Below are 72,089 nucleotides of genomic sequence, written 5' to 3' on the forward strand. Positions count from 1 at the left end.
AGCGGTAACGGGGCGCTTCCCATGGGCAAGGAAGGCGCGCTAACCGGTGGGTGCAGCCCGGACCTCAGCAGCAGGGCCAGGAGCAAAGCCGGGGTCTCCTGACTCCCGGCCCTGTGCCTTGGCCCCAGGCCGCTCCTGCGGCGGTTCCGCTGCTGGCTCGGCGGGACCCCGGGGACAGGAGCACTGCAGGGAGGCGGTGGGCTGGTCCCACGCGCCAAGCGGAGCGGTGACCTCCAGGCGGGGGGCGGCGGCCGGAAGGGACCGGAGGGGGGCGGCCCTTCCTGGCAGGGCAGCGGGGGTACCCGGCGCCATTTCGCTGCCGCACCGGCAGCGCCCGGACCCCTTTGGCTGTTGCGCCACCTGCGGCTCGGGCTGCCGCTGTCAGTTGGGTGGCTGGCTCCCAACATGGCGTCGGCGGCCGCGGGGGCGGCTGCAGGGTCCGGGTCCGGGTCCGGGTCGGGCGGATGGAAATACTGATGACGGTCCGGAGACTCGCCTCCATCTGTACCATGGTGAGTGCGGGGCCGGGGCGGCGGCTGCGTGTGGTGTGGGGGCCCCCGGAGACTCCGCTCCCCAGGTGGCAGGAGACTCGAGTCCGCCAGGCCCCCCCCCCCGGCCTGGGGCGGTGGGTCCTTCCTCCCATAGCCGCCACCTCCCTGGGGGGCTAAGAGATCCCTTCCCCAGGGCCCTTCCGTCTGGAGCCTCCACCTCCCGAAGGGCTGCCCTTCCCCCAGGGTCCCCGCCTGGAGGGGTGGGGCCCTTCCCCCCCCCCCCCGGAGCCGCCACCTCCCTGGGGGGCATGAGATCCCTTCCCTTCATCCCCAGGCTACCGACTGGCTAATGGGGGCCCTTCCTCCTGGAGCCTCCACTTCTCTGGGGTCCAAGAGATTCGCCTCCCCTCCCCTTTCCCGAAGGGCTGTCCTTCCCCCAGGGCCCCCCTTACTCTGGAGCCTCCAGTTCCCTGGGAGCCAAGAGACACCCCCCCCCCCTTTCCCCAGTGCTCACTCCTGGAGAGTGTGCCCTGTCCTTTTCTCATGGAAGATCTGCCCTCCCACCCTCGCAGGGATCTGGACACCCCCATATATGCACTCTCCCTGGTATTAGGAACATTTCCCTTATCGCAAGAGCTAGTTGATCCCCTTTCCATCAGAGTAGATATCAAGAATTAAAACATTTTATTAAAATAATCCCCTTCCTCCCTCAACCCTCCCAACACTGTACAGAGCGTTGTATGGTTACTATTATTTATTTAGGTTGTGAGTGTGCTCACAGTGTGCTTTCTAACCACACTAGGAGGTGCAGTTCCTGCCTTCAAGAGTGTGCATTTAAAAAAAAACAACTTTATAATGCAAAATACAGGGATGACATGTTTATAAACACACCCTTATGAAACAAGGGGTGTGTAACAGGAAACTATGGAGAAGGAAAGCTTCTGTGGCATTACATGATGGCTGCAATGAAAAATACTTAGGACAGGAAAGGCTGTACAGGTCTTCCTTTTCCTGCCCAAAGAGATTTCCCCAAATATAGGCCCAGAATCATGCCAGTACAGCCCTGCTCCCATGTAGAGACCACTGAAGTCAGTGAAACTTGGTCCAGGAATGGAGCCAAATCTGAACAGTAGTTTTGTTCCACAATTCGAGAAACATGCCTCCTTTAAACAACCAGTTTGTCATTCCTTTGAGTAGTTGCTTAGGCCCTGATCCCATATGAACCTTTTAAAGTGTTTAAAAGTGAGGAGGGATGGACTAAGAAAACTGGAGAATGTCAAACTTCACACTTGCATTTGCAATCATTAGTCCCAAGAGGGAAGCTCCCATAAGCTAGTATAATTGCTTTAAATAAATTTGTAAACCTTCACTTGGGTTAATATGTTGAATAAGAGTAGCATGAGTTTCATATTATTATTACTATAGGATTCATCAGACTGTACAGTAATTAAGGATTTTACATTTATGCAGCGCCTTTAACAAACTAAAACTAGTACATGAATCATGCACCAGTTAATTTATCACTAAAAACAGTTGCCTTTGCTGAAAAATATTGCACCTGTAACACAATAGCACACAATAACTCTGCAACATTTAAGAACTCTTCTTCATGCAGAAAAATCTTTTATCCAATTGAAATTGCTGCTGGAATTTAGATTGGTAGGATGTAATTATATGAATTGAAATTTGACCAGGGCGTTCAAGCTCAATGATCTTGTTCTTCATATAGTTCCATGGGATCTTCATAACCACAAGTGGTCAGAACCTCAATTTTACATTGCAGCCAAATGACAATAAGTTTAGCAGCATAGTGATCCTGGTGTGTCAATTTAGTATTTTTTGAGGTGGTCTTCTGAAGCACTGACTACCCAATTTACTTAACTTGAGATCTGCCTGGATCATACTGTGTGGTATGGTTGCAGGTTTATAGTGCTAAGAGCCTGGTTTAATGAAAAGTATAAATATAATTAAGTAATCTCTGCTATTAGGTTTTCTAGAACAAACCTCCCAACTACAGGTTTTGAAAACTCCTCACAAGCCCATTTAAAAGTGCACACGTGCATGCATGCACTTATGTTTCCCCACTGTAAACACAACTGAAAATAAGGCCATGGGAAGTAGTTGGACAGTTGCTTTGATGCAGGGTTTGATGCAGAATTCCCTGCCCATCTTGCATGTGCTTGACTCAGCCCCAGCTAGTACTCTGGACAAATTCCCCAGCTCAACAAGCTGAGCATCAGAGTAAGAGAATTAGGAGGGCAAATGTAAGGCTGAGTGTTTCCTGTGATCATGCAGCCAACTTCAAGTCATGCTTCCAATATTCAGTGGTTTGTTCTTGGTAACTACGGACACAAGCATGCATTTTTGGATTGCTTCAACTCCTGTCCTGATTTTGCTTTTGGTTGGTGCAGTAGATGAGTGACTATCAGATGCCCATGTTATATCAGTATTCATCTTGAAGTACAACTTTTCGCAAGAGTAGGTAATTAACCTTTGTGTCCTCAGCAAATTCCAACTTTAGGGCGGTAGAATGCTGTTTGAATGCTCATTTTTGTTTGAGGCGGAGAAGTTATTTTTCACTTCTACAAAAAACTGTTGTGCAGTGCTATTGGTGCAGACTGCTTTTCTTCACCCTAGAGAGGACTGCTTGCTTAAAGATCCCGAATTTAAGCACAGCATAAAATATTATGGCATTTTTCATGATAAACATTGGTACAGAAATGTAAAGTTATTTGATTTACCTTGGCTGAGTTTATTATCTAGTTCACCAATAGTTTTATTTTCAGCTAATACAGAAACATTAGTACAGTATGCCCGTTGCAGTGATTTTATTTAACTCAAACCAATATACTGAAGTTTACACCTTTGATGATTAAGTTAAAAAAAATTATTTACTTATTCCCATAATACAAGAACTAGGGGTCACCAAATGAAATTAATAGGCAGCAGGTTTAAAACAAATACAAGGAAGTTCTTCTTCACGCAGCGCAGTCAACTTGTGGAACTCCTTACCTGACGAGGTTGTGAAGGCTAGGACTATAACAATGTTTAAAAGAGGACTTGATAAATTCATGGTGGTTAAGTCCATAAATGGCTATTAGCTAGGATGGGTAAGAATGGTGTCCCTAGCCTCTGTTCGTCAGAGGATGGAGATGGATGGCAGGAGAGAGATCACTTGATCATTGCCTGTTAGGTTCACTCCCTCTGGGGCACCTGGCATTGGCCACTGTCGGTAGACAGATACTGGGCTAGATGGACCTTTGGTCTGACCCAGTACGGCCGTTCTTATGTTCTACCATAATGTGAAAATGACTCTGAATAAACCATTTAATTACCTAAACAAGGTATGTTTGGGAATTAATTTTTTTTTAGGATTCTAATGATATGACACATGTAAAAGTGTTTTACATCTTCAAAGTTGTGAGGTAATCCTCACAACACTTCTGTGGTGTTATCTATGTTTTATAGACTGGGACACTAAAGCATGAGGAAGTTATGACTTGCTCAAAGTCACACAAATGAGTCTGTGGTAGAACAGGACGCATAGCTCCCAGATTGGAACTCCTGACTTCCAGTCTCATTCTTATGGACCATACAACCTCTTTAAAATAAACAAACAGAAGATTAAAATTGATCATTTAAATTCTTTGTCTGTACTGTTGAGTTTAAATCCTAACCAAACCACCCTCCTTAAAGTGATCACAAACTTTTTGTAGTGTGGATCATATCTCAAGTGTCTCATGGACACCCACCTTCCTCTGTGTGATCACCCTCCTTCCCATTCACAATTGCAGAACATCCTGTGGCAATTAGAGTAAGTTCAGACATTAGAAACGGATGTAAGGAAAATATTTAATGTATTGTAACAGCCTTTGATTGTGATTCATTAGCTGGAAAGTAGAGCCAGCACCATGTGACTAGCCATATCCCCACAAACCATTAGCAAGTTCTTGGTGGACTGTCAGTGGCCCATAGGTAAGGCTGTGTTTTAGTCATGGGTATTTTTTAGGAAAAGTCATGGACAGGTTACAGGCAGTAAACAAAAATTCACGGCCCGTGACCTGCCCATGACTTTTACTATATACTCCTAACTAAAAGTTGGGCTGGGGGTGCTCTGGGGGGGCACTGTGGGTACTCTGGGGGGTGGCCTGGGACCCTCACTGGTGCTGGGGGGGAGGCATGCAGTGGCGTGCAGCTTGGGACCCCTGCTGGTGTGTGGAGGGGAGGGTTGGCGGGGCTAGCAGGCTCCCTACCCAGCTCCGACTGGCATGTCCCTGCAGCTCCTAGGAGGAGGGGCGGACAGGGGGGCTTCGCGTGCTGCTCCCGCCACAAGTGCTGGCTCCGCAGCTCCCATTGGCCAGGAACTGCAGGCAGTGATCATGGGCAGCGCACAGAGCCCCCTGGCCCGTCTGCCTAGGAGCTGCAGCGACATGCCAGTGGGAGCCGGGGGGGCCCCCCAGGTAAGTGCTGCTTTGCACCCCAACCCCCTGCCGCAGCCCTGAGCCCCCTCCCACACCCAAAATGCTGCTGCTGCTGGCCCAGGAGCTGCCCAGCTCAGGCAGCCCCTGAGCTAGCCACACCAGCCGCTGCAGAAATCCCAGATCTCCGTGACAGACACGCAGCTGTACCCACAGGCCATAGCCGGAATCTATGCTAGGCCTGCTTGACTTTAAATCCCTTCCTACCAACAGATGTCTTTGTCACATATTCCATGAGGTTCATTTTTCTTTTTGTAAATGGCTGTGATGCTTATTAGGAGAATGTATTGGAGAGGATATTGGTGACATTTCCTTACATCCCCTTATGCCCCTTGGACAAACACACGGATCTTGTGCTGAAGTTATTTAAAATCTCATACCTGAGCAAGTATGGTCCCAGTTGTCTCTGCACCTAACTCTAAAGTTGTGTTAAATCAGATACTACAGCCTTCAAGAAAAGGAAATGAGATATTACAGGACCTTCATTAGCCCTGGCAGAACAGCCAGTCTGTAAAGCTTCCTCCCTCTGCTAGTCATAAAACTGAGGCTTAACACAGAAACCTTTGAGTCAGAAGTCAGCTTGTTATATTGCTTTATCTGTAGCTTTTGCACTGACAGGGCTGCAGCAGAACACTTGTGTAGCAATGAGTGATGAAACAGGGATCTGATCTTTTCCTATCTCAGATTCCTGTGATGTGTCTTAACAAGGAGTTAACAGCAATGTTGGTGTATCACAGTAAGTTAATTAAGGCCACTTCCCACTAGAGCTTCATCTAATTGCTCTGCAAAGCTTGCAAGGCACACCTGGAGAACCCTAATTCAGCATACTCATTAATGGTAGCCCTATTTTTGTCTCCCAGATCAGTACAGCATGGGCCTACTTATTATCTTTAGTACTGGTGCCAGAGAGGACTGAATACCAAGCATAGAAAACAACTTGCAAGAAATGAAATTAGTATTTTTACTATTCATTTTGTGCAGTTCACTTGCAAATAAACATGTCAGTTGCCATATGAGCCACACACATAATCCATATCAGTGAAACTTTTGAAAACTCTTATTGCATTTTCACGGACACATGTTTTTAAAACTTCGTTGTACTGGTAACTTTCTGGGGAAGGTAACATCTATGGATAAAATAGTAAATAATGAGGGGAAATAGTTCAACTTTTAACTCAGACTTTTGTTTCCAATTGTGTGACTTGTCTTACTTAAAATTCAGTTAAAGGAAACAAAAAGTTACTCCCCACTCTAAGATCAGAGTTTGGCTAGTTAACACTAACAAATATTACTCTTTTTAGAAAAAAATGTAACTGTATGTAACCCTTGGCAAATCATATAGTATGTCCTTTCTGGGAGATTTATACAACTGCCATTAGTTCTTGAATTTAAAGCCAGGCTTGGCAATAGCCTTTTCTTTGTGGAAGTTCCTGTTCCGAGGTGTAAAAAAACACCCAAACACTAGGTGGTTTAACAAGTTATTGAGATGACTAAGGTCTTTTAGTACACACCTTTCTTAGGGGAGACTCTAGCCTTCTCTGTAGTCCAGGAGTGTGGTTTTACTTTGCAGTTGGTGGTGCTGTCTAATTTGGCTCTGAACATTTGATGTCTCTCCCTCTAGTGGCTAGCCCAAAAAGATGGATAAGGAACCAACTATTGTCACCAATTGGGGAGAACTTCTTTAACTCAAGTGGGTAGAAGTTTGCAGTTTTGGAGCTGGGGTTTTAGTCCCAGCTCCAAAGGGATGTATATGATTTATCTAGTAATTGCCTCTTGGCAACACATAGATCTATTACAGTGGGTGAAATTTGGGGAGCCCGTATAAGGGATATGCATGCGCTCTCCACATTGTGCATCCCTCCCTGCATGCTTCTGTGCAGTGGAGATTTGGAAGTGAGGCCAGTGGGATATGATTCATGGATCCACTGGTGCTGGGGCAAGGATAGAAACTCCCTTCAGTTGCCTAAGTTGGTGTGGTGGAGTCCTCTGATATGACAAGAGGCTGTCATGAGAGAAGGTCGAGACATCACCTTGTACCAGTGCTAATACTTTTCCTATTTCCATTAGCAAGGATTGGGCTGAGCTTCTCAACAGGCCTCTGGACGATTTTGGTGGCCCATCACCAGTCGTTTGAATTGGTCTGTGGCTAATAGATATCTGGTAAATTATTCAAGATCACCTGAGTCTCTGTACTTGGATCATTATGTTAAATTTAACATGCTTTCCATGCTTTCACATAAAAGCATCATTTGTTCCTTTTGGATTTATAAAGTGAAGCCATAAGGTTTTCTGGGTATATGAAAAATAAAAATATGCTTATCTTCTTGGCCAATGTCAAACTAAATACGTTAAGATAGAGACACTTACTCTGATTTTGTGTTTTAGAAAGTCAGATCGTTGCTTATCATGCTCCCTTTGCTGTGAAGCACAGAAGCTAGCAACTGTGGTTGAACTTAAATAGGAGGGAGAGCAGCAGCTGTTACTTTCTCTTTCTTGCCTCCAGACATCTAAGAAGTCCCAGGGGAGTTGTAGAGCTCAGGATAGGAACTGAGAAAAACAATGGAGTTGAGTAGCTGTTCTCTCTAGCATGCTTGCCTGAGGGGGAGCGGGGTATTTCTAATTGTAGATAGTGCTGTTGCACCATCCCTTTCAGGTGGTGGGGTTTTGAAGCACTTGTCAATTAGGGCTGGCAATGTGGATCCTGAGGGAGCCTTGGAAGCTATACTGTATCCCTTGGTCTCCACACGGATGCTTCTGGAATGTGTGGAATCTTGATATACCCATTATTCTCAAGCTATCCACTGGTTTAAGGGTCCAAACCCTTGGTTGTTTCATGGAGTAGAACACTGTAACCGTCACCTAATGGAACCATGGGAAACGTGGGTAAACCCACACTGGGGTAGCATATAAGTCTGTTGTTCAAAACATTCACTGAGTAGTATATTAGAACCTTTTTGACATTGTGCTATGAGATTCTGACAGCTTAAACAGTGGGTTGTAATTAGGGAGATCCATTAAAATAGCAAAATGTACATGAGGTGATTCAAGTGGTGTTCTGTATTACTGCATCTTCCTTACCTGTTCTACTTACAAGTGTGGAAGTTAGAGTAATCGCGATGTAGGAAACATAGCGTACAGGTATACCTGTCCTCTCCTCCTTGCACACCATGTGCATCCCCTCATCTGCAAAACCAGACTGTTTTAGTCTGTAATCTTTCAAATGTCCATCTGAGAGAGCTCTGACCTTGTGGTCAGGATAATGGGCTGCACTGTAGACAATCATTTTGTGTTGTCCTCAGTGCCCCTCTTGTCTGTATGTTCAACTTCCTGCCCAATGATTTATCCACTTAACTCATCATGTATCAAGATGTGAATGCCCCCATTCTGATCCCCGAATAGATTCTGTTACTGGATTTCAATATTCCTACTTCTCTGTACCAGCATGTAAATGTTTAATTGCTGAAATTGCATCCCATTCACAAATTCATAATATTAGGCTTCGCCTTTCATCAATAGCTGCTTCCGTATTTTCCTAGTGTTGATCCGTTGTTATTTGGCACTGATATGTGAAGATCGGGCAAAATTTTTAATTCATTTTCAGTTTGCAAAATAGATGCTAGTAATAATGGACTGGGTGTGCCCTTGGGCCCTTTCAAACGGGCAGCTGTACTAGCAGGTTACGTGCCTGCTCTTAGGGCATGGCTACACTTGCAGATGTAGAGCGTTTTGTAGAGCTCAGTAGGGAAAGTGCTGCAGTCTGTCCACACTGACAGCTTCCAGCTCACTGGCGTGGCCACATTAGCAGCTCTTGCAATGGCCAGAGACAGCAGTGCATTGTGGTAGTTAACCCAGTATGCAAGTGGCTGAAACGTGCTTTTCAAATGAGGGGAATGGGGTCGAGTGTGACAGGGAGTGTGTTGTGTGTATGTGGGGGAAGAGAAAGTGGGGTTTTGGGGGGCTGAGAACATGTCAGCATGCTGTCTTTTCAGTTCAGACAGCAGCAGACACACACACACACACCCGCCTTTCTCTCATACACAGCATTCCACACTAATGGTTGCTTTGTGTCAGAGCAGATAAGCAGCTGGCTGTCAAATGGGGCTTTCAATAGGCATATCCAAAACAATGACAAGAGTAGCCACTTGACTTAAGGGATTATGGGATGTTTCCGGAGGCTGATCAGAGCTCAGTAATGCAACACCTCATTCACACTGATGCTAGGGTGCTCCAGCGGGGGCGCATCAAACATTATTCTACTCACCAAGGTGGAGTACCAGGAGTTCTAGCCGCAGAGTCAGAGCGCTCTACGTGCCTTGCCAGTGTGGACGGGTAGTGAGCTAGTGCACCCAGGGCTCCTTTAATGCACTGTAACTCGCAAGTGTAGCCAAGCCCTTAGTTGTATGCCTGACAGGTTGTAGCTTAGAAGGCTTCCTACCTCATAGGGAGGGGTCAGATAGGAAAAACCCTGGCTCAGGGAAGGACCTGGGAGTGGACTGTCTACACCTTACAGGCAGAAGGACTGAGAGAGGGTCTGATGGTTCTCGGGGTTGCCAGGGCTGTGTATCACCTTGTTACTTCTTGCCTCCAGCAGGAGGGTTGTTTTTCTTGTGGCAACTGGGTGGCAGCTGCTTGACACTGCCAGCCCTTCAGCCACTCAAGCACTCTCCTCTGGGCTTATGCCAGCCCTTTCTTTGCCTTGCAGTAGGTGCATCCCAACCCCCAAATCTCTTTGAATTGTTCCCCTGTGATATCCAGCTCCTGGAACTGGCTACTCACAGAAATTCTGGATCCTCTGCACCCAAGGGTGCTCTGCACACCAGTTTTACCTTAAACCACTGCTCCTGTAAACAACACAATACTTGTGAACACTTTAATAATGAAACACAGTGGGTTTATTTAAGAATTAATAAAGATTTAACTAGAAACAAGTGGAGAAAACAGGTTGTTACAATGTAAAACCAAATCTTAAATGAGAACCTTAGTCTACACTTATCAGTAGTTACTGTTCCTATCTAATAAAGTAGATTTTTCCCCAAAGTTCAATCCGTTGCAGAGCTGGCTGGTTTCTCAATAACCAGGATCCAAACAGCCATGAAAGCACCCCCCCTCTGCCAGGGGTTTTCCTTAGTGAATGGATCTATAGTTCATTTCCCTACACTCTGTCACTCTGAAAATGGTCTTTTGTCTTTATTCATAGCCAGAGCGATCTCCTGCTTGCTGTAATGTTCCTTTTCACTTTCAGGGGGCTCTGATAGTTTTTTGTTGTCTCTGACCGTTTTCCATTGAGTGTTCTGGGATGTGGCCTGGGACTACAGAACCTTGCATTACCTCGCCAGCTGACTAGCAAGAGGTGATGACTCACTTTTGTTTGAATGGGTAATTACCGAGACGAATGGCCTCCTGGTAACTAATTTCTACTATAAGTTCATAAAGCATTCCTTAAATATTGCCCATACATATATCTTGCAGAGATTGAGTCTTGACAAGTTACAAGCTTTCTGTAGATACCATGTACTCTTTATGGATAAATATTGTGTAAGACCTGCCTTTTGGTGTAGTAAGTTTGTCAGTTCTGAAGTTAGAGCTGTTTGCAAAGAACAGGGAACCCTTTGCCAAGGAGTTTCTGTATCACACAGGGTGTCTGCAGAGAAAGCTCAGTTGTAGAGAGCTGTGAAGCTGTGTGGATAAATGCTAAGACAAGAACTTCTGGGATAGTGAGACTATTTTGAATTATTTTGTTTTATAATCTGTTAATACAGAGATCCCCTAAGAAGAGAACTGGAACTGGAACTGTGCTGTTGTTTGGGCCATGAGTTCACTTTCCCTGACTGGTTGATCATGCCGTATTTTAAATGAGCAAAGGTTTCCTGAAATTTTTGGAAGTTTGAGTCTGAACAGAGGTTCTGTATTTCCTACCATTTTATCCATCAGTCTCTTTCATATCTCCTCCTTAGTTGGGCTCTTTAGGACTCCAACCTTATTCAAGGACTGCATGTAATTGCTACTCCTGAGAGAATTCTGCGCTGAAAAATTTAAAATTCTGTGCACAATATTTTAAAAATCTGCAAGTTTTATTTGTCTATAAATAGACAGAGGCTCCAGCATGGCCGTGGGGAGTACAGGCCACTGGCTGCATGAAGGTGGGAGATCACAATGCAGCCCCTCCCTTCCCCCTAGGACACGGACTTAGTGGTGAGGCTACACCCGACTCTGACACAGTACAAGTGCTGGGCCTGCCCCAGAAATACCCTGGGGCCCTGCTCCTCTGCGCCAGGTGGCCAGGTGTGGGGAAAGCAGGCTCAACCAGTTAGGATCCAAGTGTGAAGGGGCTCAGTGTGGGGGGATCCAGGTGTGGGGTGAGAGTTGTATGGGACAGTCTGGGTACAGGCAGCTTAGTGGGGTAGTCTAGGTGTGGGGGGATCTGGATGCACATAGGCTTGTTGGGGGTGGGTCCAGGTGCAGGGGCAATAGGACTCTCGGGATTCCAGGTGAAGGTGGTTGGCACTCAGTGGGGAGTCTGGGTGCAGTTAGTTGGGGGTCAGTGGGAGTCTAGATGTGGGGTCAGGGTGGTGCAGGAGGGTGGTGTTGGTCAGGGTGGGAGTTTGAGTGCAGAGAGCTCGGTGGGGGGTGGTCTGGGTGCAAAGGTGGGCGTCTGGAGGCGGGGGGCTGGTTGCAGGTGGCTTCAGATACAGGGGTTGAGGACCATTGGGGTGGGGTTTGGGTATGGAGGGCTGGGAAGAGTTTGATTGTACAGTGTGAGGGGTGGGGGTCCGGGTATAGGAGGTTAGGATGCACGGGGGTTGGGCAGATGGGGGAGCAGCTCCTCGTACACTGACCCCTCCCCAATGGTTTAGGAGCGATAGGGGCAGGAAGCAGGGGAGGATGCTGAGCTTCCTGCAGCCAGGAGAGGTTTATGGAAGTGGGTCTGACGCAGCCTCAGTCATTCCTTGCAGGGGAAGAGGAAGCCCCATCCTCTCCTGCCTCCAGCTCAGTCAGGAGCATCAGCTGATCCTGGCGCAAGGTAGGAGCTACCGGCTGGGGTGTCCCCAACCCTGTGGTGATTACCTCTCCGCTGACTGCTTCGGGTGCCTGAAACAATGTACCTGTGATGCTAAGGGGGAGTGCATGACTACTCTTTCAGCTTCCCTTTGCTTCTGTGTCAGAAAGTCATTTTTCTGTGGGGAACATGAATTCTGTGCACACGCAGTGCGCAGAATTCCACCAAGAGTAAATTGCAGAATAGCACCATGTGTGAATTACTGGCAGATCCATTCCAAAGTACAGTGGAGTCTCCTCATATCCGCATTTAACTTACACAAATTCAACTATATGCGTGCAATGAGCATATGCCCCGGAGTGAGTGTGAGATGGGAGACGTGAATCTGCTGTTCCCTCAGTCGGTTTCAGTTCCTGTGTGCCTCTCATAGTGTGAGCATCTTGCCATGCTGAGTGTGATTCTAGTGTTTAAAGATGAGTATTTTTCATACAACATGGCCCCTAAATGCAAGCCAACTACTTCATCTGGTTCTTAGCCGAAGAAACAGCGATCTGTTCCAACGCTGGTGGAAAAACTGGCTGTGTTGGACTTATTGAGAGACGGTATGTCAGTCTCCAGCGTGGCGCGTAAATATGGCCGCAACGAATCTAGCATCCGTGCCATCAAGATTCGAGAGAAAGAAATTCGTCAAGCCATGGCATCAAGTGCTCCAATAACTGCTAAGGTGATGAGCCAGATGTATGATAAGACTTTAATGAAGACTGAAAAGGCATTAAACTTATGGCTGGAAGACGTGAACCATAAATGTGTGCCCATCGATGGCAACACATTGCGAGAAAAGGCTCTTAGCCTCTATGAGCTGTTCAAACCTCCCGCCGAAGAGGGACAGCCTTCTGATGAGAAGGAATTCAGAGCCAGCCGAGGTTGGCTTAACAGTTTTAGGAACCGCTTTAACCTCAAAAACTTGTGGACTACTGGTGAAGCTGCATCTGCCGATGAAGAGGCAGCAAAAGCCTACCCCGAACAATTAAAGAAAATCATAGAAGAAAAGGGCTGTCTTCTGGAACAAGTTTTTAATGCTGATGAAACTGGGCTCTTCTGGAAAATAAATGCCCAGCTGCACTTACATTTTGAAATCAGAAAGACAAGCCCCTGGCTTCAAAGCAGCTAAAGACTGTGTGACTGTTGTTTTGTGGCAATGCAGCTGGGCATTTAATAAAGCCAGGCTTGCTCTACAAGGCTGCAGATCCCGTGTCCTAAAAGGCAAGAACAAAAATCTCCTGCCTGTGTTCTGGCAATCAAATAAAAAGGCTTGAGTGACGGCAGTATTATTTCTGGAATGCTTCCACAAGTGTTTCATTCCGGAGGTCAAGCGGTAGCTCGAAGAGAGAGGATTTGACTTGAAATTGTTGCTGATCGTAGACAATGCTTCTGGCCACCCTGAGGCACTCCGGTTTGGGCATAACGACGTTGAAGTTGTCTTTCTCCTCCCCAATACCTCCTCCAACCTCTCAACCAAAGCATGATTTGCTGTTTCAAGGCCACGTACACAAGGCTTATGTTCTCACGGATACGCAGTGCTATGGATGCTAATCCCAATCTTCATGTGATGGAGTGTTGGAAGTCCTTCAACACTGTCGATTGCATCACTTATATTAAACAGGCAATGGATGCAATCAAACCTGAAACAGTCAGTGCATGTTGGCAAAACCTGGAAAGAATGTGTGAATGATTTTAAGGGTTGCCCGACCATTGATAAAGAAGTGAAATGCATTGTTCAGGTGGTCAGGCAAGTGGGTGGTGATGGCTTCGTCAACATCCTTGAGGAAGAAATTGAAGAATTAATTGAGAGCCATAAGGAAACATTGACTAACAAAGAGCTAGAGGAACTGATAAAATCATCTACAGAAGACGAAGATGATGACGACGAACAGGAAGAGCCAGCAAGTTGGAATCTTCATAAATTTGCTGAAGTGTTCCAAGCAGTGAAACACTTGACTGATTTAATTTCTGAATATGATCCCTCTATGGAACGAAGCCTCAAAATCACATGTAGTATTACGGACGTTTTGAGACGCTATTAAGAAATGTTTAAGCAGCTCAAGAGACAACAGCGACAGTTGCCAATCACAATGTTTTTCAAGAAAAAACAACCAGCAGCAGATGAGCCTGCCCCGTGGTCTCCTGTATCAAGCCCTGACGACCCCCCAATAGTATCATCGTTGTAATAGCAAGAATGTCCAGGATGAATGGTGAGTGGTTAGGTTTACTGTTTTCCTTTTTTATTCTTTCATTCTTCCATCTCTCTGTCTTTTATGTAATTAAAAATACTGTATTGTAAAATATTTTACATGTACTCTGTTATATACTGTACATTACTGTATACACTATACATGTATACATATTACTGTACAGGGTTGTATACTGTACACAAAACCATGTATACTGTACTTTATGGGTGATTTAAGGGATTTTCAAGGGTAATTTAACTAGCTGCGATTTTCGTCTTATGCGCTGACTTTAGAACCTAACCCCCGCGTAAGATGCGATTCCACTGTAATGGATATTGTACCTCAGTAAATAAGGACCAGATCCTGTGAAGTCATGAGAGCCTTTAACTCAGTGATTTCATCTTGCAAGATTGAGCCCCTAATGAATAAACATAATTAAAGTGAATTATAAAACATATTTTATATGTTTTAATTTGTTTTAATTATGTTATGCATAGTTAAATTATGAATTTCAGTTTAATTATGGTATGCATAGTTACTTTGCAATATTTTGTAATTTTAGTAAAGACTGTAATATGAAACATTGCAGCACTCTGCAATTTAAATCTTTGTTGAGGAGTGGGCAGAGGCAGCCATTTTTGTTTGTGCAGGTTGTAAAGTCCATTGATCAGTGAGATTAGTGAAATTAGTGAGATTCTGTTGAATTTAGAAATGCTAAATCCAATACACTATTGTACCCATTTTCCTTTCAAGATTATTGGTTCATTTCACCTGTCTAAGAATAGTGAGTGCTGGAATCAGAAGTTCAGTAATTTGCTATGCCTAAAATTGCAGCCTTATTTGTCATATGAAAAAAGATCATTTCAAAACACAAATCACAGTGTGAGACAGGCTGAGCTTCTGACAGTTCCCCTCTGCCCTCATCCCGTTTCAGTTTGATGCTGCTGGGCTCTGCAAGCACACAACCCAAGCATTAAAAATTGGCAACAGATATTTTCTCCTTTCTGAAGGCTGATGTTGACATACAAGTCTTGTCTTTTAAAACCTGGGGAAGGAGATATCTTCCATTAATCACTTCTCATATTCCTGTTGACCAACAAATATCACCCCCCAAACACACACCTTAAAACTGAAGGAAAAAAAAAAAGTGGTAACTTAGGCCTGGTCTTCACTAGGAAATTAGGTTAGTATAATTAGGTCACTCTGGGGTGTGAAATATCCACATCCCTGAGCGACGCAGTTAAACCGACCTAACCTCTGGTGTAGACATCTTTAGGTCGACAGGAAAATTCTCCCTGCGACCTGGCTACTGCCTCTCGAGGAGATGGATTACCTATGTTGATAGGAGAACCCCTCTCTTTGGAGTAGGTAGCATCTTCAGTGAAGCGCTACAGAGACGCAGCTGCAGCATTTTAAGCATAGACAAGCTCTTAGTGCTCATAAAACTGGAATGGTTGCTCTTAGCCAGTCTAGCAAAGTGAAGGCAGGTAGGCCTTATGGAAACGCCTCATCCTATTCAGATTCCTTGTCCTTTTCTTCCAGGTTCTAAACAGCTCTGCTTTTGCGACATCTCTTCTCATCATTCCCTTGCTTTTGCTGTACGCTTAACTAAGTTTTCTGATCTTAATGCCCCCTTGTGGGGTCCTGCCAGGGCCTGTCTCAAAACCCACTTTTGATTTGCTTTCTGGTGCTGAAGCTCCTTTGCTAATTTATAAAATGTTTAGTCAAATAAAACAAAACTGATTAGAAAAAGTCAACAAGGCACATTGTGCATAAAATATGTTATCTGTACTGAGATCTCCCCTTAATCCCTCTTCCTTTCTTTTTGCCTGATATTCTTCTCTAGGTGGCAAATTCCTTGTGGCGGGGCCTTATATTGTCTGTAAAGCACTGTGCACATCTGTGTGGTACTGTAAAAATAATAAACTTTTCTCATCTGTGCACTTAATCTGTCTCAGTATCTTGTTTGTTTGTGGGTGTAGCAATGACCTCTAATGGAGTGTAGGGAGGGCCAAACTTGAAGCATCAGTACCCCTAAATCTAGTCTCTAATGTGACAGATTGTTTAATTTTAATGCATTGCCAGTAAACTAGCTATATTGTGGTTTTACCTGTATTTGGTTAGTTACTGCAACATACTAAAGAGCTTCAGTAGAGCAAATCATATGGCATAAGTAAACACAACTAGAGAGGTTCTCAAACTGTGGTCCACAAGCTCACCTCACAGATAGTTCCCTCTAAGGTGTGTGCCTGGGTGGCTGCACACGAGAGAATGAAGGGCCATTCACTTAATTAGTGGAGCCATGCAGGTGTGGCTCCACTAATTAGGTGCCTGGACCCTGGAGAAGATGCACATGTAAGGTGAGGTGGTGGCCTTCGGCGGGATAGGTGGGAGGAGGCAGTGGGGTGAGACGAGAGGGTGGGGGCAGTTTGGAACGTGCAGGGCTGCAGCGGTCAGAGAAAGAGGTGACTTTCCCTAGCTCCAGGGCTGTGGCTGCCAGGGACAGACCCCCCTCCTTCCCAGACTAGCTCTGTGGCTGCTGTGGCAGGGAAGAGACCCCCCTTCTTCCCAGCCCGAGCTTGAGGGCTGCCGCAGCAAGGAAGAGAGGGCACATCCATCACATTAGAAAGGTAAGACTACTGATATTAAAATATGAGTGGTGTGCTTTTATTTGTAGAACAAAAAAAGGTAATTTTTTTTTTTTAATATGGCACTTTTATCTAAAGCGCTTTACAATAGTTAGCTAATGGTACAAACAACATTTGGAAAGATCATTAAGTGGCCGGCCGAGACCCTCAGCAATTTTCAAGTGGTCCACAAAAAAAAAAAGTTTGAGAACCACTGCGCTATTGTTTGCAAGCTACTTGCAGTGGCGTTGTCTACAGTGGCCTACTTAATTTAAGCATCCTGGGATGCATTAACTGTAATTGGATAGGGAGGATTCAGCGATATAAAATATGTGATGATAAAATTAATATGCTGCTCTGAATTTTAAAATTATTTTAACTTTGTTACCTTGGCAGAATGACACATGGTCAAATTTCCACTGTGTATGTGGAATTATCCATGGAATCACTATTTTAAATTAACCAATTGGGCTTCAGTCTATTAAGAGTAATCTAGGGAGGAATAATTAAAGCCTTTGAATATATTATAAATAGGGCTGAAGTAGTGAAATTTTTTGAAAATTATATATATTTAAAACACACACACATATATAAACTGGTGTGGGCTTTTTTTTTTTTGTAGCTCTGAGAACATTGGGCTATTAGGCTGAATAGTCTGTATAGCAATTGTGTGTGGGCAAGACAAGGTTTAAAAAACTAACAAAAGAAGCCAAATAGTCCTGAGCCAATCATTGACCACTGAATAGCAGTGTTCAGCTTCAGAAGACCTTCAGGGCATGAACATAGCAACTATCCAGCACGTGTGCAGTATCATCCATAGCACCGAGATGCATAGTGGGCTGTCCTGGGTGCCCCGGGCATGGTTGGTCTTGGTGCACAAACCATGCCACACCTGAACCTGTTAAGCTGGCTCCAGAAGTGGTGTGGGAGCCCAAAACCAGGTAACCGTTTATATCCAACAATGAACTGTCACCCTTCACTTTCTCTCCTCCAGGCTTTGTTCTCTTCTGGACAAATCATGCAGTGTGTAATCCATTCAGTTATGCAATACATGTTGAAGTAGTCATGAATGGTAAACAGATGTTTAGAGATGTAAATCTAATTTGGGAAGGAGTATATGTAGATATAATTTAAAACTAGACTAGGCAAAGCTTTCAGATATCCTATAAGAACCATCTTGCATTGGCTGAAGAGATGTGGGAGAACACAATTTACCTAATAAACCTCTTCCGTCTTTACTTTCTTGAGCTAACAATATAATTTGACTCGGACGTGGGAGCATACACTTTAATTTTTCACTTGTATTATGTATTGAGCTGTGAATAAAGTAAGACTTCTTTATTGAGCAGAAACATCCATAGCTTGCAAATCACCAGAGATGATGGATCTTGGTTCCAAACCTGGTGAATTTTGCAGTTAATAATCCAATAGTTTTTGAGGTTTTGTGATCCAGTTCTGTGGGTGACTAGCTTAGACAGCTTCTCTAAGTAGACAGTTCATGAAAATTAGTCTCTTCAACTCCCCTCTTACCTCATCCAGTTGAACAAAAGCTGCTTTAAAAGGCTTTTGTTTAGTGCACTTTGCATTAATATTGCATGTATTCAGTCATTCCCAGTTTCTCTTTATTTATTTGAATCACATATTGGCCTGTGTACCCATTTGAACCAGTTTGGGAGATGAAAGGTAGTTACAGAAGAGCTTAGATTTTAACTGTTCTCTACACCTGAGGTCCACCACCAGAGTACCTGTTTCATAAGAATGGCCATATTGGGTCATACAAATGGTTCATCTATCCAAGTATCCTGTCTTCCAGCAGTGGTCAGTGCCGGATGATTCACAGGAAATGAACAGGAAAATTATTGGGTGATCCATCCCCTGTTGTCCAGTCCCAGCTTCTGGCCCTCAGAGGTTTAGGGATACTCTGAACATGGAGTTGCATAGCTGACCGTCTTGGCTAATACAGCCATTGATGAACCTATCTTCCATGGATTTACCTAATTCTTTCTTGAACCCAGTTATATTTTTTGTCTTCACAATACCCCCTGGCAGTGAGTTCCACAGGCTGACTGTGCATTGTGTGAAGAAGTACTTCCTTAAGTTTGTTTTAAACCTGCTGCCTATTAATTTCATTGAGTGAACCCTGGTCCGTGTGTTATGTGAAGGTGTAAATAACACTTCCTTATTCACTTTCTCCATATCAATACTCCTGAGGGCATTCTGCGTACAATATTTTAAAATTCTGCAAATTTTATATGTCAATAAATGTGGAGGCTCCAGCATGGCAGTGGGAGCACAGGCAGAGGTGGGAGATCACCTTGCAGGCTCATTCCCACCCCCGTACACAGACTTGGCGGTGAGGCTGCACCTGACCCTGACACAGTGCAAAGGCCAGTCCTGCCCAAGAAACACCCCGGGGCCCTGCCCCTGCTTGCCAAGCACACTAGATGTAGGCAGGCAGGCTCAATCCAGCAGGATCCAAGTGTGGAGGGGCTTAGTGTGGGAAGTTCCAGGTGTGGGGTGATAGGGTTCTGAGTGGAGCAATCTGGATGCAGGTGGCTTGGTGAGGGGTCTGGGTGCGGGGGATCTGGATGAACAAGCTCATGGGGGGGGGAGTTCTGGGTGCAGAGGCACTGGGACTCTGCATGGGGATCCAGTGAAGGTGGTTGGGGCTCATTGGGGGGGTCTGCATGTGGAGGGCTCAGCAGGGGGCTTTGGGTGCTGACTTTTTGGGCTGTGGGTCTGGGTACTGGCTTGGTGTGGCTCAGTGGAGTGGGGGTCTGGGTGTGGGGGGCTTGTTGGAGTGGTCCACGTGCAGGTGGGGTGGGGTTTGGTTGTGGGGGGTGGTCTGAGTGCAGGAGTGTGGTCCAGATGCAGGGAGGTAGGGCTCAATGGGGAGGGGTCCGGATGCAGAGAGTGAGGTTTGTCGGAGTGTGGGTTCAGGTGCAGGGGTCTTGGCGGGGGGTTGGTTCTGGGGCAGGAGATGAGGTTTGGCAGGGCAGTCTGGGTATGAGGCGGGTCCAGATGCACGGGGGGGTTAGGCGGACGGGGAAGCAGCTCCCCATACAGTGACTCCACCCCACCACAACAGAGGAGCGATGGAGGCAGGAAGTAGAGGAATGCGGAGCTTCCTGCAGCCAGAGAGGTTTCTAGGGGTGGATCTGACCTAGCCCTGGTCACTCCTTGCAGGGGAAGAGGAAGTCCCTTCCTGCCCAGCGGGACTAGCAGCTGGGTAGAAGCCACTGGCTGGGGCATCTCCAGCCCTCCCCCGCAGTGATTTACCTCTCTGCTAGCTGCTCCTGGCACCTGAAATGATGCACCCACACTGCTGGGGAGCGGCACATGATTGCTCTTGCAGCTTCCCTTTGCTTCCCCATCAGAGAGTAATTTTTCTGTGGGGAAGCAAAGAAATCTGCAGGGAACATGAATTCTGCATGCACACAGTGGCGCAGAATTCCCCCAGGAGTAATACCAATCATGGTGTTATAGACCTCTGTCATATCCTCCCATAGTCATCTCTTTTTCAAGCTGAACAGTTCCAGTCTTTTAAATCTCTCCTTGTATGGAAGCTGTTCCATACCCCTAATGAGTTTTTGTTGCCTTTCTCTGTCCTTTTCCAATTCTAATATATCATTTTTGAGATGGGTTGACCAAAATTGCATGCAGTATTCAACATGTGGATGAACCATGGATTTATATAGTGGGTTTATAATATTTTCTGTCGTCTTATGTCTCTCTTTCCTGCTGCACATTGAGCAGATATTTTCAGAGAACTAACCACGATGATGCAAAGATCTCTTTATTGAGTGGTAACAGCTAATTCAGAACCCATCATTTTATATGTATAGTTGAGATTTTTTCCAGTGTATGTTACTTTGCATTTATCAACATTGAATTTCATCTGCCTTTTTGTTGCCCATTAACCCGGTTTTGTGAGATCCCTTTGTAACTGTTTGCAGTAAGCTTTGGCCTTAACTATCTTAAGTAATTTAGTATCATCTTCAAACTTTGCCACCTCACAGTTTACACCTCTTTCCAGATCATTTATGAAGATGTTCAACAGTACAGGTCTCAGTACAGATCTTGGCGGACCCTGCTATTTTCCTCCCTCCAGAAACTCCATGATTGGTTTCCAGATGTCAAAGCTCCTAAATCAGTTTTTAAATTGTATATAGATGAACTTGCCTTGCAGTTTCTTGGGCTCTGCTCTGTCACTTCAAGAGTAATGTGCTATTTATTATAATTAATTTTGTCCCCTTTAACAGGATAATCTTTGGCTGGCAGAGAACTAAGTACAATCATTCTAGGCAGGTGCTCCCTAATGTAGATGTTAGTGATATCCATGAGCAGTACTTGTTGGGGAGTAGTTGCTGCAACTATTGTAGAATATATATTATCCCCAGATTATACTGATTTTTGGTCACAATTTAGCAGATGGCAGTATTTCCCCTACTTGCAAGCAAAGAAAGAAATAATTGCTTGGAACGTGGCGATTAGTATTTCCTGCAAAATCCTGCAGGTTACAACTAAGCTTCATGATATTTCTGTGAAGTATGGTGAACTATCACTGTTAACAGACAGATAAACTGCAGCACAGAAAGGTTAGGTGACTTGTCCAATACCATGAACTAAGCAAGTTGAAGGAACCCAAAATTCAAGGTTCCAGTCCCTCTAAACACTAGGGACCTGATCCAAAGCCAGTCTGTCAGTTGAAAGATTTCCATTGACTTCAGCGGGTGTTGTATCAAACCATAAGACAATATTTGTGCTCTTATAACAGAATAGAATGGGGGAGGTCTCAATCAGGACAGATTGTCATCGTTCCTTGGAGCTCCATAGGATTTGCAATATGGTAGAAATTGCTGGGCACAAGTGAGTGTGCGTTGTTTCTGACTGTCAAGTGGTGTAAATAGTATCACCACTTTAGTCAAAACCAAGAGGATGTATTCTTAGAATCAGGCAACCTTTCAGCTGGAAGATTTATGCTGGCTGGGTGAATTTATAATTGATGTTTAATTCCTGCTCAAATAGCTACAGAAAGCTATAGAAAGTTATACAGTACTTCCTCTCTGAACCAGAGTATCAGAACAGTTTCTTAAGAATAAGGTATTTATATTACAAGTTTCCATGGACATACTCCAAGGCTCGTGGATGTACTTTTGGAAGCTGTATAGAAGGAATTATTTGTCCCTGGGGCTAGGGGATAATAAATCAGTTCTAATCTTGTCCACCTAACTGCTTTCTTTATACTATAAAGGAGTTACTTTGAAATACAAGCATGCTGAGAAGTGAAAGAGGAAGAGAGGTGGGAGACAGAGTTCCTATGCAAAAAGCAAGGATAACCAGATTTAAATAAAAGTATTTGGTTCCATTAAATGTTACACCTCTACCCTGCTATAACGTGACCCGATACAACATGGGTTCGCATATAGCGCGGTAACCCTGGGGCTCAGGTGGCGCTTTAAAGGGTCCAGGGCTCCGGCTGCTGCAGGGAGCCCCGGGCCCTTTAAATCACTGCCGGAGCCCTGCCGCCGCTACCCCGGGGTTGCAACAGCAGGGCTCAGCCAGCGATTTAAAGGGCCTGGGCTTCCTGCAGCGGAGGTCTTTAAATCACCTCCGGAGCCCTGCTGCTGCTACCCTGGGGCTGCGGCAGCGGGTCTTGCCGGTGGTTTAAAGGGCCTTGGGCTTCATCTGCTGCGGGGAGCCCCGGGTCCTTTAAATCACCACTAGAGCCCTGCCGCTGTTACCCCGGGGCTGTGGCAGTGCGGCTCCGCCAGTGATATAAAGGAGCTGGGGGTCCCTGCTGCCGGAGCCCTGGGCTCTTTAAATCACCGCTGCAGCCCTGCCACTGCTACCCCAATATAACGGCGTTTCACCTATAACGCAGTAGGGATTTTTGGCTCCCCACAACCGCGTTCTATTGGGGTAGAGGTGTATTCTAAAAGGTAACATGATACATGTGAATTACCAGTGTTAAGATTCTGAATCTGATTTAACTAGGCTTAACTGTTAGCTTTTGAGTACTAAGGTGATTGATTGAGTCATTCTTAATCAGAATTGTATCAGTAGCCTGGGAAGCAGACTAGTTTGCAAACAATCAGTAAATCTCTGTTTATAATCTGTAGTTTAAAACGTAATCCCCTATACACAGCTTGAATCATGTATGTTAAGTAAACCAAAATCTTGCGTTTCTGCATTATAGGTGATACAGTCACTGTTGGTTTTCCAGCAAACAGCTTGCCATCCAGTCAAGGGTAAATTCTCACCCTGTGTTTATCACCGTAGAATTCAAAACTATTGTATTGCTGTCTATATATGGAATATATAACACTTTCCACTGTGTAGATTTACTGCAAGCATAAACAGTTATAACTTCTCAAATTACAATTTATGGTCAGAGTTCGTAATAATTTTTGCACTTTTAACCCTTTAGTTTGATTTTGAATTGTAAAGAGCTTCCTATTTCCAGCATTTATGTTTGGAAACCGGGTACTGTTCTTCATGAACAGATAATATTTGTCTGTCCTGAGGCAGCTCTCTAGTTAAAAATAAAACAGAAGTCTTGTCTCTTTACTTATTCTTTCAAAGTACAGTTCTAAACTTTTGCACAACCTAGGTTTTTTTTTTTTATTGGGGGAGAGAAGGGGAAGAGGGCAGGGGGGATCTCTTCCCTTCCCCAGTTTGCCATTGTAAGCATGACTATGTGCTTGCTCCATCAGATTACATTTTAAAATCCGATTAGCACAATTGCATGATGTTTGAAACTTGTAGCATTTCAATTTATCTGATAATGTTAAAGAGCATTTATTTGAAAAATGTGTAGCAAATGCTATGCTAATTGAGGTCAGTTATGCCACAAACAATGAGTGCAGTAGCAATTTGGCTACTTTTAAGCAGTCAAATTTGTCATCTAACCGTAGAATTAATTTGCAAACTATTAGAAGTAGTGGCAACATGATCTCGGCTCTGAAATCCCAGCATTAAAGGGACAGACTGTTTCATTTCAGCTTTTCAGAAGCATCATATTTTAATAACATAATGACCCAGGTTATTGTACAATCTTCAGCGTTCTTTATCTGGCCGTTGTAGCTCTGCACCCTAAGATTTTGAAGATTTTAGTGTAAACATTTTGGTGTCCTGTAGGCCCAGTTTTACCTAGGACTGTTGCTAATGAGTTTTTGTAATTAAATTTGGGGCTGTGACACCTCAGCAGTAACCTAGTTAATTTTCTCTGTGCTTTTCTCAGTGACAGGATCACCATCCTGCAGTAAAGACCTTAGAGATCTATCATGAATGTGTATGAAGAGGATCATTTGTAAATCTGTCAAAATCTAAGTTTCTTAACCGTGTATTAACCAATTTTTATCACAAATCATGTTGCCTCTTATGTTTTGTGATTCCTTTCTATTTCTTCAATCTAGGTCATTCCCTATAGATCTGCAGTCAGATTTCTTATTTCAAAGTTTCCATACCTCTAGTTAAACTAGATTTTTTTTATAGTAAGTTTTCTACTTTTTATAACTAGTCATAACAGCTTTACAAAGTTACTGTAAAAATGTAACAGCCCAAGTTACTTGCCCATCATTTGTCCTAGTGATTGATGATAAAAATGCTTATAGTATTTACTTGTTCATTAAAAACATTACTAACTGTGGGGAAATGGGTGAATAGCACTTTGCAAGGCTGAGCTATAGTACACTTAAACTTTTTGTTTTGCTTAATTCTTCTTCAAGGTTTCAGTGATTTAGGCCTGGTCTATACTTAAAATTTTGGTTGATATAGCTTTGTTGGCTAGGGGTGTGAAAAATCCACACCCATGAGCAATGCAGCTATGCTGACCTAACTTGCACCTATAGGTGCAAATAGGTTGATGGAAGAGTGCTTCTGTCAATTTACCTACCATTGCTTGGGGAGATAGTGTTCTACCTTGACAGAAAATCCCTTACATCAGTGTAAGCGGCATCTATGCTACCAGATTATGCCAGCATAGCTACAGTGCCGTAGCTATACCGGTATATTTCCTATAATATAGATATGCTTGTATAGTCCCTGCAGCGTAGATATACCCACCGTGTAAAGACTGGATCTCTAATGTCTTAATCCTACCTGTTCTCAGTAATGCTTTCCAGGAACAACAGAGCTGAAAAGATTGAATTTCTAATGTAAAATATGAGCAGAAACTAAAACCTTGGAAGCTGGGGTGAGAATCCTTTCTGTGTTCTTTTATACATAGTAAAGATGCAAAAGAGGTACAATCCTAATTTTTTTCTCATCTGTAGGCCACTTTTAGTTTATTATTGTTCATCACGTATCAAAAACTTAAAGGAAGTGCAAAATAGCCAAATGACTATTTCTGCTGGAACATCACCTTTTGCATTTGCTAATTTTTTATGATTTTCAACTATGCAAATGTCAGAGTTCATTAATACAGTTTTTTACTTAATATTTTAATTTTCACTTTCAGTTACATTTATTTAAAAAAGCTGGAACTGCATTGAAAAGATTTTGAGATTATTAAAAGGACTCAAAGCATGTCTAAGCATCTTTAGATTAAAAAAAAATAGCTATAGAAAAGCACTTGTCATTAGTGATTCAGATGCCTTAAAATGCTGTTTGAGCTATAAATAGGATGCTAACAGAAGACTTGAAATTGGAACCTGGCAACTGACAGGCACAGTTCTAGATTATTCAGCAGTCTTCACATACATTTTCATGGGTAGTGTCTTCTGGTAATCCACTTTCTCGTGTAGTGTGACTTCCTCAGTGGATGATTCAGGGAGACACATTGTTCCTTTCCTGTAGCACACTCCTCCACTCAAAGATCTATTTTCTCTCATGGCACCCATCTTGCCTATCATTCTTCCTGCCCTTCAGTCTGTTTTCTTTAATCCATCTACACAGCAAATTTATTTTGAGTTCCTTGTTTATTTTTACAGCACATGCTCCACTAAATTTAAATGACCTTCCTGGATGACTGACTAATCTGAAATCTCCTTAGTGAATGTGGAAAAACTCTCTCTTTTTCTCTAGCAAATTTTTGTATAGATTCAAGTGCAAAAATCCCTCAGTTTTATCAGTAGTTTTGATGTTCACCCCAAGATAAAACAGTATCTTCTTTTAAATATAAACCCACAGTGGGGTATTATAAACTGGAGTTTTTAAGATGAAAGCATGATATCTTGATAATATGAAATGAATTTAAATGAAGTGTCCATACTGTGTTACTCTTTTAGGAGTTGTATAGCTAACTGCAAATAATGTTTTAGGTCCTATTCCTACAAGCAGGTCCATGCAGATACATTGAAGGATTGGTGGGAGGCAGGAAGAGGGAGCAATAAATTATATTTTTACACTCTTGAAATTCTCAAATGTTTTAAAATCATTTTTTCAAAATAATTTAAAATTTGTTGTTTTAACAAAGCAGCTGCAACTGTTTGATTTTAAAAAAAGACCAGTACTTCACTATTTTTACATACTTTTTTTTTCTATTTGTAATATCTTTGGAAATATTGAAAATGAGCTACATTTCTGGTTTAAATTTTAAAGTTTCTTTGATTTTTAAAATTAATGCTACAAGAGTTACATAAACCAAAAAAGATGTTGCTTTTCCATTGTCCAGCATTAATAAACTGTTTTTGTTCTTCACTGCCTTGCTCCCCAGCACCTCTGCTGGAAGCTTACTACGCTAGAGCTAGTTGCACCAACATTGCTAAGGTTGTGTTCTAGTTTTCAATTAGGTTCTAGAAATAATGTAGAATCAAACATTTGAACAAAAATGTGTCATGTTACCATGATGATTCCAGCCGTGCAAGCACACATCACTGTCTTGTAGATAACATTTCAATTAGTATGCAGGAGTCCAATAAATTCTCTGTAAAACTGTAAATTGTTGCAATTTAATTTTAGACTCACTAGAAGATTGTACAGCAAAATTCAGTATCTGTCTTCCATCAAGGTACATATTAACTTGCTTTACCATCCTTCTTTAAAATCTGAAATGCACAAATAGTCTAACATTGAATTAATTTTTGATGAAAGGGGACCTATTACATTAACAGCTAGGTCTGGTCCAGCTGTCTTATCCCGCAGCTTCTTAAGAATCATGGAAAGAGATTTTAAAAAATTGTATTAATTGAACCCTGAAATCTAAGCTACAGGCATTATTTTAAAGTATTACTTCACATCTACATTCACTTCCCCTTATGTATAATATAAAATGTTTTAATTCTCACTCTTTGTTTTACTAGAAATGGCATGAATATTAGATTTTTTTTGAGAGAGAGTTTTTTCCTAGTAGTCATATGTGAGATTTTGTTTTTGTTTCCCCCCTCCCCCCAGGGCGCCAATGCCTCTGCTTTGGAGAAAGAGATTGGTCCTGAACAGTTTCCTGTGAATGAACATTATTTTGGCTTGGTCAATGTGAGTGAATTTTCTTTACTATTTTTAAAATGCTGTTTTCTATTTCAATCCTCCTATTCTGAAATTGACAGGATTCTCTTTTAGAACCTTATACATGGGTTGTTCTGGCACAAAGTAGAAATCTATTTAAGCACTACATCCTGTAACATGCATGCTAAATTTTGTTTTTAACTAAAAGATTAATCGTAAAAGTTAACTGTAGTGAAATAGAAAATATTAATGACTACAAAATTCTGTGGGACATTCATTCTGGGGCACACTTTTAAATATAGGATCAGAGAAATTAAAGCTGGAAAAGCCCATTAGATCATAGGGTAGATAAAAGCAGGGTATGGTTGTCCAGCAGAGAAGATGTATCAAATATTAAACTGTTACTTGGGTGGGTCTTAGTCCCAAAGGCTCAAACCAAAAAAAGCTGTTTGCTTTTCAAATCCCATGTTTTTCATATGGGCTTAGAGGGGACAGTCCTGTTTGAGGAAGGATCAGAGAATACAGAAAAATACCAGCTAAGTCAATTCTCTTTGTGTAGAAATGAACGTTTTTTCAGGCTTGAATCAGCACGAGAGCTCCTGTTTAAAACAACTGTTTGCCATAACTTCAGTCTTAGTTTTCGTGTTTACAGTATGATTAAGACCTCTAAGGCCATAAAAATTGCCTAATTTGCAATGTTATAACTAAATTAAGGATTGTGAAAAGAATGCAACATTATTCTATCACTTATGTTTAGGATGTCAGATTAATGCTTCTGGATAAGGAAGGTGAATGTAACATTCAATCTATCACACTCTTTTATTAATAATATGATGTAAAAAAGTGAAATGTTTACAGTTATCACAGGACATAGTTCATTTTTCATGTGAAAAATATAGCTCTGGTTAACTTCATTCACAGTAAATTAAACTTAGCTCTTCCTCCCTTAGTGGATCATTTAGACACACATTTTACCTCAGAACTGAAACAACCTAATATACTGAATAGTGCTAATATAGTTACTAAAGTATTGCTTGCCTACAGCTGCACATTGTGAACTCATTTGATTTAATCGATTTTTGCTTTGTCCGTAGCAGATCATGTTCTCAGTCACTCAGCAATCTAAATGCGCTGAATTATCTTCCTTAAGTGTTGTGTTAATGGCCATTCCAATACTTCTGAGATTTGTATCATAATGGGAAAATATGGAAGGCATGTTCTGTTGTAGCATATATACCGAAATGATAAATAGTTTGAAGAAGAAAAAATTGCCTTCTAAAAATAGAGAAAAATCCTTTTACCGCCCACATGCAATATTCAAAAGGACAAAATATGTCTAATATCTGTAGTTTGTTTCCTTTGATAATTTTTTTGCATTTTTACTTCTCTATCAAAAATTCATTCTCCACTACCTCATGTTTTCCTCTCCTGTTGGTCTTAGTCCTCTTGGTAAAGTGTGAAATCATCTGGAGCACCTAAAAAAGTTTGCAGAACAGTTTTTGACCTCTGCAGATTATAATCCTCTATTGTGAAACAGTAACATTTTCAATTTTAAGAGGTTTCAGTCCTCAAAGTGCAGTCTGATGGGAATTCTCTGTAGGGGGGTAATTTTAAAATTATTTTAAATTCAATTAAAATTAGTTAGCATTTTAGCTAAATATTTTGTTTTAAGCAGGATTTGTTAAACTGAAAATCATGTGTTTTGATTTTTTTTTTAAATTAGTTAAAAGTAATTTCATGTTATGTACTGGCCTGAATCCTCTAGTCATTTTTCGTGGCTATACAATGACATTTTCCCGTTCAGAAAACACAAACAAACAACTTTCCTGTTGCTGTGTGGGCTCCTATAGGGGAAATTGTAAAGAAGAAACAGTGAAACTAACTAGACAAAAAGCGGTTACACAACATGAATAAATGGAAAAGGATTTTTTTTAAATTGTGTAGTTAAATGTTATAATCGTAATGTTTATTTCAGAAAGTGGTCTCTGTAATACAAATGAGGGCAAGGTCAGTAGCTGGGTTCTTCAGTACATTTGGGGTGATATCTTGGCCATCTTGAAGTCAGTAGAAGTTTTGCTATGGATTTCAATGAGGCCAGGACTTTACTGTTGGTGTTTTTACTACTTTCGTCTTGAGATTCTAATACAAGATCTTTGAGGAATGTGCTTTCTTGTGTTTGTAAAGTACCTACCACACTTTTGGATGCAACATAGTTTAATCGCGCCAGAGTTGTATATGCAGGACCTATTAATTCCACATATTGTGATCTGATTCCTCTGTGTGTACCATCAAAAACCACATTGATCTTTTTGCTGCCATATCACAGTGTAAACTCACTAACCCAGAAATTAGCAAGGCTGAAAGAACTGGAGGTTAGTAATGGACAGCAATTCCTCTATTAACCTCCTGTTCTTTCAGTATTGCTTGTTTCTAGGATTCTGCCTCCCATTAAATATGTTTTGGGGATTTCCCCCCCAAATATGTGAGCTAGTATTCTCCCAAAAGATTTTCATTTTTCTTTTCTGCTAGTGTTTCCAATCTTTCCAGGTCCTCTTGCATTATTTCTCTGCCATCATTGGTGGTGTCAACACTTGCCAATTTTGTATCATCTACAGATTTAGTGAATGTGCTGGTTATTCAGTCTTATAGGTTATTATTAAAGAGCTGGACTAAGAATAAACATAAATTAAATGTTTGTTCAGCTTGTATATTTATTTTGATCATGTAGCTAACAATTTTGAACCATTGTTCTTCGTTTCACGTACCGTGTAAAGTGATGTTACTGCAACTATAAGGATGACAAGGCTGTAACCTTTTGAGCTGCATGAATTAAATTTTAATTTTATATTTCTCTCAACCAGAAAATTGACTATTAACTTGCAATTGTTCTGCTACAGTAATTTACAAAATTCTGCTGTATGCTGTAGCCATATTCCCAGAGTACCACTTAATATGATTATCAGTATTCTACAGTTGGTTTATTTGTATGTTAATTATGGTTGTTTAAAATATTTCACCCAGAATGCTCTTGAGATGCAGAGCTCATTTACAAGAAAAATTCTCAGGACAGGCAGACCTGAAATCATTGTTTGTTTGGCTTTTTTGAGTAACAATGTTATACAATCCAATCATTATAAAATAAATTGTGCAGATTACTATAAACAGAAGGAACCATACCACCAAAAATGAACTATTTCATGTCATTGTATAAAAGCATCTAACTTTTCAGTGTTTCTCCTTGTTAAGCAATCTGGGACACATCGCCTCTAGACATTACATACCATCAGCCTGTCCTCTAATGACACAGCCTTCAGATATGGCAGATGTAAAACAGCTGCTCCTTGATATCGCTGCATCATGTGTTTTTGCTAATATTTCATTGTAAACAGGAAATACTTAATGTGTTACTTGTTGTCTCAAAAGGCATATTGGTATCTGACACAGGCAAACATAAAATCTGAATCCACCTATTATGACCTTGTTACAATACTGTAATAGAACTGACCTGAAGGGATACAGTGATGCTACCAGTTACCATCCTGTCATTTTGCTCCTTGTCTCCATGTTATGGTCTTGGATCTCTCAGTAGCACCTCTTCACATCAGTGACTGCAGCTTCAGTCCTGTGCAGGACTAATAACCATGCTGTCACTCACTAGGTTTACCTGCCTATGACAAACCCTGGAATAGCCTTTTCTTAGCAGACATTCACTGTATTATCCTCTATACACATAGCCCTCCCCTCAATAAATTAACTATGGTGGTTGCTTGTGTAAATAAAATAGAATTTTAATACTAACTAAATTACCACACAAAAAAAAACTTGCAGTTAAGATAACAAATGCTTTGATCCAGATCCTTGATAAGTTTGGTAAAGGTATTATATTAACATAGTTACATAAGAAATGAGAGAAAGCAATACTACTTCAGCACCTATAATGGAGAATCTGTTCCACCCAGCTGCTCTTCTTGTCAGTCATGCCACCTTTAAATTGATGTGTTTTAAGGTCCAGATAAAACTCCGCTACTATTAGTTCAATCCCCTGAAATATAGGCTAATCTTTTGATCTTTAGTTCTGATAATCAATGCTAACATTTCCCATTTGATCCACAGCACATACTGATTATTCATTAATATGTACCATTCTTGATCCTTGTTTTCTAAAAAAGTGTAAGATACTTGGCCCAATTTACCCAGATACTGTAATTCTGGTCTATTTTAGAGAGGGTCTTTGATAAAGAATTGTGGTAATTGAAACTTTGTTTGAGAAAATTTACTTACACACTATCTGGGCTTCCAAGATTGAAAGCGGTTCAATCTAATGTTTACTTTTAGTTTCTCCCATCCGATGGGAATTATGGCCAAGATTTTAAACATGGCTAGTGACTCTGTTGACTTAGTTTTTGCATGTCCAAATTGAGCCACTTTGGAGAGGCCTCTGAAAATCATGGTTTATCAAGTTCTGTCCCAAAAGTCACTTTTAAAAATATCTTGACTGATGAACCTTTGTATGTTTTTCATTTAAAACTCTTCAGTGGTTGTAAAGAATGCAAATTCAGTAAGTGTCCTTCCAGTGTTTTCTTTTACTTTTAAGATGTTCCTAGAACTATGAATGTTCCTCACTATAACTATTGAGGATACCTACTCATAACAGTTAAAGTTTTTTAAAAGGCCCATGGTAACATCTTCCATAAAAATAGGCTTCCTCTCTAGTTAACATATGGATATTTAATTAGTCATTAGTCTGTTGCTTTGCCAGAATTACAAATGTCAGTTCTCAATACCTTCGCAATAAGTGATTGCTCAGAACACCAAAATTTGGATGGGTCTATCGTGCTAAAAATCTTATGCAGAAAACCTTCCTTAATTATATAACTTTAGATAAATTTTTAAAAATCTCATTTTTCACACTGTGTTTTTACAGTTTGCTCTGTTCAGACAAAGAAATTGTCATGATCTGTCGTTCACATTTTGATTCTTGTGCTGTTGTGATTTAGGTTTCCAGCATTTCAGATGGAATGTCTCCATTAGAAAAGTAGTCATGGAGTTTTTTAATTTCATAAAAATATTTCTCTACATATTAGTTTTTGTACTCCTCTGTTTGTCCTTAGCTTCCTCAGTCTCTCTTTGTTGGTTTCTTTTTAACAGATGTAATAATGTTAAATATGTGTCTTGTTCTGTTTTAACCAGTTTGGCAATACCTGCTACTGCAACTCAGTTCTACAGGCACTTTATTTTTGTCGCCCGTTTCGGGAAAAAGTTTTGGCATACAAGGTCCAGCCCCGGAAGAAGGAAAGCCTCCTTACGTGCCTCTCCGATCTCTTTAACAGCATTGCCACACAAAAGAAGAAGGTGGGGGTCATCCCACCTAAGAAATTTATTTCCCGGTTGAGGAAAGAAAATGGTAAATGAATAACTGAAGTACCTGATCAAATTTCAATATTAGGATATTAGGCTGCGCATTTTTAAGTAACCCGACCTCTTTTCAAGTGTATCTAGTGACTGACATTTGGCAAGGTTTACTAACTGGGTTTTAAAAGGTTCATGCCCCAATTTATGTGGTACAGATTTTCACCGCTTGTGTAGTATGAAGCGTGTGTAGATGGTCCCTGTAAAGTATCTTTATTTAAGGTGGGTTTTCCATCTGGTTTAGTGATCCCTCCTGATGTCGGCCAATCACACAGAGGGTAGGGAGCCCAGAGCTTTGGATGCCCTGGCTATGCTGTGCTAGTATAATGCCAGTATAGAGGTCTGTAACAAGCCATTACAACTTAAAGCATCACTAGCAATGATTTAAATTGTACCATGAACTGAGTACATGCATAGTTAGGGCCAGATTAGGGAAGCTCAGATGTGGCTTAAAGTCACTCTCACCCTCTCTTTCTCTCCTGTACTCAGGGCAAGAAAAAAGTAACAGGTAATCAGTTTCTTTCTTTGTATTGGGAATCCAGTGGTTATTTCCCAGGACTAGTTGTGAAGAACCTTTGTGCATGTTATCTTTTCAAGCCCAATCAGAGATTGTAAATTATCATTGATTTACTGTTATAGGATTTTTTTCATTTTCCTCTTGAGGTAAGATATTGGCCTTCATGTACCAGCGGGCCCTTGCAGCACATCTAAACTTACTCATCTTACCCTTATTCCCCAAAAGAATCAACGGAAGCCAATTTTACATGTTTGCCAGGCCAGCCTCCCTTAACTTAAGGAGCGTAACTAATTTTTAGAAGGCTGCCTTCCTCCTGGGAGCCAAGAAGTAGGAGAGCGCGTAACCTGAAGTCTATAACAACTGTTGCTAGAACTACATAATTACAGCTCTGTTTCATATAGCATCTTTGACAGTGTATACTGACATGATTTAGAGAGTTAAATATTGTTAACGAATAGCAGTGGCTAAAAGAATTTAAAAATTATAGAAGAGAGAAAAGAATGTGCAGTGCTTCACTGAAGCAGAGTGGCCTTATAAAGTTTGTGCTTTAACGATGGCATTGTTGATGTTATGCTCTTTCATTCTTCCCAATCTTTTCTGTTTCCTTTCCAGAGTTATTTGATAATTATATGCAGCAAGATGCACATGAATTCCTAAACTACCTACTAAACACTATTGCTGACTTACTACAAGAAGAGAAAAAACAGGAGAAACAGAATGGCAAACTCCAGAATGGCAGCATTGAGAGTGAGGAAGGAGACAAGACTGATCTGACATGGGTCCATGAAATCTTCCAGGGAACACTAACCAACGAAACCAGATGTCTTAACTGTGAAGCTGTATGTTGAAAAACAAAACACCTCTTTAGTTGATTTTCAAAGGCACTGGACCATTTTCCCTAATTCTAAACAAAATTTTTCATTTATTAGGGTAGATGAAATTGAACATTTTCTGATTAAAAATTGAACCTAACCTATTTTATGGCTGTATCAGCTGTCCATTCAAACTAGTACTCATTAAGGTATGTTTCTTAGTAAAAGCGCAGTGTCCTTTCCTTCCCCCTCCCCATTTCCACCAAAGCAGTTTGCACCTGGCTGATAGGAGCCACCTTTTTGTCCTGTTGTAATTTCTCGTGACAGTCGTAGTGTATGTTGTGTTTCCACAAGAGTTACCATTTACTTACAGTGCTAAATTTGCAGTGGTGGTGTAGCCATGTTTGTGTCAGGATGTTAAGGAGACAAGGTATGTGAGGTGATATCTTTTATTGGACCAACTTCAGCTGGTGAAAGAGACAAGCTTGTGAGCTACACAGATCTCTTCTTCAAGTCTGGGAAAGATCCTTCTGAATTTGTGTTTTAACCAAGTGTTTTCAAGTCAAAAGATTACGTTTCTTGTTAATCCATAATCACTGTGTGGGGAACAAAGGAAGGATCAGAAAGACTGAAACTGAAAGAACCACTTTTGGGCTGGGAATTTGTACTTAGCCATGTAATCATTGGTTTGACAGTATTTCAAACAAATGAAAGCCCTGTTGGGAGGAAAAGAAAAATTAGTATAATATTGGATAGCAACATTTTTTCAAATAGCTCCAAATACTAGTCAGCAGTTTAAATCTAAATTATTTTTATGCTTTAAAAGGGAACCTTCTAAAAATGGCACCAAATGGGGTTCTTTCTCAGGGATTTTAAGACTAAATGTGATTGGCTCACAAGTCAAAAGATGTTTTCCTAAAGGCCAGGCCTTATCACTCACCCCAGCATCTGAAAATCCAGCTCTTTCTGTCTCTTATATCCTTCCCAGTACTAAAGAGTCCGAAATATGGCAGATAATTGTATTGTTGTACGAAGTAGAATAGAATCCATTTAAAGCCTCTCTAGCCTTCTGAGTGCTTTCAGTGGTAAAAACTTGGTTTTGTCAGTAAAATAGGCAGATATGACTTGCAGGCACATGGGGAAGACATTGTACAAGGAGGTTCCTTTTTTACAGTCTCTTTTTGGACTATAACTACACGTCAGATTGTTTCAGTATTTCTCAAGTAGTGCAGGAAAGGGCCTCTTACTGCATTTATACATTTGTCAAATTCTAAAGCTTCCTACTTGGAATCACAACATCTGTACCATTTCAGGGACTTGAAGCAATTCTAAACCTGCCAGATTCCAAGCCGCAATGACGTATTTATTTTTTTTAAGGTTAGTAGCAAAGATGAGGACTTCCTGGACCTATCGGTTGATGTGGAACAAAATACATCAATTACGCATTGCCTAAGGTAAATGAAAAGGAATCTGGTTGGAAGAAACACATCTGCACATATTCTGAATGGAGAGGCTACTTTAGGTATTCAGTTGTGCAGCAGTTTAGGACCCAAGTTTACCGTAAACTAATGGATTCTGCTCAAAATCCTGTTATACAGAGAGTCTACCAAAACTGTAAGAATTATCCATTTAATTGTGTCTTCTAAGGCTGTTAATACTATATCATGTGTTCAGAGTTTTTCAAAACTAAGTATTCATGGTTGTTTTTTTTTTTCAAAACATTTTTACTTTGTCATCCTGCTGCTGCATTTTGCTGAAATGCTCCTGCTCTTCGTTAAAGAGTTCTTGAGCTTCTGAGGGCAGGCAACAGGACATTCTTGTTGAACAGCTCTCTGCTTTAGAATTCGCTCTCTGATAGCTTGTCAAAGCCCAAGCTTATCAACCCAGCACTATGCAAGATGCATTCATTGGACCTGGCTTTTTAATAGCTGATGATGAGTTAGGTGGGGTGGGGTGAGGTGATTATGTGCTTTTGTGGGCAAATTATGGCAAGTGTTAATGAGTTTTAATTTTTGTACATGTCCCCAAATATCACACAGTAGGTGTGAACTAGATAATTGGACAACCAAAACCATGCCAGCCTATATTGCTGTGTGGTCTACCCCTTGGTTTGACTACTGATCAGATACTGGCCAGTTCATGTTCTGAAGGGAGCCATATCCAAATTTCCTCAGCTAGAATTTTAGATCCCACAACATGGGACTGGGATAAGTTAAAACCAGTGGTTGGGAGATATTCTTGTTTGAGAAAAATCCTCATCTGTGGTATATTTCTTTTCTGTGATAGCAGATAGTGATAGGATAGTAAAATAAGTAGAGGGTGTGACTAAGGTTCCCACATAATTCATTTTTTTGCTCTCAACTTCCACAGGGGGTTCAGTAATACTGAGACTTTATGCAGTGAATATAAATACTACTGTGAGCAGTGTCGCAGTAAACAGGAAGCACAGAAGAGGTAAGGTTAGGATATGCTGGAAAATGTTAATGTTCTCTCTTGGCGGGAACAGATGTTAGTGTAAATTGTAGGGCTGTTGATTAATCACAGTTAACTCACATGATTAACTCAAAAAATTATATCACAATTGCACCTTTAAACAATAGAATACCAATTGAAATGTATTAAATATTTTTGGATGTTTTTCTACATTTTCAAGTATATTAATTTCTATTACCATACAGAATACAAAGTGTACAGCACTCACTTTATATTATTTTGATTACAATTATTTGCACTGTAAAAATGATAAAAGAAATAGTATTTTTCAATTCATCTCATACAAGTACTGAAGTGCAATCTCTTTATGGTGAAAGTGTAACTTACAAATGTAGATTTTTTTTTGTTACATAACTGCACTCAAAAACAAAACAATGTAAAACTTTAGAGCCTGCAGATCCACTCAAGTCCTACTTCTTGTTCAGCCAATCGCTTAAAACAAAAAAAAGTTGGTTTACATTTGTGGGAGATACTGCTGCCTGCTTCTTATTTACAGCATCAGCTGAAGGTCAGAACAGGTGTTTGCATGGCACTTTTGTAGCAGGTGTTGCAAGGTATTTATGTGCCAGATATACTAAACTTCCGTATGCCCCTTCCTGCTTTGGCCACCATTCCAGAGGACATGCTTCCATGCTGATGATGCTCATTTAAAAAAAAATACGTTCATTAAATTTGTGACAGCTCCTTGGGGGAGAATTGTATGTCTCCTGTTTTGTTTATCCTCATTCTGCCATATATTTCATGTTATAGCAGTCTTGGATGATGACCCAGCACATGTACATTTTGCAAAGAAGATACTAATGTGAGATTTCTAAAAATAGCTACAGCATTCGATCCAAAGTTTAAGAATCTGAAGTGTCATACAAAATCTGAGAGGGACGAAGTGAGGAGCATGCCTTCAGAAGTCTTAAAAGAACAACACTCAGATGCGGAAACTACAGAACACAAACCACCAAAGAAGAAAATCAACCTTCTGCTGGTGGCATCTGACTCAGATGATGAAAATGAACATGCATCAGTCCGCTCTGCTTTGGATCGTTATCGAGCAGAACCCGTTATCAGCATGGACACGTCCTCTGGAATCATGGTTGAAGTATGAAGGGGCATATGAATCTTTAGCGCATCTGGCATGTAAATGTCTTGTGATGCTGGCTATAACAGTGCCATGCGAATGCCTGTTCTCACTTACAAGTGACATTGTAAACAAGAAGCAGACAGCATTATCTCCTGCAAATTGTAACCAAACTTGTTTGTCTGAGCGATTGGCTGAAGTAGGACTGAGTGGACTTGCAGGCTGTAAAGTTTTACATTGTTTTATTTTTGAATGCAGTTATTTTTTGTACATAATTCTACATTTGTAGGCTCAACTTTCATGATAAAAAGATTGCACTACAGTACTTGTATTAGATGAATTGAAAAATACAGTTTCTTTTGTTTTTTACAGTGCAAATATTTGTAATAAAAAATAAATGTAAAGTGAACACTGTACACTTTGTATTGTGTTGTAATTGAAATAATATATTTAAAAATGTAGAAAATATCTAAAAATATTTAAATAAATAGTATTCTATTATTGTTTAGCAGCGCAATTAATCACAATTTTTTAATAGTGTGATTGTGGTTTTTTTAATTGCTTGTCTGCCCTAGTAAATTTACAGTATTAATCCAATCACAGTTTTTTGAAACAACAAAATAACTGACATTCGAGGTAGGGAAATGTGAGGGGAAAATATAAATTCGGAGCAGCTTCTACAGTGAGAGGAGCCCCGAAAAGGTCAGTTTCACATTCCTCCCCTAAAGAACTACCAGACATCACTCCTTTTTCCCTGTTAGTTGTAATCAGTTTGATGCTTCCAGAACATTTTTCCCTTCAGCCACAGATGATGCAGAAAATCTATTTTTCTCATTTCTTAGTTAATAGAAGCCAGTCCAGAAGGACAGAGGTTTATTCCATCTTTCACTTTCCCTGATATGATGAAAGACGATTGGTTCAGTGTAGGCAAGCAGCTGTCTTGCATGTGGATGTCAGTTGTGCTATAAATCTTTCCCACTTGTACCAAAATGCTCGTATAAAAAGCAGCTCTTCACAGATCATCTTCATTAAAACCGAATTTCAGATTAAACTTTTTTTTAATCATTTAAACACACATTCTAATTATTTTCTTTTAAAAGGTTTATCTAATGTAAGGGGTATTTTCTAATGTGATGTTTTATGTTTAATATATTTTATGGTCCAGAATGAGAGTGAAGAAGTTGCCCATGATTCTAGCTCTGCACTTAAAAAGGTTCAAATACATGGACCAGCTGCATCGATACACCAAACTCTCCTACCGTGTAGTCTTTCCCTTGGAGCTTCGGCTCTTTAATACTTCAGGAGATGCTACAAACCCTGACAGAATGTATGACCTTGTGGCTGTAGTTGTTCACTGCGGCAGGTATGTCTCCAATGCTTTCTGAGTTTTACATGAGTTTCCAAGAAAATTAACTCACTTGGTCATTCATGTACATTTGAATACCACTGCAGCAACTGACAATGTAGAACAATCTCAGCAACATCTAAGCTAATCAACTCAAAAAATAAAAAAGGTTTTTACATGTTTTTACATTTAAACATGTTTTTGAAAATATTTTCAGCCTATTTTTCTATTCAGTGTGCACAGTCTCAGCCTTGCTCTTTTTATATAGCTTGCTAAAGCTTGCAGGAAAGCTAAATGAAATAAAGCAATTCTTGGAAAAACGAAGTTCTCAAAATAGAATCAGTTTGTATGTTGCCACTTGCTAGATCAGGGGTAGGCAACCCATGGCACAAGTGCCGAAGGCGGCACGCGAGCTGATTTTCAGTGGCATTCACACTGCCCGGGTCCTGGCCACTGGTCTGGGGGGCTCTGCATTTTAATTTAATTTTAAATGAAGCTTCTTAAACATTTTAAAAACCCTATTTACTTTACATACAACAATAGTTTAGTTATATATTATAGACTTATAGAAAGAGACCTTCTAAAAACATTAAAATGTATTACTGGCACGCAAGACCTTAAATGAGAGTGAATAAATGAAGACTTGGCACACCACTTCTGAAAGACTTGGCACACCGACCCCTGTGCTAGATCATTAAATTTTTTTTAAAAAGGCTGGTGCCACCAAGTGGTTACATTGCGTACTGCTTTTTAAATTAGCTGCACAGTTTTGATCCAACACGATTAAAACTTAATTAAAGTAATAGAAAAACATATATTTCGTTTAAAAAACTTGATGCAAATAGAAAGGCCATTGCAAACACTGCATTATGTAAGAAAAGATCAAATGTTATTCACAGAAGTAAAAAATGGGGAATGTTTATACTATGTTGAGACTGTGCTAGCATAGGATAGCCCTGTAGAGTGTAGACAGCCTACAGCAACAGAAGAGGTTTTTCTGTTGGTGTAGGGACACCTCTGCGAACAAAGCTAGCTACGTTAAAAAAAGACCATTCGGGTCAACATAGCTGTGTGTATGCTGGCGGTTAGATCAGTATAGATATGTCGGTTGAGGTATCGTTTTTTACAACCCTGAAGCTATGCTGATATTACGCTTCAGATTAGACGAGGCTTTAGGATGGGATGGTCGGGAGTTATTTGTTCTTTGGTTTTTCTGGAGTGGGGGGTAAATGTCAAAGTAGTTGGAAATCTAGCATAAGGTCTATAGAATATTTCCAAAGTATCAGTGTTGAAATTAGAGAGCCAACAAAACCAATGCATGCCGGTGTCTGTTGAATTTATTTACGCTGTCTATGCTGTACATGTTTCTGATATTGTGATATAGTTCTGAAACACGTTTTCATACAACATACTGATGTTGCAAAAGAAAGGATCCTATCCAAACTTCCTCTTGTGAGTTTGCAGGGCTGGATCCTAAGTTTGCTATCTGAGACACACATTCCAATTAGCATAAATATAGCTTTCAGTAATGACATATAGAAATGGCGGTTAGTGTGACTTTGTCTTATTGAAGGGGTCAGCAGTTGTGCTCTAGAGCTGCTGTTTTGTAAACACTGGCTTTTTTAGGAGTTCCACAGCTCTGTCGTAAACTTGTATCATGCTGGAACTTAACATATTAGCATAGACCAGGTACAAATTTATTTTCTAAATATTTTAGATCTTTAAAACATCTGTTTAAAATATTTTGCTTTGATAACTTCACTTTAATTTACGTATTCTAAACAAAAAAGGCTTCATTCTAAAGCAGAAATGGTTAATTCCAGTAAGTTTATAACACTGAATGGGGCTACAGAATCACTTTCCCCATACACAGTAAAGTCCTTAAAAAAAGCTGTTATTTTATGTTTGTGTTGTACAGATCCTAAATGAAACACAAAATAAAGCCAGAAAAAATGAGTTTAGTTTCTTGTTTTATCCTTAACTTGCTCCCTCACTGTCTGAGGTCAGCAGTTGGTGGCTTACCTAGTGCTAGTGTACATTATTACACCCCAAAAATTCTTTGTCCCAATCTACTTCCTTTGCAACCCTTACCCATCTGGTCTGGCTCTTGTCCCCTCTGCATTCGGATCTGGCAGCTTCCTCCTCCACACTTCCAACAGTAGAGTACTGAGAGCACACATGAGAGGGTCTCTCTGCACTCTGTTCTGGTGATAGTGCCACAACAGCGGGGAGCAGCAATTGCACAGAAAGGCTAGCTGAGTGGTGCCTGCAGCCCTGGTCTGAAGCATGCTCAGTACAGATGGAATCTTCAGAGAATGTAGCTGTCAAACTCTGACATGTCCCTATTGAGCAAGCACATACTAAGATGTTTTTTCTCCCAAAGGTTTGTAACTTGGCTGATTTGGGCATTTTTTCATGAGAATCACAAATGGCACATTCTTGTTACTAAATATCAAGTCCTTTCTCCAAAGCAGAGACCTGAAAACTTCTTACCCAAACCATTGTATGGATTTTTTAAATGTGGTCAGAACAACATATTTATTGCCCCAACCTCGTTCTCAAAAATGGCCGAACCATTTTTGCTGAAATTTCATTTTCTTTATTTTTAAGTAAATCTGAGGTAGATACCCAGCATGTTAAGGTTTGGCAAACTGTTACGGTTGGGCAAAGTTGTAGGCAATGGAAAATAAGGTCTTACACTGGAAAGTATTGGTGAACCTTAACTGTAGGTGGCACTATCAGCTCCACCTATAATAGCTTGAGTTATTTACAAATGTTTTGTTTTTCATATGTAAGCATCAGTGTAATAAATCTTTGACCTTTTTTCTGGCAGCGGTCCAAACCGTGGACATTATATCACCATAGTGAAGAGCCATGGCTTTTGGCTGCTGTTTGATGACGACATTGTAGAGGTAGGTATACAGATTGCTTTTATGTTGTGAAAACAGTATGGACAGCTATGTGCAGGGATCCTATTTCAGTATCTAGGAATTCACTGTGCATCCATGAAAGATTTGTAACAAAATCTGTGTACGGGGCATCCTCATCAAGTTCTGAGCAGATTTGTGTGTATATATAATTGATTTGTAGAACCGTGCTCAACAGAGGGGCTGCATTAATCACTTGGCAGAAGACTGAGGATCACATCTATTTGGTACAACCACAACTGTCCTGTTAAGAATGTAAAACACCAGGGTATTTTTTCCCACATCTCAGGCTCTCTCTTGAGACCAGTTTGCTTTCTTGAGTCAGTGGCTTGATCCTAAATATTTCTGATGGCTGTAGCTCAACACTAAATTCAACACCCTTTCATCTTCTTTTGTAGGTTAAGAGTAGGTAAAAGGAAGGATTCTTGATTTTTGCCACAGACAGGTAGCAAGAACTGTGGAAAGAGTTAGAATTAGAAAATCAGAGACTTGTGAGCACATGGTTCGTTAGATACTGAAGGTATCCATAGGATTTTTGATCTTTAGCAGAGTATTTTAGATATACTCTAGCTAAAATAAACTTATTTTGTACTCCACAAAATAGCTTGCCTATAAATGTTTTGAGTATGTATCTAAAACATATACACACACATGAACAGGTGGCAGCATTTTGTTGCATATCCCATTGAGCTATATTGTATAAAACATGAAGGTTTATCTCTTGGCCTTTTCTAGATCACTCCTTAAAATAAGTCCAAACTGATTAGTAATAGCAACAAGGTAATCCCTTTAAAAACATGTGTGGTTTTTAAAGAGGCCATAAAATAGCCATATTGTAATATATTCTTAGTCAATGTCTTCCATGTCATATTTGCTCATTTTATGGGCGAAAGCAAAATTTTCTCTGTCTGAAAACACTGATGGCAATTGTACTGAACCATGAGTAAGAACAGAATACAGTTTAATCTCTTGCATGTGTGCTGGCTTGGTCTAGATCAGTGGTTCTCAAACTAGGGCTGCCGCTTGTTCAGGGAAAGCCCCTAGCGGGCCGGGCCGCTTTGTTTACCTGCCGCGTCTGCGGGTTCGGCCGATTGCGGCTCCCACTGGCCGCGGTTTGCCTCTCCAGGCCAATGTGGGCTGCAGGAAGTGGCATGGGCTGAGTGACGTGCTGGCCTCCTTTCCTGCAGGCAAACCGCCGCCAGTGGGAGCCGCTATCGGCTGAACCCGCGGACGCGGCAGGTAAACAAACCGGCCCAGCCCGCCAGAGGCTTTCCCTGAACAAGCGGCGGCCCTAGTTTGAGAACCACTGATCTAGAAGAGACAGAGTAGATTTGTCTCCTACAAAGATGCCAGATTTTCATTCACTTTTCTTTTCTGAGTCATGCTTTAAAGTAACGTGAACTTTCCATAATCTCACTGATCTGAAAATAGTGTTGTCTGTGTGAGTTGTTTCTCTCTTGAATCTTCACTGTGCTCCTCAGGATTGGGAATCCAGAATGTAGCTCTTGTAAAGCTAGAGATTCACAGTTGAAAAATCCCCTGGCAAATGGGAAGCTTTTCCATATTAAGGGGAAGGGAGTGGCAGCTGCGGGGCAGGGGATTGTCATCAGTTTCTGCAGGATGAGTGTTTTCATTTAAAACAAGTTCCTATCCTGTATGTTCTGAAAACCACAGTTGAAAAATTAGGGGTGGAAATGTTTGGCATAAGTGAAGTCCAGGCACGAAAGTCCTGTTGAAGTCCAGCCCCATTGGGAAGAGTGTAGAATATGCCTACCAGGAAACTCCACTCAATGACTGTCTTTTATATCTGCTTCTAACTGGTAGGTGTCTGATAAACTTGAAGCTCCCCTCCCACCCTCCTCAGTCAGAAAAGCAATGTCTTTCCTGTCCATTCCCCACCTATGCCCTCCACCTCCAGATACAGCACCTCTGCCCTGAGTAATGTGTTTTTGGGAATCAGCCTGGCTACTGCAATGATTGGCAAGATGGGGTGACCTACACTGCAGGCTGTAGCAGGAACAGGGGCTGCAACTTTGCCCATCCTGTTTCCTTTTGTGAGTCCTCTGTTCCTGTAAATACCTTTGCTCCTTGCTGCTGCTGCTCTAGCTTGTCCAAGAAACTACACAGTGAAATTGAAATGATTGTCAGTTTCATTGCTTCCCCACAAGATTTTGATTAGCAGCTCTGAAACTGACCATTTTGGTTTGGTGTCATGTTGCTACTGCTTAGCATCACAGAGGGACTGCAGGAAACTCAGTACTTCATCAGGTCAAATTCAGAAAGATATGTTCACAATCATGAGGCATGAAAAAGTAATTTTTAAAAATAATGCTTAGATTCTGCAGACGCAGTAGGCATAGGCCTTATCATTTGCCAGGGGAAGTCCCTGCACACCAGGGACAAGCAGGCAAGTATACATTTCAAGCCCTGGAAATTTAACCTGCTAAGTATGAAACACATATAAAGTAAAGAAAGTTGTCTTCCTGAGTCTGCTAACAGATAATTCCAAAGCCTCTGTGCCTGCTTTGCCAAGTATTAAGAATGCAGAGGATAAATCTTTTTGTCTCTATTGGTTTCATAATGTAAGACTTCAGAAAGCTTTATAACCTTTTTGTTATAAATGCTATGATTTTTTGGATCTGAAATGTAAATTGGAAGCAATTTACTCTTCTTTTACTAGCCTCAAGATTTGCTAAATGCAATAAAAGTGAAGGAGTCTTGTTTCATTTTTGCTTGGGTGAAAGTTCAAGTTTCAAGTAAAATATCAGGTAAATGAAAGTTATTTAGGTAAAAGTGTATTATTACAGTATATGTGAAAACCTGTCAGATGTCAAATACCAAAGGCAAATGACTTCAAATAGAATAATAGACAAAGCCAAATTACTTGAGAGCAGTATGGGTAAATGCACTTTCCTATACTGTTAGCTTGCCAAGCTATCACATTGCCACTATGCTGCATCACTTTTGGTTGCTACAATCTGTATATGGAGTAGTGGGGAGAGTGTCTATTATCCACATTGGTTTCCCCAAATTATGAGGAAAGATAAAAAGGACGAATTTGTAGCTTAGCTAAATAGTTACTCAGGAGAGCAATAACTCTAACTATTATTTGAGGGTTGTAAATGCTGTGGAGGGAAAAGTATTGTTTCGGGTAGACCAGAAAATGATCAAAAGATAACTTAGGGTTCAGTAGCAAAGAAAAAAAATCCTTAATATCAGGTCAATTAAGCTGTAGAACAGTCTCCCAAAGAGAATTGGTGGAAACATCAACTGATTGTTACTTTAAAACTAGGCTGGACAAAACTCTTGAGTATATTGGTGGAAAACAATCCTGCTATGGAAGGGGGAGGAGACAAGGTAATCAAATAGTTATTTTCTGTCTCTAATCTGTTAATCTGTGAATGTGAATGTGGAAATGAGTTAGGATATATGGCTATGCTACCAAAGAATTTAAAAATAAGTGAATCCATAAGAATATTTCCAGGTTACATTCAAAATGCTAGATAGTGGAAATAGACTTGATTTCATGGTAAGTTGGTTGGTATTTAAATTAAATTAAACAGCAGAGAATATTTGCAGAGCTGCCAGATAATTATATTAAGTCTGTTGGTGAATATGCTTTTGTATTTTTTCTGTTAGAATGACTGATCTATCTCTCCTCAATATTCATATACAAGGCTTCCTGGGAAAAGAACTTTGGAAAAATATACACTTATTTGTCCCGTATATTTTTCCCCAGAACTTCAGAGCATTTTGAAATGCATGCATTTGAGGAATTTTGGATTTTCACACAACATAATGCATGTCTTGTTTCAAATCATATCCTTTGTAATTCCATTTTGTGTTTGTTGCATCTTTCTGGCAACTTACCAAGTGTGTGTTGCCCCAGGCTCATAGGTGGGTCAGGAAAAAGAAAAGTACTGGCCTAAACAAGCAGGTCCTGTACATTCTCTTCAAAATTGAGTGCACCCACAGGCAGCTTTCATTTTTATGACCAGTACTTTCACAGCAGACCACCAGAACATTGCTGAAGCTGCTGGATCTGCTCATGCATATAAACATACTAAGGAACATATTGGTGGTTCTTTGAGTATCACCTGTACAAATTTACACACTTAGTTCAGCCTGTGCACTCTGCATTTTCTTAACTGGAAACTTCTAGAAAGCTTTAGTGGTTGGGGCTGCAGGCAAGTTTCCTTCTGGTACTGATCGTTCAGCCTGAACATTAGCAGTGCTATCCTCTAGTTCCGGATGGATGTATAATTGGAGTCCCTTTAGATTTCTCCAGCTGCTTTTCTGTTTGCTGTATTTTAGGTTGTTACTGAACTCTCCTGCTTTTAATTATAGCTAGAATAGTGTAGTTGCTTCATTGCAGTTAATTTGTGTTAATTGTTTCTCTGTACTTGGTACCTCTTATTTTCATAGGATGGCTGGCAAGGTAACCAGCTTCAAATGATGCCAGTTGTAATGTGAAAATGTCCTTAAAAGTCCTGCATACGTAATACTGCCTATGTCCCACTGAGGTGCACATACTGAGAAATGCCTTTTGTGCTACCTTAATAAAAAATTAATTAATAATTGGAGATATACCAATCTCCTAGAACTGGAAGGGACCTTGAAAGGTCATTGAGTCCAGTCCCCTGCCTTCACTAGCAGGACCAATTTTTTGCCCCGATCCCTAAGTGGCCCCCTCAAGGATTGAACCCACAACCCTGGGTTTAGCAGGCCAGTACTCAAACCACTGAGCTATCCCTCCCCCCAAACCCTGAGGGCTCAAAAGGACCAGGAATCTCAGCTCTGGATACACCCTTAAAGCAATTCAGTATGATGTTTGAGTTGGCATTGAGCCTTTATTCCTTGCTTGATGCCATGTGGAAGTCTGAATCCCAAGAGACCCCTGATCTGATGAGGGAAATACTCCCTTTGGCGTACGTACTGTGATGTCTCAGTACCATTGCTCTCTCCCTCAGAACTGAGGTGTAGAGAAGGAAAAAAAGAAAAAGGCCACTGTTTTTGTCCTGAATATTTGACTCCATATGGATCTGTGAGCTCAGAACCAAGATGCTATCAATTCTGAGAGACTCCTTCATACCAAGGACTGTACCTCCTGCCTGTTCTGTACTAATAGCCATTTTGGTGTTGATGAGGTTCCTTAGACTTGTTGTAGCTTGGGGCCTTCCTCTGTGTTCAGGCAGAGAACGCTCCCTGTTTCCTCCACCCAAAGCAGGGTTTCTTTTTTGGACCAAGAATCTTGGTTTTGTGGTATTCCAAGGCCATCTTCGCTGCTGTGTGGGATAGTATTAAAGGTCACCCAGCAATTCTTTCATATGCTTAGTTTCTCTCTGGTTCCCAAATCTTCTATTTTGGGGGTGATAGAGGAGATTACAGCTTCAGTCACTCTAGACTGATTTCCTCTTGGCTCCCCACTTCAGGCCATCATCTTATCCTGGTGGATCGTATGACCTAATGGCGTTTTAAAATACTAAAGGAACCCGTTATCTGCTTAGCAACACAGGTCTTGAGCATTCATTCCAGTGTTTCAGTCTCTGTACTGGCTCCCCATTGACTGCAGAATTAAATTCAGTCTTACTGAATTAAATTCAGTTTGCAGAATTAAATTCAGCTCTTGCTGCCTGAGACTTCTCTTCCTGACGCTGACCCCTCAGGACAGCTGCATTCCACTGGAACAATGTAATTGTTGACCAGTAATGAGAAACAACTCATTCTCAGAAGATGGACCACGACCGTGGAACTCTCACCCGCAACAGATAATGACCATAGGCCTCACCGCTTTGAGACCAAAATGCAAAACTCATTTTTCTGGCTGTGCTTTCCTGCAATAATTTTCTCTCAATTTTAAATTGTGTACACAAGAAATTTATTCCTTTCTGTATTGAAAAGAAGCTATTTCCCTATCTAAATACTCATGAGGTTCTCAACATCACACTGGTCAGCATTGTACTAGATTCCAGGGAGAGCAAGCCCCATTTGTTGTATACTCTTACAGAGTTAATGTGAAAATAGTGACTGTGTGTTACATTATTGATAGGTGATCCTGATTAGTAACCGATAGTGCAGGAGTTCTGTTCATTTTTGAAGCCCCAATCATCTCTTGCGAGGTAGCAGTTCATTTAGACCGCCTGTTGAATTTACTAAAAATTTTGTGTGCACTCCTTATTATCCGTTGGAGATATTTTCCCATGTTAACAGCAGACTATTTTTCATCTGCATACAGGCTGCATGGCTTTGGTTAAGGGAAGGTGGCGACTCCAGTTGTTAGAGCTGAGGGTGAAATGTCAGCTAGAATTTTTAGAGCAGGCCTTCATAGAGCCCTTGTGTGTGCGCTGAAGCTTCACAGTGCACTATTTTTTTGATCTGATAGTCTTATAAATTTATCCTGATTTCATCTTCTCCAAATTAAGCAGTTTAATCTACTGAAGAAATGTTTGGTGTATTAATATTGGGTAGCTTTAGTCGACTTCTTCATCTAGTAAACTGGAAATAGTATGTCATTGAGGGAGGGTTTGTGTGCTCAGTGTTGGTTATTTTGAGTGGGTCTAATCTTAATGTCTTGTTGAATTGCAGAAAATTGATGCCCAGGCCATTGAAGAATTCTATGGGTTAACATCAGACATTTCCAAAAACTCAGAATCCGGATATATCCTCTTCTACCAGTCAAGAGACTAAAACTGAAATGATAAATATGTACAAATAAAAGAAAAAAGGGATCAAGGTTATGTCCCAAGGACATCAGTGACAGCAGAAACAATTCCTCATTGTTGCTGTAGGACCATGAGAGATCCAGCAGGGAGAAGAAAGGTTTACCTCTGCCATTTCTTGGAGGATGAGTGCTGACTTCCATAACAAGAAGAGCTTTTGCTCTGATTTTCTTTCTGGGGTTTTTTTTTTTTACATTGCTAGCTTCCAAAATCTGGGTTACCTCTACTTGAAACCTGGCTGCTTATTTGTTCAAGAACTGAAGAAAGGTTTTAAGAGTAACATTGTGGAATTCGTTACCATTCAGTGTCAGCCTGAGGCTAAACCTTGGAGTCTATCATCGTCGTTTTTCTGTATTTTAGCAGAATGATTTCAATATTCAGTGTCAGCTGAACATGTATTTTGAGATATGAGCAGCAGCCAGTTGCTGGATATTTTGGTGACTCAGACATGCGAAACAGTACAGTGCTAAAACATATTGGAAACGTCAAGTCTGTAATTTTTAAAAAGGTAGACTGAAAGCTATTTCTGCAGCATTATAAATTCCTCAGTATGTATCATCTTGGTTTTAGATAACACTAATAGCACTCTTTTTTGTATATTGTTAACTTCTACTATCCTATTCCCCCCTCCAGAAGATGTAATTTTCTTTCCACATTTAACCTAATCTGTTGTACTTTTTAATTTTTTAAGCAAAAGTTTGACTCTCAAAGCCACAATGCTGCAAATTCAAGGGGAGCAAAGAAGCAGTCGAGCTTTTAAAAGTGCATGTCTTGCAACCAATTGTTATAGAAAGTTTAAAGTTACAGTATTTCTTGGAGCTATTGCATAAGCCAAAAGTGCCCTCTTCTGAAACAGGATCTGTTCAGCATTTCATTCAGGATATAGTAAACAGATGCAGGACCATATCTGCCTATGATAATACCCAGAAGCAGCACTAATTGTGAAGAGTTAACCAAGGGAAGCATTATTTACATAACTAATCCAGTTGTTCGTAGTCTTTGAAATAAGAAATTTCCATTAAGGAAGAAAAACAAAAAACAAACAAAGGTTAACACACACTATCTTGCAAAGAGTTCCTCTTCATCTTGTTGGTTACATTAGTTTTGACATGTGAATCATTGCCCCTGAAAATGCTCTCTGATTTGATATGCCACTATAGGCCTTGCTTAACAGGGGGAAAGTATGTTAGTCTTATGAAGACTGAATTTAAGTAACTATCCATTACAAATGTATATAGTATAATCTCAAGGATAATTAGAAAGAAAAGATTAAGGGGATTTTATAAGGAATCTCTAAAACCCTTTATGTAATTTTCTTTTTGAAAAGTCCTGTTACAGTGCCAAAGCTTGTCATAGCTGGCTCTAAACCATGAGTGGAAATTGATATTTTCCTTTCTTCGTCTTGTTAAATAACACCAAAGCTGTCTTCTACCTTGTTGGTACAGCATTTCGTAGTACGCACTGGTGATTGTTATCTATGAGGACATTTAATTTATGCAATTCTGTGATTTGTACGGGATAAATAGAATCTTTTACCAAAATATTGTCCTCATGAAGACAACCCATCATATATATGCAGTCCTTTATGGTGGCTGTCTTCATTATCTGTTGTTCCCTTTCACAACTGGAAACCTCCTGTTAGCAATTAATTCCTTTCTTTAAAATGGAAATTAGTAAATATTAGCATATTACATTTGGGTATAAGTTCCATCCCCTCCCATCTCTCCTCCAGAAGAAAAAGTGTGGACAGTCAGTTCCTGATTTTTATTATGCAAAGTACTCTCATTTTCAGAGATTTAATCAGTAACTGTAAAACCTTGTCATCTTGTTGTTCCTCTTTGTGTGAAAATTGCTCTTGGTTAGCAGTCCTCTCCACTTGTTTGCAGGAAAACCCAGAGCCCCTGGATAGTGACACTAACAGAAATCTGTCATCAGTAGCTCTTGCAAAAAGAGAGCGCACTGAGTTTAAAAAACAAATCTAAACAGTAAACACAAAAAAGTGATGTAGAACACTATACATGTATTTTGTATATCTGGTGATACATTTTTACAAATAAAATACCTGATTTGAGAGAGAGAATATTGAAAGAATATATACTATAGATTAAAAGAAGAACTGTTAAAAGTGCACTTTTGCTACAGATTTATAAGGAAACTAAATGGGATTAAATTGGAAGAGAATGGTGTGATGTTACTTCTGTATAATTAATGACCCCACCTGTCTCCAATAAAGGTCATGTATGTTCACATGCACATGGCCCAAATGTTTTTTCTTGAATGGTGTGAATATCACTCGAAGATGAAAAATAAAAGTAATTGGTTAGTTTTGATGAGAGTGAACAAGGCCCCTTTTGTTTTTTGTTCTCTCCAAATTAATTTTCTGAGAATATTTATTGGTAACTAGTACCCATGAATCTCCAGCTTCCCCCAGTCCTTTAATTGTTAGACTTCATTCACATGGACTGTGGAAGGGATGGCTGTGGGAATGGAAGGGCTATGAAAGGAATCCTTTGTCTAAGGTGGACTCTGCAGGACATTGCTACTCAATACTAATGTATCTTGTGCCATACATGTGCTTTGAGCTTTATGGCCAAAGATGAAGTCTACCTTGAAGAGTTTGCCATCTACATGAGTTAACCTACTTCACTCAAAGGGAAAACTTGGTGAGTAAGAACTATTCACATAAGTAACAGTTTACAAATCAAAGTATATGGATTATATAAGTAAATATATAAGTAAGAGAGGTTCTCTTTTAAAAAAATAATAATTTAAAATCAGAATAAATTCCCTTCCTTGTCAAAGAAGGTCACATATTGACAATAAGTAATGGAATCAAATTTTACTTTAGCACAAGTGGGGGTAACGTCCATTGATTTCAATGGGAATTTTACCTGTTTGCATCCAAGATCAATTTGGTCCACTGTAGTCTGAAACAAATATGAGAAATTAATATCTGATCACCTCAAAATATAGCTCAGGCCTGAAAGATTCATAATTTGATTTTTCTAGCATTTGCTTCTGCTGAAATAACTCTGGGCCAGATTCTGCCATTTTTACTCATGTTCAATAGTGGTTTATTCCTCAAATAACCCAGTTCGCTTCAGTGAGGCCGCTCCCTACAGGAAAAAAACTAGTGCTCAGTGAGAGTGGGGCGGATCCTGGTCCTGTAGCCCATTTATCTCTGCAAGCTGTGACAGATAGGAACCCTCACACCATACTATTACGTTGGTACTCCAGTAAATTCCACAATGTGTTCATACACACGAGTCCCTACCCCACAGAGTTTACATCCGAGGAACGTTGTTTGTGAATTAGTATTTGTACTTGTCACGTTCTTGTTAGCATCCCTAGAGTTTGAAGTGAGCGGGCCAGCTCAATTTAGAATGCCTTTAGAACAAATCCGATTTGACTGGTACAAGGAGGCAAATAGAATAATAAATGTCTGTGAGACAAGTAAAACCTTCCTGCTCCAGTTCTCCGTATTCATGGAAAGGAACAACCCCCTGAAATGTAATGAATTCTCTCGGGTACGTCCAGACTACCCACCCTATTGGCGGGTAGCGATCGATTTATCGGGGATCGATATATCCCGTCTCATCTAGACGCGATATATCGATCCCCGAACGCGCTCCCCATCGACTCCAGAACTCCACCGGAGTGAGCGGCGGTAGCGGAGTTGACGGGGGAACCGCAGACATCGATCCCGTGCTGTGAGGACCCGAGGTAAATCGATCTAAGATGCTTCGACTTCAGCTACGCTATTCACATAGCTGAAGTTGCGTATCTTAGATCGACACCCTCCCCTAGTGTAGACCAGCCTAAATGTGGATTCCTGCTAGCATTTGCTATTGTGCACTATTAACTTCTGGAGGCTTCCTCTCTTTTTCTTTGCTTTTTTCTGTGCAATTTGTTTCCACCTACACAGTCAGTTGGCTTTGTTTTGAGCTTGGGTCACACGTGCAGTGATGAAACGGGATTAGATTTTTCTCTGCAATGGAGTTGAATAGTTATGGTTTACAGTATATATGGTATTGGAGTAATTGCAGTGGTGTGCCAGACAATAGCATGGGTTAAGAACATGAAGATTCACTCATTTTTCTCTCTATTCCTTTAGAGACTGAATATTTTGCTAAGGGAAATGACTTGATCTTTAAATGAATATTGTTTATACTTTACTCTGAGCCGTTTATTTTAACTAACTGCTCTTGGCATTAAAGGGAAGTACCCTAGTACCCGCTCCATACTATAACCTATTTCTGTTGCAGTAATGCCTAGGACCCCTAGTCATGGACCAGAGCCCCACTGTTCTAGGTGTGGTACAAACTCTGAACAGAGAGTATGTGGCAATGTTTGAGGCTTTCAAACACTGACAGTTTAACACAGTTGTAAACTGGTTTATATAGATTCAGAAACCCTAGAATAAGACTAGCTTGGTGCAGTCATCTCTGTTCCTTATGGTAGTAACAAGAGGTCACAATCGAGGTGGAGGCCCTATTATGCTAGGCGTTGTACAAAAATATAGGAGAAAGTGGTCCTCATCCCAAAGATCTTATCCTAAAACAAGCAGGGGGAAAGTGGAGGTGGGAAGACAACAGTAACATAATGTGATTACACAGGCTGCTAGTTACGTGCATATTTTGGTGGTTCTGAATCATTTTAAAGTTTTTAATATAAAATAACTAAGTAGCTGCCAGCAATTTCCACTGGGCACCTGTAACATTCTTTGTTAATAAAGTTAGGGAAAGAGTTCGATACCAAATCCTTGTCCAGAAACTGCTACAACTGTTATAGCAAAACCATGCTGGAAAATATTGGCATGCATAACTTTGGGGTTTGAGCAGTAAACACCACACGAGCATTGAAAGGGTCCTGATGATTTGTGGGCCCATTTGAGTCGCACATAATTTGAACGTCACTTTGGATACATATTTGACCAGTCAAGCTTATAATTTTGTTTATGATTATTTGTAAGTCTGTGGGATGTGTGCGTCTTTTGGGTTTGTTTTTCCCCCCCCTTATAGGTGGTCCTTTGCCCAATCTGCAGAGGATGAGAGTCTGTTACAGCCCCAATTAGTCTCTTGGCTCTTTAATTTCTGTGCTTGAATGTTTGTTTGCAGAGAGAACCTGGGATAAGGTTAAATCGTAATGCGCCTTTTAATTCCAAGTGGACAATTTTGTCCATATCCATTCAGGTTTAGTTAAAATATTTAAGCATGAAGCTTTTTCAGTATTTCCCCCTCCATTCTCACCCCAGGAGCCCCTCGTTTTCCATACAATAGTGGTTTAACAAATTGCAGGAGATAGGACGGGGTGGGAGGGGGAGAAATGAGTAGTATTCTTGGCAATAGTTTCCAAATACATGAATTTTTTTTTAAACTGTTCATTTTGAGTTTGAGTCACAATATTTCTCAAAGCAAAAGGGCATCAGCTTGGAAAAAATCCAGATCATTTCTTAAAATTTGTTTGGAATCACTTCAATCCAGAGCAAAAATGAAAAAGCTGAGCCACTTCGGCTGCCATTCTACATATAGATCTAAAAACTCTGGCAGTCTTTATTGAATGTTGCTCATCATCTTAGTGGTACGTGATAAGGGAATGAAACATTTGTGTCTTTGCCATGGGCATTTGGCTGCTATGTAGTTGAATGCCCTTCCTGTCTTTTCTATGCAAAAAAAGGATGAGGTTTCTAGGGAACTGCCTATGTATTGAAAAGATTATTGAAAGTATGGGGACCAATTTATTCTTGAAGCATGAAGTCATTGAAGTAAATTGCTGCAGGGGCAATTTAGATTAGATATAGACAAAGTTGGTGACAAGAAAAACAGGCAATAGAATAAGCTGCCAAAAGTAGTAATGGGTGCTAGAGGGTTAATTTTTGTCATGATTGGGGGGAGTAGAGAGCTGATATAGAATCATAGGACTGGAAGGGACTTCGAGAAGTCCTCTAGTCCCCTGCGCTCCAGGCAGGACTAAGTATTATCTAGACCATCCCTGACAGGTGTTTGTCTAACCTGCTCTTAAAAGTCTCCAATGATGGAGATTCCACAACCTCCCTAGGTAATTTATTCCAATGCTTAACCACCCTGACAGGAAGTTTTTCCTAATGTCCAACCTAAGCAGCCTCTGCTGCAGTTTAAGCCCATTGCTTCTTGTCCGATCCTCAGAGGTTAAGAAAAACAATTTTCTCCCTCCTCCTTGTAATAATCTTTTACATACTGAAAACTGTTATGTCACCTCTCAGTCTTTTTTCCAGACTAAACAAACCCAATTTTTTCAGTCTTCTCTCACAGGTCATGTTTTCTAGACCTTTAATCATTTTTGTTGCTCTTCTCTGGACTCCCTCCAATTTTTGTCCACATCCTTTTTGAAATGTGATCCCCAGAATTGGACACAATACTCCAGCTGAGGCCTAATCAGCGCAGGGTAGAGCGGAAGAGTTACTTCTTGTGTCTTGCTTACAACACTCCTGCTAATACAGACCGCAATGATGTTCGCTTTTTTTTGCAACAGCGTTACACTGTTGACTCATATTTAGCTTGTGGTCCACTATGACCCCTAGATCCCTTTCCGCAGTACTCCTTCCTGGGCAGTCATTTCCCATTTTGTATGCGTGCAACTGATTGTTCCTTCCTAAATGGAGTACTTGGCATTTGTCCTTACTGAATTTCATCCTATTAACTTCAGACATTTCTCCAGTTTGTCCAGATCATTTTGAATTTTAATCCTATCCTCCAAAGCACTTGCAACCCCTCCCAGCTGGGTTTCATCCACAAACTTTATAAGTGTACTCTCTATGTGATTATCTAAATCATTGATGAAGATACTGAATAGAACTGAACCCAGAACAGATCCCTGCGGGACCCCACATATTCTAACTCATGTATAAGACCTGAAACTGAGAATGAAGTACTAATAAATGGGAAACCACCTGCCATTTATAGCAATGCAATGCACAATGGCAGATGCTCAGCACCTCTTGGGATCTGGTATGAACAATCTAAGATGATGGGTTGGAAGGGAACTGACTGGAAGTGACATTATAGAGACAAGGTGGATGAGGTAATATCTTTTATTGGACCAACTTCTGCATTCCTTGTGTGGTCTTGTATTGTCCTGTGATCAGAAATAACTGTTTTCCCACAGAGAAGTGGATGGAAGGGTTTAAGTGCCATCTCTCTTCTAATGAGATGCAGATAAAACAATGAGATACTAAGTGAGAATGAAAATACAGAGTGGATGATGGATGGCCAGCTTCAGCTAGGTTGATAATACATCTTTAGCCAAGGGCAAGGAAAGTTAGAGAAAAGCAGGAAGGGAAAAGGACTTCAGAGAGTCGCAAGGAAGAGGGCTTTAGAAACAGAATGGGGAGGTGGCAGAGGATTCACAAAGTGTGAAATATCCAGACAAAACAAAATTTAGATACACTAAGGTGACCCTAAAGTGGGTTTAAGCAAGGGGATAAACTGAGTTTTTGCCCTTATTTCGCTGCTGTATCATGGGAGGGGTGGGATGAAGCCTGATATAAATATATATTTGAGAGGGTTTCTTTTCCTGCTTGTGTGCTTTTGTTTTTCTTTTCAGGGGATTGCCTTAGAAATATCTGAAGTGCCACATTTTGTTTTTGCTGAAAACTGCAGAGATTGGGAGCTGTCTCAGCCTTCAGCTGAAGAGACTTGGGTTGTTGGATCTTTAACAAAGACAACTTTTCTCCCAAGCATTTCTCCTGTTCGAGTTGAGTAGGTGTTTCAAGCAGGCTGAATAAAAAACCACTTTCCGTCTCAGTCAATCAAGTTTCCCTTCTATGATATGTATCTCTAGTGCCACCTACTACATCTCCAATCCTCCACAGTCTTAGAAAACAAAAAGCCATTAAGATCAGCAAGAGCTGCAGCCTGCAATTTGAAGACGACAGTAGTTTAGGGTTTTTTTTTTTAAACTAAGGGCTAGTCTACACTTACGAGCCGGGTCGACGCGGTGAGTTCGACTTCTCGGAGTTCGAACTATCGCGTCTAATCTGGACGCAATAGTTCGAACTCCGGAAGCGATAGTTCGAACTCCGGTACTCCACCACTGCAAAAGGCGGTGGCGGAGTCGACCTTGGAGCCGCGGACTTCGATTCCGCGGCGTCTGGATGGGTGAGTAGTTCGAACTACGGTACTTCGAATTCAGCTACGCTATTCACGTAGCAGAATTTGCGTACCCTAGTTCGACCCCGCTTCTTAGTGTGGACCAGCCCTAAGAGGCTTTAAAGTAAAACAAAAACCCTTCAGAAATCACCCTGAAATCTAGGGATCTGGTTCAGTGTTCTCTGGAGTCCATGGTTCAATTCTTGGCTGCTGGTCTGTGGATTGAGAGCCGCAGTTAAAAGGGCAGTAATTAGAAAGCTGCTGTTCTTGTGTCTCACGAGGTGTGTCCCTACTCAAAGGAAGTGCTGGCAAAAGGAACCCGCTGCAGTCAAAGGACTCTGCTGGAAGAAGAATTTCAGGCTCCCTTAGGAGCACTGCTCTGAGCATTTATCTGAAGGAGTGAAAGTGCCAAATAAGATGGGGGAGGCTCCAAACAGATTGACAAGAAGGTGTCTATGGAAACTTCCCATTGAAACCTCACCAAGAGTGGATCAAGGTTTGAAATGTCAGTGCTTTTCTGTAATTACAAGAATCCGTGTGAATGGGAATGAAAGCACTGCTAGTAGGAGGATAGCACTGTGGCCACGGCCCTTATACTTGGAGGTGACGAGAGCACCCCTTGTCACCCTGTTTGCAATGCTCAGCAAATAAGGGCTGTGCCAGAGCAGTTGATTTCCACTTCTGCTCCTTTCTCAGCTTGTCTAGAGGGGCTTCTTCGCAACAGCTCGGATCTAGAATGAGTGGTTTGCTGTCACTCTTGTGATCATGCAGGGGTGTCCAGCTGTTCAGTTTCCACATACTTTTTTAAAAGCAGCGAACTGACATCAAACATTCTGAATATTTTGGTGACCGCTTTGCTGCTTCCTCTTTAATGGGTATTTTCTATTTGGTTTTCTTTTGTTGTCTGGAGCTTGCCTGTGAATTTTCAATGCTGCAGTCTTCTGATGTCAACCGCTATTAGGAGTTTGGTGGCTTTTGGAACAATTGGGGGTGGGAAATGATTTGGGACTAATTATGCAACGTTTGACTTCCAGCAGTTCATGAAATAACATGCAGAGAGAACGCTGCCTTCGCTTCAAAGTGAACGGACTGACCATTAAGAGGTTGGTGGAACTGTTTAAAAAGCAGTTATGTTAGGTAACAAAGTATCTGCGTGTCTAAATGCATTGAAATGAGACTGGGAGAATTTGCAAAAGCCCAGTGCTGTAGTAGTTCCCAATCTGGTACCCAGGCCCTGTGCTTAGTCACTTAGGATTGTAGGGGTTTGTCCCCCCATGCTCCTCTTTGCCCTCTTAGGGGCAGCCATATCCATAGGTCTTTGGAAGATTTTTCTCCTCTCCTTTCCATCCACTCTCCTCACCTTTATCTAAGCTCTGAACACGTCCCTTTCCAAGGGCTGGTCCCATCAGGTTCTGTGTCTGATTTCTGCCCCCTTTTCTTGCCATCACACCAGGTTTTTTGAAGTGATTCCTTAGCTAGGTCCTGTCCCCAGAGAACACTAGCTTGTGAAGAAAATTGGAGAGATTCATCATTACACAAACACAGAGAGGTCAAACGTCAGACCCTAGGGACAACGGGCTGCTTTTACAGTCAGTCGTAGTCCTGCTTCCTTCCTGAGATTCCTCTGGCTCTGATCTCCTAGGAGAGCAGATATCTTCATGGCTTACAGACCTGATCTTGAAAGGAGCCAAGCATCTGTAACTCCTCTCAGGTTGAACAGTTAGAGATCAGCTGTGTAGAGCAGGAAAGGGTGATTTAAATGCAAGCTAGAACCATAGGACTTTCCCCACCAAAAAAGATGCCTTCCCAGGTAACACAGAGCAGAACTTCGTACAAAGCGCATTCATTCGTTATTTGTTTAATCCTTTTATGGCTCAAAACACCATTCATCTCTCTGTCTTCCTATAACATTTGCACTGTGCTCATCACCCTAATGGCTGGCTCTTTGGCTGATATAGGAAAAGTGCCACCGAACTTCAGGGGTGCCTTAAAGCAGGCTCTTGGGGATAGAGCCCTTCCTGTCCCTGTCCCTTGCCTGGAGAGGAACCAGAACCCTTTTTTGATACTGATACAGTGAGTTGGGATTGGATGGTGAGAGCGCTCATGCATGAATGAGAGTCTCCGCCCTCTGTGGGAGGACCAGTTACTTTGCCTTGGATCTGTGGGGCAAGAGCAAAGCAGCTGCATTGGGACAGTGTTGTAAATCAGCCCCCTGGGGAAGGGGGTCTGTGAGCCCTTTCAGGGGGGCTGCGGGGCCCCAGTGCTCCAAGCCCTAGTGCTAAAGCTTGGAATGGTGCAGGGCTGAAGCCGGTGCCCTCCCTCCCCGAAGCCGGGAGCAGCATGGGGCTGAAGCTGCCCCCCCTCCCACCACCCAAAGCCAGGAGCAGCACGGGGCTGAAGCTGCCCTCCCACCCCAAAGCTGGGAGCGGCACGGGGCTGAAGCTGGCAAACTTTTGCCCCCAAGCCAGGAGCCCCATCGCCCCCACCCACCCACTGAAGCTGGGAGCCACACTGGGAGCTCCCCCAGCCCATATGCAGCCCCTGGCTACCCCCTGCCTGCACGCTGAGCTCCCCCTCTGCCTGCACACAGCCCCTAGCCACCCCCTGCCTGCACGCTGAGCTCCCCCTCTGCCTGCACACAGCCCCTAGCCACCCCCTGCCTGCACCCTGAGCTACCCCCCTGCCCGCACACAGCCCCTAGTTACACACTCCCTGCACCCTGAGCAGTTTTTTAAACTTTTTGAACTGAGTCCCCACTTTGTTATATTTTTTTGTTGCATCCCTCCCCCCCACAGCCCAGACAGGCTGGGTGGCTCCTGAGTGAGTCGGGGTGGAGGTGGCACTCCTTCTCTGGACCCTGCTGTGCGGAGCTGGCTCGAGCTACACCAGCCCTTGCCCAAATAGAAGTAAAACTACACCTGTTCCCAAGGGCCCCCTGTGATGGGTTCGGTCACAGGGATCCTCTTGGGACTGTCACCTGATGTACTGAAATTACCTCTGAGCCCATTTTCCCTGCCAGCTTGGGACTTCAGAACCCTGCCTTGTTGAGCCAGACACACTAGCCTGCTGCAACGCAGACTCGGGGTCTGGGTCACGCCCCCAAAGCTGCAGACTTTAACCAAAAACAGCTCAGCAGGTTACCTCTCCAGCACCCAGACACCCAGTTCCCAATGGGATCCAAACCCCAAATAAATCCATTTCACTCTGTATAAAACTTATACAGGGTAAACTCATAAATTGTCTGCCCTCTATAACAATGATAGAGAGATGCACAGCTGTCTGCTCCCCCAGGTATTAATCACTTACTCTAGGTTTATTAATAAACAAAAATGATTTTATTAAGTATAAAAAGTAGGATTTAATGATTTCAAGTAATAACAGACAACAAAGTAAGTCACAAAGCAAAATAAAACAAAACCTTCAAGATAAGCCTAATACAATAAGAAACTGATTACAGGTACTCTCTCACCCTGAGAGATGTTCTAATAAACTTCTTTCATAGACTAGACTCCTTCCTAGTCTGGGTCCAATCCTTTCCCCTGGTACAGTCCGTGTTAGTTCCAGCAGACATCTCAGGTGATTAAGCAGCGGTTTTCTCATGACTGGCCCCTTTTATCCTGCTCCACTCCCTTTTATATCTTTGGCACAAGGCGGGAATCCTTTGTCTCTCTAGGTCCCCACTTCATCTAAATGGAAAAGTACCAGATTTAAGCTGGATTTCATTATCAGGTCACGTGTCACTGTAAAACCCCTCGTCTCTGTTCCCCATGGGCTGGCCCACACGTACACAGGAAGGCTTTCAAGTAACTGAGGCTGTTTACCACTGATTGTTTCTGGAGCACCCTTAATGGCTTCCACTTAAGTTTATATCAGTAATACAAGTTTATATCTTATTCTCCTAACTCCAGACATAGAAATAACACATGCAAACAAATAAGATGAACACACTTGGTAGATTATAAGCTTTGTAATGATACCTTACAAGAGACCTTTTGCATAAAGCATATTCCAGTTACATCATATTCACATTCATAAGCATATTTTCATAAAGCATGTGGAGTGCAACGTCACACCCCCCCAGCCAGGAGCCCTGAGGTCTCCCCTCCCCACTGGGCCCTGGAGTTTTTATAGCATGTTGGGTGGGGGGGGGGGAGGAGGTTAGCAAGAAAAAGGTTGAGAACCCCTATTGTAAATTGTGCAGCAATTGTTCCTGTGGCCAGAGGTTGCCAGGCATGAGTCATACACCATTCACAAACTGGTTCCTAAAAACTGTCAAAGTTTTACTCTTCAATGAAATAAAAGGTGGGTCCTGAAGTTCTTTTCATGTGAATGCCCCTCCCCCTCCCACCAAAGCCTTTATAAATCACTCCTGAGTTAGTCATATTCCTAAGAAAAGAAAAACCAGCATGCTGGTGAATGACAGTTACCAAAGAACTGTAACTAATTATATCTCAGCACAGTGAAAAATAACGTGAAGGGCTTGAGAAGCTTTCTGGAAGGAAGCCCAGTTCTTCCTCTTTGAGTGACTGTCTTCAGGTTCTGGGATTTCTGGTGTCATAAAGTTGCTATAGCAGCTTCTGAGAGTCTCCTTTCAATGGTAGAATCTCACCCCCTTCCAGTCATATGGATTCTCTTTCTCCCGCATCCCATCTGTTCTCTGATCAGCGTTTAGGAACAGCTGAAGTTCAGACAAGCCATACAAAACTCCACTCCAGATTTTCCACAGGTGCTCCAGCTGAGTTGCATGCATTCAATAATGCTGCCATCCTTTAATGAGGTGGCATTGTGAGGTGCTATGTTTGTCTTGGTAACTCCCATATCGAATTTGCTTAGTTTACTAGTAAAAAGATGTTTTTTTCTAACTTTCACTGCCACAAACTCATGCCGAGCTTTGAAACGGCAGCTGGGTTCTTTCCACCTAAGGCATCTTCCAATAACATCCAATTTTAGGTACCGATAGTAGAACTGTACTAGAATGATGGTAATTTTGCAGAAGTCTCCAGCCAGGGTACACCAGGCCTGTGTATGTATGAAATTCTGTTTGGCTATCAAGGTGACAGCCAACTGAACAACATCAAGCACCTCAACATTAAATGGGAAGATTTTGAGAGAAGGGAGGTTGACAGGCAAGGATGGCAAATGTGAGTAGCCCAATGTGCAGCAAAGCACGGGATGGACTAAGTTAAGTAAGTTATCAAGGTGATAGGTGCCCTGTTGGTAGCTGTGTCCTTCTAGTGAAGTCTGGTCACAAATGCCTTGTCTATATGAGGGTAAAACCGCCTGCTAAAACACTGGAAACCATTATTTAAACACAGCTCATGCTAATGTGGCCTAAAGGCTGATGACTCTGGTTCCCATGGATAGAGACCTAGCCCCAGATTTTCATAAGTATTTAGGTGCCTAACTACCATTGATTTCAATTCAGGCACCTAATTACTTTACAGATTTGTACCGTAGGTTGGAAACCTGTTCAGTACGTGGTCAGGCTTGAGCTACTCTACTCAGCATAGCCAGGTTTAAATCCTGCATGTGGGAATTGTATTAAAAAGGGGTTCAGCTAATGGATTCATTGCTAATGTAGTCAGATTCCTTTGCGCTCTAGCTGCAGTGTCCAACGTGAATCCATTACCAGACTCTTGAGCTGAGCAGTTCTAGTTTTCTAATCCCATCTCTCATACAGTTTTCCCATCACCACCCCTTGGTGTTCAGGCACAACGGGTAAAGTAGCAGGCTGTCCGTCTCTTTACCAGCGGACGTCTCCCTGTGTCTACGTAAGGCAAGCTGCCTGTGAAAGGAAATAACTTGCAAGATGCTCCAAGACTCATAGAAGCATGGTGCAGCATTCCATTGCCATGGTGACTCTGCTCCTGGAGAATTGAGTTGCATATGGAGGGCTTGCCATATCGGACCCAACTAATGATCCGTGGATCTGGTATCCAGCCTCCAGCAGTCATCAACATGAGATGCTTCAAGGAAGACATGAAATAGGATAGTGAGCTGGGGATTGGATCAAAGGGTTTGAAGCTAGTATTGAATCTTTTCCCCATGTTTCATAAAACCAAGCTACACAGAAGCTAATCCTGCCCTTAGCAGCTTCCTTTTTCTAATTCTCACCATTGTCTTCAAATAATGGTAACATCAACAAAAAGGGGTCATCTGTTAGCAATTGCAATAATTCCGTATGACAACTCCCATCACACTAATGCTAGGGTGTCGTTAACTAGCTTCGGCCTTGCTAATAAGAATAAACATTTCCCCTAATACATTTATGGGGAAAAGGAGAGGCGTGAGAGAGTAGCAAAGGCAAGTCAGTGCCTGGTGTAGAGGGTCTGCAGGGACAGACAGGTTCTGCTCAGGCAGTCTGAATAGAGCGACTGATCCTCCAGTGCCCTCTTGCTGTTTCAATCTCCTTGCCCATCTGACTTTGGGAGTCGGTTCTTCTCCTTTGCACTCTGTTCTGCATAAAGCAAATGGTTCTCATATATAGTTTTTACTTCACAAACACCAGGCTCTTATGTGTCCAGAGATGGCAGATTCCCCCAGTGAATGGCTTGGAAAAGTGGAGATCCATTGGCAGAGATGTTGCAAATGTGTAACTGACAATGTGTCAGAAACTGCTGTTGCATGAGTGAACTAGGTACATTCAGCCCCGTAGGAAATCTAGACACCTTTGATTATCTAATAACTACCTGTTACCCAGCCTATGGCACAGTTTGCACCAATATGTAAGTATCTTCTTGATGCCTCTGAGTGCACTCAATGGTTTACAGGCTGGGTTGGGTTTTTGATGATCTGAAAATACAAGAAAGGCTCATATTTAAATTTATCTGTCATATAAATTCCAGTTTGAGTTTGGGCTCATGCCCATAAGGCTAGGACAGATGTAGTAATGTTTTTACCAGTGAACTCCACTGTATTACAAATAGTACACTATATTAAGCAAACAGGAGTCAGGTGAACCTGGAGGCTACTCCAAATTTGCCATTAATTTCCCCTCTGTTCTTGAGTAAGTCACTTAAACTTCTCTGCACCTTAGTTTTCACCATCTGCAAAATGGTGTTAATATTTCCTTTTTGTAAAGTGCTTTGAGAGTTTCAGACGAAAGGGACTTTCTGGGCCAAATGCTGCCTCTCTGTTATGTTGGTTCAAACTAGTTGACTTTAGTGCAGCTGCACTGATGTAGATGAGGGCAGAATTTAATCAAATACATGCGAAGTATTATTCCTTGTGCAGAACTACAGGGGACTCAAGATTGTAGTGGGCCTTGTATTGCCTTAATCTGGCCCTAACTGCACTCCACTTTCCCAAAATCTGTGTCCTTCTTGGCATTCAAGGCACCAGTCTCAGCACAACTGACGGTCGCTGAATGCGAGAACAAGGGAACCCATGCTGGTAAACTCGCCGCTGTTGGAAAAAGATCAGCGGGGCTGATGAACTCTCAGAAGGGACCTGAACTTGGCATGTTAAAAGGGCCACTCTGAGTCTGTTGACTGCAGCATGTAGAAATGATGGGGCCTGATTCTAAGAGCGCTTATACTAGAGATGGCTATTGAATGTGGTGAGATGATCTGGGTTTTACACTGGTCTAAATGAGATCATGCTGTGGATAGGAACATGGAAAACATAAGCACTGCTGCATTGGATCGGACCCAGGGGCCATCTAGTTCAGTACCCAGTCTCCAATGAGGGCTACTACCTGATAACCCTCCAGTAGGCAGATGTAGAATAATCTGCCCCTCACATCAGGTCTCATCCTGATTGCACTGGGACATTGACTTAAGCCTGGGGGCAGGAGGTTTAGTATCCTTTCCAAAATGTTTGTTATTAAGATAGCCAGAGTTATAATTGTCACCTATATCAGCCAATCCCTTTTTGGCTCCTTTGTGAATCTGAATTGGGTAGGATGTGCCCACACTGCTAATGGTGCTGTCTGAGGAGAAGTACAGCAGTGAGCAGCTCCTCCACAGTGCTGGCAGCCCACTAATAAAGCTGACTTGACATTGTCTGGCAGTAAAAAGGAAGCAAGGGACCAATGAAAATTAATGGAGGGCTGGTTCTGAGAGGCCTCTTTTTTTCAGGCTTAATTAGTGGTGGATGTGACTCAGCTCATAAACCTGTCCCCATGCGGATACACTTTGCCAAGGTTTCTTATTTGGCTTCTATGTTCCACTTCATTTATTTTACAATACAATTCTCACGCAAGTGTGTCTGGGAGCTCAGGAAGTGACATCCCAGTGTCCTAGACTGTTTGTTAGCTGACGCTTCGTGTTTCTTAATGAAACATCATTCCTCTTCCACTAGGGCAGGTTTTCGCTTCATGCTAAGCCCTAGTGAGCACACTCAGTCAGCAGGACACAATAATAGGAAGAGGTCAATCTCAAAAGATATTCTACTGTGGATCTTCAGGGTTGGGAGGGCTTTCTGAGTGGTCTATGTCACACCAAGGATGCTGAGAGGGAGCCATCAGCATCCACTCATTGAAAGGTTTAAAGGATGCATTGTTGAAGAAAGCAAAACAAAGGAAAAATACAGCTCCTGAACCAGATGTTGCTTTCTGTGACAGTGGTGTAGGTCTGGAATAAATGTATTTAAATCAGTGGAGTCACTTCAGATTTAAATTGCGTAACTGAAAATGGAATCAAGCTCTACGTTTTCTTTAAACAGAGCATCTTTGCTATTTCCTCCTCCATAACACCTGGCAACCGGCCCTGTTTCTATTTCCCCCTGCCCTGCAGTCAGCAAAGATGCCATTCACTGATTGTCAATAGAGCTGAATCAGAATCCAGTTTTTTAGATCGGGGACAGAGGCTGGTAATGAAGACCCATAAAAAGAAAAGGCATTGCATTATCACAAGCATAACATCTTTTCCTTTTTCTCAAAGGCCTGGGTGTTAATGACAGACCTGCAATCACGAATGAGGAGCATTACTTTGCTGCTTGTAATAAGATATTCATGATTGTTTTCATGATAAACTCCTGTGAGTCAAAGCTTTCTATAAATACATACTAACAAATATAAGCTAAAGTTTGGGGAGGGGGGAGGCACATGGATTTTAATTTGTTTTCATCAAACTTGAGAACCCATTAGATCATCTAGGCTGAACTCCTGTTATGTCAGCTTAACTAATGTACTGGAAAGATAATGGAGCAAATAATCAAACAATCAATTTTCAAACATCTAGAAGATAAGGTGATAAGTAAAAGTCAGCATGGATTTATCAAGAACAAATCATGTCAAACCAACCTGATAGCTTTCTTTGACAGGGTAACAAGCCTTGTGGATGGGGGGTGGGGGGGGGGAAGCATGGTATATCTTGGTATAGCTATACCAAGACTTGGTATATCTTGACTTTAGTAAAGCTTCTGATACTGTCTCACATGCCCTTCTCATAAACAAACTAGGGAAATACAATCTAGGTGGAGCTACTATAAGGTGGGTGCAAAACTGGTTGGAAAACCGTTCCCAGAGAGCAGTTATCAGTGGTTCACAGTCAGGCTGGAAGGGCATATCGAGTGGGGTCCCGCAGGAATCAGTTCTGGGTCTGGTTCTGTTCAATATCTTCTTCAATGATTTAGATAATGGCATGGAGAGTACACTTAAAGTTTGCAGATGATACCGAACTGGGAGGGATTGCAAGTGCTTTGGAGGATAGGATTATAATTCAAAATGAACTGGACAAACAGGAGAAATGGTCATAAGTAAATAGGATGAAATTCAATAAGGACAAATGCAAAGTACCCCACCTAGGAAGGAACAATCAGTTGCACACATACAAAATGGGAAATGTTTGCCTAGGAAGGAGTACTGCAGAAAGGGATCTGGGGCTTATAGTAGACTACAAGCTATATGTGAGTCAACAGTGTAACACTGTTGAAGAAAAAAAAAAAAGGAAAACATCATTCTGGGATGTATTAGAAGGAGTGTTGTAAGCAAGACACAAGAAGTAATTCTTCCACTCTGATTAATCTGATAAATCAAAACAAAGCCATGATCACTCCATTTTGAAAAAATCCATGCTTATTTGGAGGCCACAAAGATGTTTTGGGTTTCAGTAGAAAGTCAAATCTGAATTTTCCAAAAGAGCTAGAGCTGTGTGTCCAGCCCACCTGAGAGAGTTTAGATCTGTTCCCACATTGCTGTGGTGTTCAGCTCTTTGAGTTGAATTTAAGCCCATCAACTCTGCTGAAAAGTGCTAAACCCATTTCTCCTCTGTGTCTTTAGGTTCACCACTGGGCAGCATTTTGCAGTATCATGGAGATTTCCTATACACTCTTGTGGGAAAAGACTGCTTTTATTTTTGTATACTACATAGTATCAAACATATTGTGGGTGCTAAATCAACAATAATCATGTCCACCTGGAATTTTTCATCCATCTAACCAGATCATTCAGCTGGTAAATATCACAGCCTCCATTGTGCCATGAAACATTCTACGGACTGTTCCATTGTCATTCTCCAGAGAGGTAGAGAGAACAATTTTGATGAGGAGGCAGGAGAAGTACACTTTACGTTATTTCCCTTTTGAATATGTAGGAAACAATGCCGACACTGGGAAAACCAGGGTGCTTTAGACAGCAGCACTAGGATGTCTGATTGTGTGCAGAATGGTCATTGTCTTGGTGCGTGTGTTTGAGATGAGAATGTTAGCAATTTTTGCCTGTCACATGAACCGCTCCCACTACGGATGAGGCTACAACTGAAAAAAAAAAAAGAGATCAGTTTCAGCAGTTGTATTTCTATAATGCTTTTGCACTTTGGCACAAGTGTAAGTGCCTCACTTACCATTGCAGGATCCCCCAGTGATCTGCGGGGAGCTCAGATTAGAACATGTTCTGAAACTGTCTCTTGTGCCAGAACGATACTGGTTTGAGAGAGAAGATCAGCACAGATATTTAAGGGGCTGGAGGGAATGACTTCTAAGGAGGGAGCTAAGTGAGATAGACACCCGTTATCTCATTAAATATCCACAGAAATCTTATTTGGGCAAGACCTGCAACTTTGGCAGAATCATTGTTGTGCCTCATTGTCCCTTGGAGTATGGGGACTGGCTGAGGTATGGGATATGAGCAGGAAGGGAAAGGGAGGGAGTACCAAGGTGGCTTAGATGCCATAATGGTGAGAACCAGGAGCAGAAAGATGGGGGAGCAGCCTAGGGGTGTTCAGAAGGCATGCAGGCAGCTATACAGCCTAGGCAATGTACTCCGTAGCTCTCTTAACCCTTCATGTGGCCTCCTCGCTGCATTTTGTACTGAACTGCTGCAGTTGGCTCCTGTCTCTGCCACCCAGCTGAGGTGAGCATACGCTGCCTGACAGAGAGAGCATGGCCAAGTGACAACGAAAGCTGTGCATGAGCAATGTACACAAGGGTACAAAGGGTGTAAACACTGCTGAGGAAAGGGAATTCCTGTTAGTGGGTCTCGAGTGGGTGGGATATAACTAAGAGTATTGGGATGAAGCCAAGTAAAGGAAAATATAGACTAGACAGCAGGGGAGAGGGCCAAATTTGTCTCTAGTGTAACCCCATTAAAGACAAATTTGGCGCAGACAGTTCTAGCAGTGAAGACTATTAGCCCCAGTCTCTCCAGTGGAATCCTCATCATTTGCATAATTTAAAAGTGGACTGGACAAAGTCGTGGCACAGGCACAATAGGGAACAGTCTGACATTGGCCATGGGAAGGTCCTGACTAGGTCTTTTCCCTCTCTGATTCTCGGGGATTGTATTCAGCTGATGCATTATAAAGGAGCAGAATGGATAGCATGGCAGTAGGTGGTCCACCAGCATTCTCCAGATAGTTTGCCACGTGGCAAACTGAGGGAAGGGCTGGTCTCATTTTGCTTTCTTAAAGAAACAGATAATACAGTATAGAGATATACACACTAGTTCCTGCTCCCAAGATTCAGGTCCCTGACAGCCCTTGAGTTTTAGGAGCTGGTGTCACCATGCCTCAGTGGGTCACAGCTAAGAATACCAAATTCATGACAGACTGCTCCGAAATAGAGCAGGTTCACCCCAAACTGGTGGCTATTCTTCCATATGATATACCAAACTAGTAACAAAAGTAAACTTCTGTCTCACTATGCTGAGTAACAAGAAGTCCAAAATGCAGTCTCCCTGCTTTATTACCCAGACACTGGACCATCTGATGAGTGGTTCCTGAAAACCAATTTCATCACATATAGTGTCCTCTAATCCCAAGAGATCAGCCACATAGCCAAGTCAATATATAACTCAGATCTCACCCAATAATCATACTGTTGCCAATCCTGTCGTAACTAAAATATAAAGTTTTTTGTATAACTAAAAGAAGAGGAGAGTTAAAATGGTTTAGGAAGTCATGTACATGCAATCATTGCAAAGTTCTTGGATCAGATTTGCAGCACTGATGTTACAGACTGCCGGCTTGTAAAGTCTCTGGTAACTTCCAGAAGATTGGAAGGTCCTCAGTCCCTAGTCAATATACTCCTTTTAATGCAAGACCACAGTCCAGAGATCAGAGCACAGAAGAGGTAAAATGGAGATGTGTCCAAGGTCCTTTATACCTTCTCCCATGTGGAGGGGCTGCTCTCAATCTTAGTTTATGGAAAATTGCAGGCACAAGATGGAGTCCAGGATCACATGAGCAAGTCACATGCCCTTGCAAGCTTTTATGACTCATAGGAGCAGCCATTACCCCTGTTTTGACTGAAGTGTCCAGAGGAAGGCTCACCTGGAGGGGACAAGCTTGTTCTATGTCAGATTGTGTTCTTTAATGGGCCACTGGCTTGAATGGTGCATTCACACTGTGCTGGCTAGACTGAATGTAAACTACCTTGTGGGTGTTACTCCAGGAGCAAACACATGGGAAACATTGGTACATAGTCAATATTCATCACTTTAGATACAAAGATGATACATACATACAGACAGGATAATCATATTTGATAGTCTGTAACTTTTCCATTGATACCTTACATGACATATTTTGTACAAGATTTGTTGCAACTGTCTAACAGTGGCAATATTAGTGATACAAAGGGTCATATTTCCATCATACAGCATCCCAGCCAGCATCATGCAATTTGGTGTGCAAAGCCCAGCCGGCACTGTGTGTATGTCCTCCAGTAGCTGTAACCGCCATAATTGCAGGCGGCATTCAGAAGGCAAAAGAGATGCACTTTTTCTTGCTTTTTGCATTGAACCCCTCCCCATTGCAGAGGGTTGAATTGCCATGCAGGAGGTCACCTTGTCCCCATCACATGACAATTGATCAGAACATCAGGGAACCTGAGGCTAGAGAGCAGGACCACTTAGGTCATGATCTCCACCTCCTCTCTGCCAGGTCAGGGTTGTTGGGGAGATTCTGCTTTGTCCGTTTTGCTGGGTTTGGAAAGCTATGAGTGCTCCCAGGAGGGGTGGATTGGTGGGGATAACTGCAAGTGAGGAAGTCACAAGGGGACAATGAATGCAATTTATCAGATGATGTTTATTGTGTGAGCATAGTCATCACATTATCATCATCATCATCGTTATTTATTACAGCTTGTCACTGCGCACAAGGAAGAAGATACAACCTCTGTCCTGAGGAACATGTCGTAGCTATTAAGATGGACACAGAAGTGGGCTGTCTAATCTAGGTAAGTAGAATGTGTGCAATCGGAGACCCACCATTTCACATGTTATTAAGGATAGCCAGAGCCACAGAACGAGTTCCCTGAAGTTCTGGTTTGTTGGGAGCCAAGGTGTGGGTTTGGGCCTGTCTCTACATCCTGCCTTCTTTGCACTGCTTTAATACCTTTGGATCAGAGATTGCAGTGTAGCCATGATAACTGGTCATGTTTTGCTGTGTGCTGTCAGACTGAATTCAGAGCAATCTCATTGAAACTGCTGGGGAAAAAGGCTTGCGGGGGGTCTGCGAAACAATGAGTGAGAAGGATGGGAGATGCATCATGAATTGATATGCAGCAGATTTGAAATATTTGGGGTCTCTCTTTTTGACAGAATACATGGTTTTTTTTGTTGATGTTGTTGTTTTAAGAGGGCTTGGAGGCTAAAAATAGAGCAATGTTAGCCTGTCTGGAATATTACAGTGTGAATCTCCAGCAAGCTGCTATTCAGAGCTGACCTTCGAAGCTGAAAAGCCAGCTGTGTGAAGTTTGTTGCATCCTGCTTTCACTCTTGCGCATTGGCTGGTGGCTGCCCAGTGTGCTTGGCTGTTTTAAAAGGATGGATTGAACAGCCCAGGGAATAAGTTGGCCTCTGCTATCTTGCAAAGAGCCACCTGACAAAACTTTTACTTTCCCATTCAAATAGCCAGGTTAGCTATGCAGGTGAGCCTGAACTGCAAGATCCAGGTCTGGAGCCAGCTGTCTTTGGAGCTCAGGGGTGCTGAGATCAGAGGGTTTTGCTTCAGTTCCATCTCTGACCATGTGGTGCATTTAAAACTCAAGATCACTATGTTCTGATTTACAGGGAAAAAATACACTTGTATAGATACCCTGGGCTTGGCCCACCTTCATACATTGTACCAAAGCCTGTTAGTACCTCATTCAGTACACAGAATTGATCTGCTCTGGAGATGGATCAGAGTTGTGTACTGAAGGAGACAGTTGTCTGTAAGACCCCCTGCGTCATCTGTTGCCAAAGATGGAAGGTGTGTAGTGAATGAGGCTGGGGACTGCAGGAAGAGAAAGGATAGCTTCAAGGTTAAGAAAATTAAGTGCTGCCTTGGAGAACTGGATTCTATCCCTGCCTCTGTCATAGACTTCCTCATCTAAACCCAACTTTTCACAGGTGTAACTAATTGTGTGTTCCTCTTTTCAGGGTACCTCACCTGAGACCCAGGGATCTGATTTGCAGAAGTGCTGAGCACTGACAGCTGCAAGCTGTTATTTGAGCATATAAAGTGCTGCATAATGCTTAGTGCTCTGAAAAATCAGGCGTCTCATATGTGGCACCAAACATTAATGGATACTTTTGGGTTATTGAAATTAGTGAATACTTAATCTCTCTTTGCCTTAGTTTCCCATCTGTAAAATGGGTATAATACCACTCTCACAGCACAGGGGTATTGTAAAAAAAACATTCATTAATGTTTATGAAGGACTCAGATACAGTACTATAGTGATGCGCACCATAGAAAAGGCCCTGAGGATGTTTATAATTCTGTTTTCAGAGTAGGGTTTGAATAGTGTGCCATAAATATAGCCTGGGGCCACACATTGAACAATGAGGAGCAAACAAGCTATTGAATAGCTGCTCGTTATTTGAGCATTGTCTGTCCTATGTACTGAATGAGGCAGGGGGTCTGTGAAAAAAAAATCTGATCATGCAATTTAAGACTGTATCATGCATACTATGGCAGAGCTCCAACCTTGGCCCCGTGGGCAGGGCTGCCCGGGGGCGGGGGGCAGGTGAGGCAATTTTCCCCAAGCCCCTGGCCCCACAAGAATATAGTATTGAAACTTTTTTTATGGAAG

At 41.7% G+C, this 72,089-nt stretch overlaps 1 protein-coding gene across 4 annotated transcripts; it reads left to right on the plus strand.

Moving 5' to 3' along the window:
• The first annotated feature begins 337 nt into the window (after positions 1 to 337).
• Positions 338 to 50,757, plus strand: LOC120372656 (ubiquitin carboxyl-terminal hydrolase 12-like). 4 transcript variants are annotated; one of them, XM_039489955.1, is made up of 10 exons: positions 341 to 512; positions 27,160 to 27,240; positions 32,401 to 32,614; positions 33,749 to 33,975; positions 35,326 to 35,402; positions 36,319 to 36,402; positions 38,679 to 38,876; positions 41,692 to 41,770; positions 45,078 to 45,142; positions 48,371 to 50,757. In XM_039489955.1, exons 1-9 carry the CDS (start codon positions 465 to 467, stop codon positions 45,093 to 45,095), a joined length of 1,026 nt encoding a protein of 341 aa, XP_039345889.1. In that variant the 5' UTR covers positions 341 to 464; the 3' UTR covers positions 45,096 to 45,142; positions 48,371 to 50,757. The 4 variants fall into 4 exon arrangements, with proteins under 4 accessions (XP_039345891.1, XP_039345890.1, XP_039345889.1 ...); XM_039489957.1 differs by lacking the exon at positions 38,679 to 38,876 and having other exon boundaries at positions 338 to 512; XM_039489954.1 differs by lacking the exon at positions 45,078 to 45,142.
• The last annotated feature ends 21,332 nt before the right edge of the window (positions 50,758 to 72,089 follow it).

The sequence above is a fragment of the Mauremys reevesii genome, linkage group 9, assembly GCF_016161935.1.
Source record: "Mauremys reevesii isolate NIE-2019 linkage group 9, ASM1616193v1, whole genome shotgun sequence".
NCBI lineage: Eukaryota > Metazoa > Chordata > Testudines > Geoemydidae > Mauremys > Mauremys reevesii.

Excerpts from the sequence above, each read along its gene's own strand:
- LOC120372656 (XM_039489954.1), top strand. The coding sequence starts at position 465 with ATGGAAATACTGATGACGGTCCGGAGACTCGCCTCCATCTGTACCATG. Across the intron at positions 33,976-35,325 it reads GATGTCTTAACTGTGAAGCT|GTTAGTAGCAAAGATGAGGA; the intron begins GTATGTTGAAAA and ends ATTTTTTTTAAG. Across the intron at positions 36,403-38,678 it reads AAACAGGAAGCACAGAAGAG|AATGAGAGTGAAGAAGTTGC; the intron begins GTAAGGTTAGGA and ends TTTATGGTCCAG.